The 65,976-nt window shown below is 38.7% G+C and overlaps 1 protein-coding gene across 2 annotated transcripts; it reads right to left on the minus strand.

Annotated features, from left to right (window-relative positions):
* Positions 1-16,469: 16,469 nt before the first annotated feature.
* GXYLT1 (glucoside xylosyltransferase 1) lies at positions 16,470-60,606 on the minus strand. 2 transcript variants are annotated; one of them, XM_023643379.2, is made up of 8 exons: positions 60,304-60,606; positions 51,546-51,638; positions 43,708-43,879; positions 40,772-40,897; positions 37,149-37,400; positions 31,350-31,473; positions 30,550-30,722; positions 16,470-22,352 (listed from the first exon to the last, which is right to left on the minus strand). In XM_023643379.2, the coding sequence occupies exons 1-8, from the start codon at positions 60,522-60,524 to the stop codon at positions 22,191-22,193; spliced, it is 1,323 nt and encodes a 440-aa protein (XP_023499147.1). In that variant the 5' UTR covers positions 60,525-60,606; the 3' UTR covers positions 16,470-22,190. The 2 variants fall into 2 exon arrangements, with proteins under 2 accessions (XP_023499147.1, XP_023499148.1); XM_023643380.2 differs by lacking the exon at positions 51,546-51,638 and having other exon boundaries at positions 60,304-60,604.
* Positions 60,607-65,976: the final 5,370 nt, after the last annotated feature.

Below are 65,976 nucleotides of genomic sequence, written 5' to 3' on the forward strand. Positions count from 1 at the left end.
GAATTCCCCAGGGAATTCTGGGTCCTGAGCTTTTATTCTTTGGGATGTTTTTGATTACTGTTTCAATCTCTTTACTTGTGATTTGTTTATTCAGATTATCTGTTTCTTCTTGATTCAGCTTTGGGAGGTTATAAAAGTCTAAGAATTTATCCATTCCCTCTAGATTGTCCATTTTGTTGTCATACAGGTTTTCATAGTATTCTCCTACAATCCATTGTATTTCTGTGGTATCTGTTGTTATTTCTCCTCTTTCATTTCTAATTTTATTTATCTGAGCTTTCTCTCTTTTTTTCTTTATAAGTCTGGCTAAGAGTTTGTCAATTTTATTTATCTTCTCAAAGAACCAGCTCTTTATTTCATTGATACTTTCTGCTGCCTTTTTTGTTTCGATAGCATTTATTTCTGCTCTGATTTTCATTATTTCCCTCCTTCTGCCGACTTTGGGCTTTGTTTGCTCTTTTTCTAACTCACTTAGGTGTAGTTTGAGATTACTTAGTTAGGATTTTTCTTGTTTGTTAAGGTGAGCCTGTATTATGATGAAAGTCCCTCTTAATACAGCTTTTGCTGCATCCCATATGAATTGGTATGGTAGGTTTTCGTTTTCATGTGTCTCCAGATTTTTTTTTATTTCTCATTTAATTTCTCCAATGATCCATTGCTTGTTCAATAGCAAGTTGTTTAGTCTCCACATCTTTGTCCCTTTCTCAGCTTTTTTCTTGTAATTAATTTCTAGCTTTATAGCATTGTGATCAGAAAAGATGCTTGTTATTACTTCAATCTTCTTAAACTTATTGAGGCTTGCATTGTTTCCCAACATATGGCCTATCCTTGAGAATGTTCCGTGCACACTGAGAAGAATGTGTATTCTGCTGTGTTTGGATGGAGTGTTCTCTATATGTCTATTAAGTCCAACTGGTCTAGCTTTTCATTTAATTCCATTGTTTCTTTGTTGATTTTCTGTCTGGATGGTCTATCCATTGATGTGAGTGGAGTGTTGACGTCCCCCAATGTTATTGCGTTATTATTAATATCTTCTTTTAGGTTTGTTAACAGTTACTTTAAGTACTTTGATGTTCCTATGTTGGGTGCATAGATATTTATAAGTGTTATTTCTTCTTGAATGAATGTCCCTTTGATCATTATATACTGCCTCTTGTTGTCTCTCTTTACCTGTCTTATCTTGAAGTCTACTTTGTCTGATAGAAGTATTGCAACACCTGCTTTCTTGTTTGCCATTGGCTTGGAGTATCTTCTTCCATCCTTTCACTCTGAGCCTGTGTTTTTGTCATTGGAGCTGAGATGTATTTCCTGGAGGCAGCATATTGTTGGGTCTTGTTCTTTAATCCATCTTGCCACTCTCTGTCTTTTTATTGGAGAATTCAATCCATTTATGTTTAGGTTGATTATTGGTATATGGGGGCTTAATCCTGCCATTTTATCACTCATTTTCCGGTTCTCCTGCATTTCCTTTGTTTCTCACTCTGTGTATTTTGTTCTACCAGTTGAGTTATGTAGTTTTTTATCTTGTGTTTCTTTGTTTTCTCCTTATTTATTATTTGTGTCTCTGTTCTGCTTTTTTGTTTACTGATTACCCTGAGGTTTGTATTCAAAATCTCATGGATAAGACAGTCCCTTTTCTGATGGCCTCTTATTTCCTTAGACTAAACTGATTCAGTCCCTTACCTCTTCCCTTCCTAAGTTGTTTTTCTCACATCTTATTCCGTCTTGTGTTATGAGTTTGTGGTTAAAATGACAAGATTGTCTTTGTTTTTGGCGTTTTCCTTCTCTTTGTCTTTATTGCTATACTTGAGTATTTGCTATCCTGCTCTGATTCTGTCTACCTATTTATCTCCTTACTCCATGCTTTGTAACCCCTTTCTCTCTCTCACTCTTTTTTTTCAGGTATGAGGGCCTTCTTGAGGATTTCTTCTTGGGGTGGGGGGGTCTCATGGCTACAAACTTCCTTAGCTTATGTTTGTCTGGGAAAGTTTTTATTTCTTCGTCATATCTGAAGGATAATTTTGCTTAGATAAAGTATTCCTTGGCTGGAAGTTTTTGTCCTTCAAAGATTTGAATATGTCATTCCAGTCTCTCCTGGCCTGTAAGGTTTCTGCAGATAAATATGCTGAAAGACTGATAGGGGTTTCTTTGTAGGTTATTTTCTTCTGCCTTGCTGCCCTTAGTATTCTTTCTTTGTCATTCACTTTTGCCCGTTTCACTACCATATGCCTTGCAGTAGGTCTTTTTACATTGACATATTTAGGAGATCTGGTAGCTTCTTCCATATGGATTTCCATCTTTTTCCCTAGGTTTGGGAAGTTCGCTGCTATTATTTGTTTGAACAAGCCTTCTGCTCCATTCTCCTTCTCTTCTACTTCTTGAATATCTATAATTCTTATGTTGTATTTCCTATTTAAGTTGGATATTTCTTGGAGACTTTCTTCATTTCTTTTTAGTCTTAGTTCTCACTCCTCCTCTATCTGGAGCATTTCAACACATCTACCTTAGGTTGTGCTGATATACTCCTCTATGACATCTGCTTGAGCCTTCAGGGAATCCATATTTTGTTTTATTTCTTGCATTCTCTTTCACCTCTAATATTTCTGATTGATTCTTCTTTATAGTGGCAATCTCTTTTGTGAAGTAGCTCCTGAATTTGTTGACTTGTTTCCCTACATTCTCTTTTAACTTGAGTTTTTTGATGATAGCTATTTTGAATTCTTTGTCCTTTAGATTTAATATTTCTGTGTCCTCAGGGCTTATTTCTGGGTACTTGTCATTTTCTCTCTGGTCTGGAAGGCTAATATGATGTTCGATATTGCTAGAGGGAGTGGCTCTGTTTTTTAACATCCTGGCGTGATTTGGTCACAGTTACTGCCTATTGCCACTGGGTGGTGGGTCAAGAGCCATGTATTCTGAGCCCTCTGCCTTCAGCCCATATCCTAGGTGAGGGAGCAGGGCTGGGTGGGTGGGTGGAGGGGCACTTTCTCCTGCGTGCTCTCGGGGTTTTCTTGCTCTGCTCTCGCTATCTGCTCTCCTGGGGTGTTGGCTTGATAAGGTCACCCCCCCCCCCCCCCATGAAAGCTCTCGCCCTGGTAGAGGGCTTTCCTCCAGGCTGCAGGGGCCCTCAGGGATCCTTGATGTTACAAACAAACATCCCCTCCCCCATTCCTTCCCTCTTGGAAGCCACCTGTAGTCCAGGATTGCAGTTTTTAGGGGAGGGAGCGAAGTTTTCTCTTACCCCGTTCCACCTCCTCCTCCCAGGGCTCCAGCCTCTCCACCCTCTGACGTTTTTTCTGTTGTGTTTTGATGTCCTTTGTTGGAGTATGAATGTCCTTTTCATTGTATATTGGAGGGGAGAGTTTACTGGGGAAGCTCACTCTGTCGTGATGCTGACTTCACTCCTCACAAGATTTTTTTTAACAAAATGCTGACTGCGATTTTTCTGTTATCCTGATATTCCTGTTAATTTAGTCACTCTTTGTCCTGATCTAACACACATGGGGCCATCTGCCAAAATAGACACATAGCTGCATACTTTGCAATTACAGTTATGTCTGTGAGCACATGTATAAAACTGCATTTGGGCAGTGAAAGTCAGTGGTGGAGGTAGGAGAGGAAGAGAGAAGGATAAATTATAGATGTTTTGTCATGGGAGTAAAAAGACTTTTTGTTGGGGCCAGCCCGGTAGCGCAGCGGTTAAGTTCACACATTCCGCTTCTCAGCGGTCTGGGGTTCACCGTTTTGGATTCTGGGTGTGGATATGGCAGCAGTTGGCAAAAGCTATGCTGTGGTAGGTGTCCCACATATAAAGTAGAGGAAGATGGGCACGGATGTTAGCTCAGGGCCAATCTTTCTCAGCAAAAAGAGGAGGAATTGGCAGTAGTTAGCTCAGGGCTAATCTTCCTCAAAAAAAAAAAAGGCCTTTTGGTTGGTTTTTTTTTCCTTATATAAAATAAGTTTTTACTATTCTTTGAAATTATAATAAACATGATTATGTCACAAGTAATATCTGAACAGGACTGATAATACTTCAAAGATGTTTTGTTCATCGGCTGACCTCTTAATAATTTAATTTTTTTTTTTTTTTTTTTTTTTTTAAAGATTTTATTTTTTTTTCCTTTTTCTCCCCAAAGCCCCCCGCCGTTACATAGTTGTATATTCTTCGTTGTGGGTCCTTCTAGTTGTGGCATGTGGGACGCTGCCTCAGCGTGGTCTGATGAGCAGTGCCATGTCCGCGCCCAGGATTCGAACCAACGAAACACTGGGCCGCCTGCAGCGGAGTGCGCGAACTTAACCACTCAGCCACGGGGCCAGCCCCTTAATAATTTAATTTTTAAAAACTAAATTGTAAATTAGTACAATGCAAATTAAAGTACAGATAAAACTTTCCCTTGAAAAGTAATATTTGTGAGGAAAGCTTGTCCTTGGAATTTTTGTCTTTTCCCCACTGGTGGCAATTTTCACCTAAACTAGGTTTTCTGGCATTTTATTGAGAAGCATTGTGTTATCTAATTGGGTGGTAACACAAAGGCAGGAGGGACCCTCTACTCAAACTGGATTCTGGAATGGGAAGCTGAAAGTGTGTCAATCGCTATGGCCTAACACATATACCATAAAATTTAACATCTTAACCATTTTTAAGTGTAGAGTTCCATAATATCAAGCACATTCATGTTGCTATGCAACTGAACTCCAGAACTATTTTCATCTTTCAAAACCAAAACTCTATACCCTCTGGGGGATCAGAATTGGCCACCCCAAAATGTGTCTCTTTGCCTTGATTATTTTTAAGTACAAAAGACTCTGAAAGAAATTTTGACCTCCCCCAATAACTGCCTAAAAGAATTTAAGTTTTTCTAAGTCTAAGTCATCTTTGACACTTCTATTGAGCCTTTCATTTATTTTCATATTTTTAATTTCCAAGAATAGTTTTTTTTTTTTTTTTTTTTGAGGAAGATCAGCCCTGAGCTAACATCTGCTGCCGATTAATCCTCCTCTGAAATATTACAGACTGTGGGGGTTTTTTAAGGGAGAGAAACAGAATAATTATAAATTTTCAGACTTTTGATCACCTTCACATTTCTTCGTTGATTCTTTTCTCAATCTTGGCAAAATAGATATATAAATCTTAATTTTACAAAGGGAGAGACTGACACACAGGGCAAAGGAGAGTCAATTAAATAATTTATAGTAAAAATGTTATATTTAGTGTTTTTCCAAAACCATTCCAAACAAAGATCAAAGATATTTGTGAACATATACAAGTTCTATATACATTTGGTCAGTCTTGGGTGGGAACGTGGTTATCAGGGTTTTTGTTTGCTTTTGCAGGGTATTTATAGAAATATTATAAATTAATTTTACGGATGATATTTTGGTACAAAAAGTTTGCAAATGATCAGCAGACTTGACAATGCTTTAAAAATGAACATTTTATCAAGTGAATCTGTAGTGTGCAGCATATAATTACAGAGCTGTGGTTATGATGTTAAACTATCAAAAGGAAAAGTATGAGATAAATTGGCCTCCTGGAGCATGAGGGTAGTGAAAAGCACATTATAGCACCCTAATAAATTGCCCATCTCAAAGGAACTCCAATAGTACTAACAAAAACCAAGAGCGTCCCTTTAGAAATGAAAATTAAATAATTCATTCAGTAGTTAACTACATTTTCCCCCCAAAGACAATATAGTCATAGAAAAAGGAAGAATAACAACAACAACAAAGCAAAAGGATGCATATTTGTTGCTTTGGGTTCAAGAAAAAGAGCACTAAATTCTAAGGTGCTTTGCCTTAGGCAAATATCATACCATGTCTATCTCTCAGTTTCTTATCTATAAAGTGGGGATTGTACTATCTAACTCCTAGGATTGTCATAAAGATTGCATAAGCTAATAAATATAAAGCAAAAGGCATCATACTTAGTGCTCAATATTAGGAAAGGCTTAGGTCCTTTAATAAACTCATCTGTGGGGTAGAGTAAGGAGCTTTCTGGAAGCAGATATAGCTTAAAACAGCCAGAGTTTAGCTAAATGAGTCTTTTGCATGTAATTAAGGGTGCTAAAAATGTACAGATGGTAAAATGAGAAGCACAGATAGAAAAGTGAATTAAAACTCCTTCTGTTAAAAACAACAAATTGCTGAATTAAGCGTAGTTAACTGAAGTCACATATTTACCTTTGCTTCTTCACTAAACTCCACTAAAATGATAATAAAACAGGAGAGGCACAAACCCAGACAGTCAACGAAAGCAGGAAAGGAGATGAAAGCAGCAACAAAAATCTGCAAGGTGGAATGCAAATGAAGAAGGAGTTACTGACCATTCAAAGGTAAGCAGGCAATGGGGAAAGCCCAGAAATAAGCCACTTAAATCAAAGAACCATGGAGAGATACCAGGAATTGGAGGACAGCGTGCTGCTGAAAGCAGAGACCTGGTAGACTCAACGAATGGGAGTTAACTAAAGCTACCACTCCCCCAGGCCGCCTCCCCGCCCCCACCCCGACCCCCGTGCCTCGGTACAATGCCGTTCCTCCGCTATGGCAGAAGTCTGGAATTTAACTGGCTAGAGAGTTTGAACAAAAAGACCCTGAATTTGGGTACATCAGGCTCAACTGAAAGTAAGGCATTTTACCAAAAAAAGAGAGGGGATGAATTAAGTGAAAGGCAACAGCCCCCTTGCCCTACTTAGATCCCCCAATATTGCAGTCAGGCTCAAACCCCATAAATGAGGGTTCTTTTCTAAGGAATCTGACCAGCCCAAGAAAAAAGACCTATAGCTACTGAGAGGATCAGGAGTTCCCAATAAAACAGCACCCATTACCCTCGAGTCAAGCCAGGGTGGTCAATCCCAGCCATGCGCAGGGCTTCCCCGCAGCTGTTAGGTTCCTCAGTGATAAACAGGAAGATAGTCAAACATCACCAGACATTAGAAAGATTCAACCTAACATGAAAGACAGACCAAAACAAAGAATTAAAAAGGAACTTTGAGATAATGCAAAATCTCTAGAGAAAAGAGTGCATCTTTGAAACAAGACCAAGATGCTATTATAAACGAATATTCAGAGAGCAAAAAACCATTCTTGGAGGGGCCCACCCAGTGGCGGAGCGGTTAAGTGCGCACATTCCACTTCAGCGGCCTGGGGTTCTCAGTGGCGATCTCAGGTGTGGACATGGCACTGCTTGGCACGCCATGCTGTGGCAGGCATCCCATATATAAAGTAGAAGAAGATGGGCACGGATGTTAGCTCAGGGCCAGTCTTCCTCAGCAAAAAGAGGAGGATTAATAGGCAGCAGATGTTAGGTCAGGGCTGATCTTCCTCAAAAAAAAAAAAGGTATTCTTGGAAATTAAAAATATGAAAATAAATGAAAAACTCAATAGAAGTGTCAAAGATGACTTAGACTTATAAAAATTAGGCGAGAAATGACAATATTATTAGAGAACTACTCCAGGCCATACCATAGCTGAAAAATAGGTGTTCCAAAAAGAGAGAAAAAGGCACGAAGAAAGTTTTCAAGGCAATGTCCTTCAAGAAATGAAGGACCAAATGTCCAAATGAAAATATTTATTAAGTACCCAGCATACTGAAGGGAAAAAGACTCATCATCAAATTTCAGAACTCTAAGAAGAATTCCCAGCACAATGAAGAAAAAAAGAAAGGTGAAAAAAATGAAGAAAAGATCTTACTAGTTTTAAGAAAGAAAATCAGGCCACATGCAGGAGCTCAAGAATCACAGTTCCATCAGAATATCAACAACATTAACTTTATATGTCAACTTGACTGGGCCAAGGGGTCCCCAGATTAAACATTATTTCTGGGTGTGTTTGTGAGTGTGCTTCCGGATGAGATTAGCATTTGAATTGGTGGGCTCACTAAAGGGGATTGCCACCCCTCAACGTCAGTGGGCATCGTCCAATCCACTGAGTTCCCGAATGGAACAAAAGGTGGAGAAAGGAGGAGTTTGCCCCTTTTTTCCCTGCCTTATTGCTTGAGCTGGGACATCTCATCTTCTCTTGCACGTGGACTGGTATTTTCTCCCCCAGCTTTGTTGAGGTACAAATGACAAAAATTGTATGTATTTAAGGTGTACACCATGATGTTTTGATACACATATACACTGTGAAATGATTACTACACTCAAGCTAATTAGTATATCCATCACATCACATAGTTATCATTTCATGTGTGTATGTGGTGAGAACACTTACGATGTACTCTCAGCAAATTTCAAGTATACAATACAGTATCATTACTCTAGTCAGCCTGCTGTACATTGCTGCCCCAGAATTTATTCATCTCGTGACTGAGACTCTGTACTCTCTTACCAACATCTCCCCATTTTTCCACCCTCCAGCCTCTAGTAACCACCATTCTACTCTCTGCTCTGAGTTCAACTGTTTTAGATTCCTCATATAAGTGAGATCATATAGTATTTGTCTTTCTGTGTCTGGCTCATTTCTCTTAGCATGATATCCTCCAGATTCATACATGTGGTTGTAAATGGCAGGATTTCCTTCCTTTTATAAGACCGAATAACAGTCCATTGTATATATAGGCGTACCTCAAAGATGTGGGTTCGATTCTCAACCAATGCAAAAAAGCAAATTTTGCAATAAAATGAGTCATCACATGAACTTTTTGGTTTCCCAGTGCATATAAAAGTTTTGTTTACACTGTACTGTAGTCTGTTAAGTGTGCAATAGCATGTTGTCCAAAAAACAATGTACATACCTTAATTAAAAAATACTTTATTGCTAAAGAATGCTAACCATCCTCTGAGCCTTCAGCAAGTCGTAATCTTTTTGCTGGTGGAGGGTCTTATAAAAAACATGGTATCTGTGAAATGCAATCAAATGAGGTATCCCTGTGTGTTTTTATCCATTCATCCATCCACAGATATTTAGCTTGTTTCCACGTCTTGGCTATTGTGAATAATGTTGCAATGAACATGGGAATGCAAGTATCTCTTTGAAATAATGATTCCATTTCAGACTGGGATTTACACCATCAGCTTCCCTGGTTCTCAGGCCTTTGGACTCAGCCTGAATTACACCACCAACTTTCCTGGGTCTCCAGCTTGCAGACAGCTGATCGTAGGACTTCTCAGCCTCCATAATTGTGTAAGCCAATTCCTCATTACATATATATATATGTACATGAACTTCTTGGTTTCCCAGTGCATATAAAAGTTTTGTAATATATATATATATACACATGTGTGTATATATGTATACATATTTGTTCTGTTTCTCTGGAGAACTCTAATACAAACAGTACTGGAAATTAAAAGACAATAGAACAATGTCTTGCAAATTTGAAAGGCAAATTGTCCAAATTAGAGTTCTATACCCAGCCAAATTATCCAACAGGTGAAGTGGAGAAAAAACACATTTTCAGACGTGCAAAGTATCTCAGTGATGGTTCTCCCTCAATATCTATTCTCCTCTTCTTTTTCTTCTTCAGTAGTAGACATAAATTTTATCCAGGCCCATGTGAAAATGTGTAAAAATATCCCAGCCTCCATTGCAGGTAGATATGTCTATATGACTAGGTTCTAGGCCAAAGGAATATAAGTAGAGGTAATTTGTGATACTCCCCAAAAGTTTTATTAAAAGCTGGGAGTAGGCCCTTTCTCGTCCATTTCTTCCTCTCTGCTACCTGGAAAGCGCACATGCTAGATGGAGCCAGAATGATGTTCTTGTACCACTGGTAGAAGAATGACACATTGGGAATGACAGAGAAGCAGGCTAGAAAGAGACTGTCCCAGATGATTGTGGAACCTCCTAATCAGCCTTGACAACCCACATTTTTGTGAGAGAGAAATAAGCTTCTGTCGTCTTTAACTCACCATCACTTTGGATTTCTGTCACTTGCAGCCAAATCTCATCCCAGGTAGTCCTACCTAATACACAAATTGATGAAGGTTTTCTTTGCAAGTTATTAAGTTCTAGAAATATGGATATATAACATGGTGTTTATTTATTGCATCATTTAAATCCTCTGAATACATCTGTTTACTTTTGGTCTTCTTTTTTTTCTTTTTTAAATTGGCACCTGAGCTAACAACTGTTGTCAACCTTCTTTTTTTCTTCTTCTTCTTCCCAAAGCCCCCCAGTACATAGTCGTATATTCTAGTTGTGAGTGCCTCTGGTTGTGCCATGTGGGACGCCACTTCAGTGTGGCCTCATGAGCTGTGCCATGGCTGTGCCCAGGATCTGAACTGGTGAAACCCTGGGCCACTGAAGTGGAGTGTGCAAACATAACCACTCAGCCACAGGGCCAGCCCCTATTTTTGGTATGCTTGATGTGCAAATTCTGAAAGACATGTAGTAAAGATTGACACTATGATGGTGGCTTAATCAATTCTTTATATTTCTGGGGGATTTTGCTATATGTAAACATCTTCCACAATGTTTGATACATACCAATTGTGTATTTTGGCAGACTACTATACAAAATTGTTAAAAAATATTTCTGTCCCATTTTATTTTTTTTGGTGAGGATGATTGGTCCTGAGCTAACACCTGATGCCAATCTTCCTCTTTTTGCTTGAATAAGATTGTTGCTGAACTAACATCTGTGCCAATCTTCCTCTATTTTGTATATGGGACGCCTCCACAGCATGGCTTGATTAGTGGTGTGTATGTCTGTGCCCAGGATCTGAAACTGTGAACCCCAGGCCACTGAAGTGGAACACATGAACTTAATCATTACACTACCAGGCTGGGCCTTCTGTCCCACTACAAACTTTCAATCTTTATTTTACTTTATCTGATAATATTATATTTGATTTCTCTGTTTTAATTTTTTTCTTGTCTGTCTCCATTGTCTTATTTTCCTTCTTCCTTTGTCACTTTACTTAGGTATTGCAGGATTAACCTGAGAGTTCTGAAGGCTGATTCTTTCAAGGGATGGTAGGCCTACCTGGGAAATTGCCTTTAGTGTCAACATTCAGAAATATGTGGGGATTATTTTGCTGCTGGTGAGTGGGCAGGCACATAGCTTGAGTCTCTAGAACAGTCAGGATGGGAGGAAATAGACAGAGGAGGGGAAAAGGAGGAGGTGAGAGGCTTGTGAGAATGGCAAGGTAAGACCTGGCAGGATCCTAACTCAGTGCAGCTCGTCATAGGCACAACGCTACGTCCCCATGGAAATCCCTGGGGGCTGAAAAGTCCATATTATCATCAGGAAGCTTGTGTCATCTCCTGCTTTGTGTAATTAAGTCCATAAGTTTTCATATAAACCTTTTCTATAAGGAAACATTATGTCCTCTAATGACATGGGCATTTTTTCCCATCAATTACATGATTATTTTTTGTTAAAGTCACCAGACATGTTTCTTGCAGAGAACATGAAGCTAGGTTTTTTAAACTAAACATAAGGATTTTGTTCTGTTTTTGTAATCACTTTTTTTAATAAAAATGATACATGCTTATTTGAAAGAATATCTAGCATGAAGAAGACTAGTAGGAGGAAAAGTAATAAAAAAAAAAAGGAGACAAGTTAACATTTATCGAGATCTCAGCATATGTCAAATATGATTTTAAGTACTTTCTGGGTATGAAGCCATCTAATTCTCACAATGGTTGTATGAGGTAGAACCATTAACGCACTCATTTCACAGATAAGGAAACTGAAAAACACATTAATTAAATTGCTCAAAATTACAGTTATTGAGAGGCAGAGATGCTATTCCAATCTCCCTCCCCCCCCCCCACCCCAATTCCTTAGCATCTCTTATACTTCTCTGCAAAAACAAGTTAAAATTATCATCACTTCAAATTTCACCATCTGGAAATAAGTGTTATTAACATCAGGTGAACATTGCTTCTCAGATCCTTCTTTACATATATACAGGTAGAAGGATAGGTAGAAATAGGGTTATACCAGGCATGTCATGAAGGAATGAAAGACTAAAAATGGACAAAAACTAAGAGGGTATCTTGTATCAAGGATGATGATTAATCTCATTCTGTGATAAAACTTTAAAGTAAATAAATAAATAAAAACTTTAAAACGAGGTTGGTATCACAACACATTTTTAAACTGCTGTTAACACTTCCTACAATCATGTTTCCACCTCCCAATTTTGTGGATTACATTATTATTGTCAAAGTCTATATTAGATTAGATTCTGGTATGTAATTGTAATACCCCCACTATTTCCAATTAGTCCCATAATTGAACGGATTCACTGTTCATCATAAATTCTTTTATCATGATGTCTCCACTGCTGACGTCCTTACGTTGACTCATCAGTTAACTGACTGCTTTAATTTATAAGTAGGCTTTTCAAGAACGCCTTAAGAGTTTGCAATTTTTTGAGTTCATGCATGTTTGAGAATATCTGTTTTTTTGCCTTTATATTTGAATGAGATCTTGTTTGATTAAAAATGTTAGTGTAGGGGCTGGCCTGGTGGCATAGTGGTTAACTTCACGTGCTCTGCTTTGGTGTCCCTAGGGTTCGCAGGTTTGGATCCCGGGTGTGGAACTAGCATTGCTGGTCAAGCCCCACTGTGGCTGCATCCCACATTAAAATAGAGGAAGATTAGTACAGATGTTAGTTGAGGGCCAATCTTCCTCACACACACAAAATAAATAAAAAATAAATAAAAATGCTAGCATCATTTTCTTTCATTCAAAACATCATAGACATTTTCTCAGTTTGTTGAATGTTGCTGTACAGAAGTCTAAAAATAGCTTGATTTTTTTTGTTATGAGCATGATTTGCTTTTTCTAACATTATCTGAAGAAATTTTAAATCTTTGAAATTTAACAATTTACCCAGACTGTATCTAGTTGTTAGTATTCAGAAACAGAATTTCCTGGAATAAGATGTGCTCTTTCAATCTGCTGATTAATTCCCTATTATAGTTTTCATTTCAAGGAAATTTTCTTGTATCTTTAAATACCTTTTTCTTTCCTGTTCCATGTGTTCATGCACTATTTCTAGTCTGTGGTCCTTTCGGCTGTTTTCTCATTGTTATGGTCTGTCCTTTTTTTGGCAGCATTTGACTCATTGTGCTAAATCCTTCCTCAATGTCAGTGATTTAATTTTCAACTGTCTCTTCTGTTCCTTTCTAATTTATTTATCAGATTTTTAATGGTATCGCTTTGATCCTCAGCTTGTTTCTTAGGCCAATAACCTCTTTTTTAATCTCATTCTTTTATCATTTCATTTTGGAGGTTTACGTTAATGAATTCATGACCTTAATAAGTTGTTCCATAGTATGAAGCACGTGAGGGAAATTTGTTCCTTAGGGTATAATTTCTTTTAGGTTGGATTTTTTTTCCCCATAGTATTACCGCATAGTTACCATGCAACTTTTTGAATATCTTGCTCATTCTTGGACAGCTCCGTTGAGATCTATATACTGTGATAAAGTGTGGGTTAACTCTCATTCATCCAACAAGAATTTAGTGAACACTTCTATGTGTCAGGCATGTATCAGTGAATAAAATAGAAAAAAAAATCCGTTTACATTCTGGTGAATAGGGGGAGGGGGTTGTAGCCTGAGAAGAGAAAGATAAAATAATAAACATAGTAGATAAACATACAATATTACGTTAGAAGGTGATAAGCACTATGGAGGAAAAAATAGAGCGAAGTAAGGAGAATTGAGAGCACCAAGGTAGGGACAGGTGTGAACTGCAACTTTAGGTAGTCAGTGTAGGTGTTCCGGTTGTCTATTATCAGGTAACAAACTGCCCCAAAACTTTAGTGACTTCAAGCAACAATCATTCTATGATATCACATGATTTTGTGGGTCTGGAATTTGGGCAGGGCTTCTGTTTCACCTGGTGTCAAATGGAGTCACTCAGTGGTTTTCAACTGGTGGCAGGGTTGGGCTAGAGGACCCAACATGGCTTCACTGGTCCAAGAGGGTTCGAGATGACTTCCCTCACATGCCTGGATTCGGTAGGGATGGCCAGAAGCCTGGTCTCAGCTGGGACGCTCTTCTTCCTTATATAGTCTCAAGATGTCTCCAGGTGGTTTCTATAGCAAGGGAGTCAGACTTCTTACAAGGAAACTCAGGATTCTAAGAGTCCAAGGCGGAAGTTGCTAGTCTCAAAGATAAACCTGCCATAACCTTGCCAGCATTGGGCTTCGTTCATTAAAAAACAAGACAAAAAAACCCCACTTTCACTAGATTAGAAAAAAATTCTCCTCTTCTGGTTTAATTTTAATTTCTTTCACTATTGATGAGGGTGTACATTTTTTGGAATAGAATTTTATTTAATGTCTTCATAAATAAAATGGTCAGAGTTTAAACTCTTCTCCAAATGTATTAAAAAAAAAAAAAAAACAACCCTCCAAGGTCAGCCCTGGCGGCCTAGTGGTTAAGTTCAGCGTGCTCCACTTTGACAGCCAGGGTTCAGTTCCTGGGCGTGGACCTACAACACTTGTCTATCAGTGGCCATGCTGTAAAGGTGGCTCACATACAAAAATAGGTAAGATTGGCAACAGATGTTAGCTCAGGGCAAATCTTCCTCAGCAAAAACAAAAAACCCCTCCATAACTTTATAAAATATCTTTCAATTAAAATTCATTGAACACATTTTGAGTGTCTACCATGTACAATCACAGCATTAGGTGACAGAGATACTACAGTAAAAACAGAAACGGTTTTCGCCTTCAGAGTTCACATTCTAGAGCTGCGCCATCCAACATGGTAGCCACAAGTGGCCACTGAACACTTGAAACATGGCAAGTTCAAATTGAGACATGTTATATGTGAAAAATACATGCTTAGTATGAAAAAAAGGTAATATCTCACTGACATTTTTATGTTGACTACATGTCCAGATGATAACATTTTGGATATATGGGGTTGAGTAAAATATATTGTAATTAATTTCAAGTGTGTTTTACTGCTTTTAATGCGGCTACTAGAAAATTTAAAATTATGTATGTGCTTGCATTATATTTCTGTTGGACAGAACTGTTTTAAAGGATTGACAACCTCTTATAACCAGTTAAGTGGCCCTATTAATACACTTCAAATGCTGAAGAACAGGAGGCAAAGCAAGGTAAATCTGGGGGGCAATTTTTGTTAATTTTCACAAATAAATTTTTAACTTGTTATTTATTAGTGTGTATTGCATAACTTGCACAAAAACTTTCATCCTTTTAACTAAAAAATTAAAATTATAACAATCTAACGTTTACTTTGACGCTTGAAGTACACTACAGTTTGTTTATTCGCAATTTAATGCTCCTAATTAAATCACACTTAACTAGAATAATGGGAAAAGTGGTTAATTATTACTTTTCCCTATCAAGTTAAAACTCATTACTTACACTTTCATTCTTCAGGAGTGTGTGTGTTAATCTCTACTTAAGCACACTACCATGAAATAATACGCCGCTGTAAAGAACGAGGTGGATCTAATGTATTGACAAGGAAAGATGTCATGATGTATTATGTGAAAAAAGGCAAGTTGCAGAAGACTGTGTAACGTGGGAGCCATTTTTAGAACCATACCTGTGTGTGTCTTGTATAGGTGTGCATAGCAAGACACTGGGAGGATACACAGCAAACGTTTTTAGTGGTGGATGGATAGGAAGGTCTTTTATTTTTTACTTCATATACTTTTAAGTCTTCTGTATTGCTTGAATTTTCGTTTCAACGAGGACATTCAGTAACTTAGAAAAAATATATTAAAAATGACGGATTGCTAATAAGTAATTAATACATTTTGCATCATGAATTTAAAATAACTTTTAAACTTTCCTTGGAAGCAATAATGTTTTCAGACCCTTTACGCTATGATTGTGACCAGAAAACCCACTGTATAAATAATAAAACATGTAAAACCGAAAACCATTAAATTATCACATTACAGAGACCTTTTAAAGCAAAATTACACCCTGGTACAGAAAAGGAGCTCTCCTCTAGATCTTTGATCCCCTTGGAAATTATAAGAAATACTTGGGCCAGTAAAATAATGTACGGTCCGTTGCCTATCCAACAGCTATCTCCCAAGCCCCCTGCCAGTCTACCCCACCAGCCTCGAGCAAAACATCAGTTTCCTCTGAGCAGCCATTCTTCAAGGGAGGCCATTTTTAAGTTCCTGGGCAAATCTTTTTGGTGATGAGCCAACTGTTAAGGAGTTGTATTCCCTTTGCAAAATGACTGCTTTAGACACAGACATTGCTACGGCCATGAGGGCAAGTGAAAGTTGAACATTCCTCTTATAAAAAAGGACATACATTTCTGCCTCTGGTTGTCATTTGTGACCTGGAATGTTGGCTGTCACTTTGGGGCCACATGGGGAGACGAAGCTCACATGATGAGAATGGTAACAGAAATACAGAAGGTACCTAGGTTCCTGAGGACATTATTCAGCTGCTGAATTAGCCAATCTAGAAAGTGCCCTCTGCCTAGACTCCTAGTTATCAAGCATCCCAACCCTAAAGATCCCAAAACTGTTTCTGATGGCTAGAATAATTCAGGCACATCAATTGAAGAAATCAAACATTTATTGAGTAAATGTTTATTTAGTAACAGCAACACACAGTTTCTCAAGAAAAAGATGAGGTGAACTCCCCAAAACAGAACAAAGCAACCTTCCATTATTCTCAGGTTACATCTGAATCTATAATCTTATACTCCTCTTTAATAAATGTCAAGATACATGAAACACTTGGAGGGAGATATGCAAATTATCATAAAACCATAAGATTTTAAGGGAAAAAGCAGTTTAAGGGTGGTAATCTCTACATATCACAGTACACCAAGATGTCTTCCTGCAGCTTTAGAACCATTACTACTCAAAATATTAATATACTTATGCAAAATGCTTATGTGAAAAATTGAAACACCTGCAACCTTTTCCAGTTTCTGATTTCAGGAACAGGTGCGAACCATCGCCTTCACAGATTCTCTGTTACAGAATTCATCAAAGGCCAGTGGTCCAACACCGACAACGCATGAGATGCATGTGTGTCCTGCTAAGGTTCGAAGGGACGACATATTCTACAGCTATACTACAAACCCTGAATTACTTTTGCACAACATTCCAACATTCCCTGAAGAGATTTTAAACAAAGGTTGAAAACAGCTGTTTTCCATCATAGTCAAAGTCAATTTACTTTTTAAGTGGAATATGCACTGCTGCGTTCTCTTCAATTTTTCCAAGAGTTGCTATGGTGTTATGTGAGTGAATATGCTCACAAATTCAGAATGGACGTATAAACTAAACATAAGCAAAAACTCCATATCAGTTCTTAAGTTTGATATTAAAATATCTGACGACAGATCCAAAGAGCACTTACAGTATTAGTAGTAAGAGAAATTTTCATTTTTTTTAATGTCTTTTCAAAGGCTCTCTTTTGTTTGAAAACTGAGTTTATAGAAAATTCTAAAGAAACAATCCCATTAGACATTTGGAATTATTGGTAGAGATGAGGTGACAATATATATTTTCCATTTAAAACTAAGTTTGATATTGATTTGTAATCAATTCTAAATCACCTGGTCCAACATGCTATTCCACGTTCTTCTCATGATTCTGTAATTGCTAGATATTTGAATTAACATCACATTCATTTTTAGTGTAAAAAAAAAGAACAATCTTGTACTACCTTTTAGACTTGTCTTAAGTTTATATAACTTCGTTTTAAAATCTAGTTTCATATTCAATGAATTAAGAAACAACAAACGCCAGAACAGTTTACCAGACTTTAATAGGCAAAAAAGGGTTGCTTTGGCAATGTATAAAAGGATAACTATTACAGTACAAATCATTGTTTCATCTACTTTTATTAAATATTAAAATGCAATAAGGCAACTGTTGTTTTAAGACACCTGAAATTACATTTAATAAATGGATAACTGGCCCCACACCTGACATATTGCACCCCTACTTTCCTTCTCTATTTACTCTAAGGAACCAAAACAATTATTCTAAAAAAACCAGATCGGTGTTCTTTCTTAAAACACCACAAAGAGATTCTGATTTGTACTAAGGTATTTCTTACAATATAAACTTCTGAAAAAGAAGACACCGTACTATCTTCTAAGGTTTTTTCCTCGAATGCATTTCTCCTGTGCCCTGTTCTCTTGAATCCATTCCTAACTGCTCAGCTGAAAGTATGCCACTGAGGAATCAAGAGATGTAACGTATTGTGTAAGCTGCCATTCAAGGCCAGGCAGTGATTCCCAAACCTGGCCTCCTTCCAGTTCATCTGGGACACTGCTGCGATAGATTCCCGGGCCCCCTCAGACCCACGGAAGCCGTCCCCTCCACCCTAACGTCCCGTCACTCTGTGTGGTTAGTCTCGCATAAGCCAACATTTGGGATGACTCAACAAACAACACTGAAAAGGAAGATATTCGTTGTCGCGTTTTCACAGGTCTTGGCTCACAAACTGGGAGCCAGTGAAAAAATACAATGTTGAATCATTAGCACTAAATGACCAGTGAGCAGAGTGACCCACAAACAACTCTAGTATCAACAAATCGACCAAAGGAAGCCCTGCTGCCCCCTCCATGAACGCCAGCCCGCTTCCTGCCCCCAGAGGGCCTCATGGACCAACACAGAGGAAGGCAAGCAGACAAAGGCATAGGGTGGGGTGGCTGTTTCCACATCATCTCTCTCCATCACTGCATCTCGATTTCCCCACTTTCATTCCATCTTTTCTCTTACTCTGCCTTTTGCCATTCTCACTCTTATACCCTTCTCTTTCCTCACTTTTCTCACTTTCTCTCTTTTCCTTCTTTTTTTGATCATTCGCTTACATCATTCTTTTCTTCTCTCCTTTCCTTTCCTTAAAAACTCTTCCTTACCTAATATAAGCAAATTCATACTGGAGCCACAATATATGTCAGGAAACATTCAGCCTAAGGAAACAGAATGATCTGCACAGGAGACAGCAAGATGAAACAGACCTTCGACAGCAAGGCTGCTGTGGCACCATATAAGCCACGCAGAATGTGTTCAAATCCCTCCTCTCTTCCGTGTCTTGTAACTTCGTGACTCATGACTTCTGAGTCTCATGAGGTTGAAAGGGCATATTGATTGTTTACAAACCTAAGGCACAGAGAAGGTTAAACGATATGCCTGGGGTCCCTAAGCAAGAAGAGAATCCAGATCTAGTTCACAGTCTGGTGTTCCTTCCATTACACCAATAACATCTGACCAGAGGCAAAGAGCAGTCTGTCAGCAGTGATATCGTTTCAGGCTCGAAAATCTCCAAAGACAACTGGGTTACTTTAAATATTATGAACTATTCTTTCTTCATGGGGGAAAAACATATCTTCATAAAATGTAAATCACAACATATATTTTCTAAAGGTTTCCAAGTTCTTTTAAAATGGCTACTTCACACAAAGGAAATTTGACTACATTTTAAAGTCATTCCACTTTGGTAATACTGTAACCCAGAGATAGTTCTGAGGTCAGAATTGTTCTAACACGTAGACTCAAAGAATAGATAATGTAATTTATATAAACTGCATAGATATACTGTTTCACAAAAAGAAATATGTTCTCTAAGCTGTTCTACAATTTAACCTCATTAAGGCCAAGAACTGCATTTCTTGAGTATGCTCAAGGAAAAAGTTACCATATAAATTCAGAAAACTCCTTTTAATATTGTTATGGATGTTCTGTGATATCCTAAACTTTAAGTTAAATAGTCCCTAAGAGGAGAGTTTTCACCATAACCCAATTTATGGTGAAATGCCCAATTGGGTGAGGTCTGAATAAACCAGAAGAACCTTCCAACTGATCCACAATGTAGAGTGTGTGACAGTATTAATAAGCCACAACATGTGAGACCGCAGTATACAGTCCAACTGGATTAAACTATGACCACACTCCATACAGTTCCAATCAATCATAGCAAAGTCCACACGGTTGAGAGTCTCTGTTCACTGAGGAAATTAAATCTAAAGAACTTACTAATAACATAAATTCATATCTTGTCAATAACCCCACATAATTCCTTTAATATTTCAGAATCACATTTATAATCTACCAACTGTGCCAAGAACTATGGAATCCTAACTTCAATGTTCAAGTTGGCAAAATGATTTCCAGTGGTTCCCAAACTAGCTGACATCAAAATCGTCTGAGGTGCTTATTAAAAATAGCATCATAATGTGACTTATTTTTGCACCCCGATTCTAACATTGGAGACAATAAGGGAAATCTGCTTAAGGACTGGATATTCACTTAATATGGTGGAGGTATGATGTCATTGTAGTTCTCAAAGTGTTCATAGTGGTGAAATAACACGATGTCTGGGATCTTTAAGATACTTCAGCAAAGAAAAAAGGCCTAGATGATGCAAATATGGTAAGATATTGGTAAGTGTTTGATGTGGAGAATGAGCACCACTGTACTATTCTCTCTACTTTTGTGTAATTTTAAAATCTCTACATTAAAAAAAAAGTTTGCAGCCCCTATCCTAGACACAGTGTATCTCTCAACGGGCTCCCCAAGAGGATCTAACACAGCCACAGAGGCAATGGTCTCACTTGGGGTCCGTTAGAAATGATCTTATATATACCCTCCAAACTTCAAATTCTAGGATTCTCATTTTCAACTCAGCAAACTCAATTTCAACCGAGTTCACAAGTTCTTATGTTCACCATGGCACTCTGCCAAAGATGTACAGATTGTGCTCTGTAGATGCAGCTGCTCTAGGAGTGCTGGGCTGGTTATCAACTTCTATCTAATTTGCCTCTCATACACCCTCCTCTTTCAGTTTGTCCCTGACTGAACTACAAAAGACAGGACAACTGTACAGACCAGCTCCTTCTGCATATTCCATGTATCCAGAGGGCACTATGTCTTCATAAGCCAAAAACCACTATTTTCACATAAGTGATATTTTTCCTTCATGATCTTCCCTTCTCTAAGAATTAAAACATCAAAAAGAGAAAAAGACGATAACCATGTAGCACTTGGTAAAATGAGAGATGTGCCCAGCACAGTACACGCAACGTACTTAGAATCTATAGTTATATTAGACAGTGGTCAAGAACACTAAGAGAAGCAATATTTTTCTTATCTTCAAGATTTAAAAAAAGAACTGTCAAGTGATATTCAAAAAGGGCATATGTGCACATTAACCCAATCAAAACTACTTTTTCTATAGCCAGATGTAACAATCTTCTTAATCCAAATCATCCAGGGAAGTTGTCTAACTTACTCGAAAGAAGGCTCTATACATTTGCTTCTTCAAAAATATTTTGTAAAGCCATTTTGAGGTAGAAAAAAAGAAGCTTAAATGGACTACTTTTTTCTGCTCCAATATAACTAAAATTACTGTTCACAGGAAGTATATAGCTTATGCATTTTGGTCTATCACATTTTCCACTGTCATATAAGCATACTATTTAGGATCTCACTATATTATCAGCATATTTTTTGCTTCCAGAATGCCCAGTAAAGCTGAAAATTTTCATTTAAAGTGATAAAAAACTTCCCAAAATATCTGTTGAACAATCTTAGCGGTTTTGGCAAGACAGTTTAGCATATACAGATGAAAATACTACATTTCACAAATACACACACGAGACTAAAACTGCAAAATTGTCACTATTTTCCTTCTTTCTTATACAGCTCAATTTTAAATGTGCAGCTCACTTATAACCTAGAAATAGTTTTAAACATGATTGTCACAAAAATATTTTAAAACAGAGATGAAATGTATAAAGGCACACACATAGATTGTCAATGGTTACACATCGGTTACATCACATTTCTTTAGAAACAGAACTTTTTTCTGCTCCTGTAAACAACTTTTTTCTCACACATTTAAAGTGAGGTTAGTGCTGACATAAAATTATTGCTATACTCACAGTTTGAGTGTTTCCACGGTGTATGAGGTACATTTTCTCCATCCATACACTCCTACTGTTCTTACTCACTTGAGTATAAGAGTCAACCAGTCTGTAGGCTACAACCATTCAACAATATTTTCATCAATACTGGAATGATAGCAAATAACATTACAACACATCACAGATCAAAAATGTCTTCTTGTTGGAGTCCAAGACATTAAGTTATTCTTCATTACATGAATATATTGCTCATTTAACTTCTTCAGGAAAAAACCATTATTCTGAAGATGAATAATTCCTTCCTGAACACTTCATCCAAGACTATTCCTTCACAGACATCCTCTGATCCTTCGTTGTTTTCATTCATTTGATTCTGCGGTCACCAAGAATCACCTTTCCTTTGGTGGTCTATGAAAACGATCTCGGAGGCTTTTTGCTAGCTGTTTGATAAATATCTTGTAAATTTTTCCACAGTATGTATGCACGGTCTTTTGGAGCTCCAGTTCTAAAGGTTTTAATAAGGAACGGATATTGTCATCTTCAAAAGAACACTAGGGAAAGAAAACAAAAAGACAAAGATACATATAAAAATTTATATTCCAAACAACTTCTTCAATCAACTTAATATTTACAACCTCCATTTAAAGCTTCCCAAAAAGTACATGGCTCAACAAATATTTTCAATGAATTAAACAGAACTACGATCTTATCTAAGAGGTGGGAGAAAGTCAGGTTAAATCACTGGAAGTATCGGGGAAAGCTTTTGAGAGAAGAGGTAATGGAGGCAGGTCATTCCAAGCCAAGAACACATCCGAGGGCAGAGAAGACCCAGAGACACTGACTGGTGTGAGACGGTGACCAAAAGCTCTGGAGGTAGCAGAAAGACACTAACGAAAGCCAAAAATCACTCCGAGAATGGTGTAGAGGCTGGACCGGAAAAGAATGAGAGCGGCGTGGAGTGGGAGGAACGCAGAACGACAGCATAGTTCAGCACTTCCCAGAGAACCCTAACTGCACAAATGATCCCGAGGACAAAGACATCTGAGGACGCTAAACATCACACACTCTTCATGGGGATTCACACTGGCACGTGAAAACTCTAAAAAATAAAACAGAAAATACATCTCTTGAATAGTTTTAGCCCACTAGTTCCAAAATTCTTTTTGGACCAGAATCCTTTTTTACTGTAAAAAGTAGTAATATCCCAAGGAATACATTTTGGAAAACACTGTAGTAGTGATTAAGTGGAAATAACTTGTGATCTTACTTAGCATTTTCAACCAGGTATCTTTTTTCATTTAGTGTTTGCAAGTAGGTATATTTTCAATTAGAAAGATGTATGGGGCTTGAAAATAGAACATTTTACATGAAAGTTTGAAGTCAGTGAAAAATACAAGATCCCAAAGGAAATTCAGAACCTGAACTCTGGGGGGCTGCACAAGACCTGAGGTTACCCCTGAGGTTCAGCACCGTGACATGAGGGAGAGGACATGAATGCACCACTGCAATCACAATGAGTGAGTCTGCGGGATGCTGCGGCCAATCTATGGAGACAGAACGAACTTAGATGCTAATTCATAACAGGATTTTATCAGTGTGGAGATGCAAAGAGATCCTAAACCTTGGTATCTCTTAAGCAAGAAAACGTGAGCATTAACTGCATGAAACCATCACTCTTGCAGTGATTTTTAAAACACAAATCACATATACGGAAGGTAAGTATCTAAAATTGTTTTGAAGACCAAAAAAAGAGGAGAGGAAGTTTAATCAGGAAGAATGTAATGAAAATAATAATAGCTAGCACACAGGCACCTTGGAGAAACTACTGAAAGCTGGACTGGTTAAAAAAAGGGGGCTTCCTACACGCCAGGCACCTTTCTAAGAGCTTTATATGTATCAATGCATTTAAGCCCCACATCCACTTCATGAAATAGGTAATATAATTATCCCCATTTACAAGGAAGCAACTAAGGCAGGGAAAAAGAACTTTCCCACAGTTACAAAGCTGGTACGTGGCAAAGGCAAGATGTCACCCCACTGTCTGCTCCAGAAGCTCAAGCACTTCACCCACACACACACCGCCTATCCAGACAGGCAGACGGAACCGTGCCAAGCCGGTCTCAAAAGTTCTGCTGAAAGATGAAGCTCGATTAACAGTGGGAAATTGGAAAAGTGCTGTGCTGTATACAGACATGCCTAAATTTGCTAGGGGTTAAAAGTGGCAGCCAAATTGAAGAAGGCAACCTTTATCAAGGTTTATCACCATTATCAAGTGACACTATCAAGTAACATTTCAATGTGTACAAAAAACATCTGGTTTGAGAGGTGAGTAATAAGGGGAGACCCAACTGTGATCTTTTCCTTACTGCACAATGACAATAAAATGAAATCATTACAAAGGTGTTTAAAAGTTAACTCCCAGGAATATGAGGTACTGGAGATTCAGTTTGTTCATTTTCATGTGATTTATATCCCAGTGTTTATGGTTAAGAATTTTTTTTCCTTCACTGGGAAAGTCTTTTGATGACTATTTTCCTGAAATAAAAACAGTGGCTCATGAATTAGAACTCTTTTAGTCCATCGTATAACACAAGCAATTTGACCTTTGAGGGAGAAGATGATAAATAACCAAAATATCCACCTATATAAATGCAGCCTGAAGTCCCTGCACTCTGCCATTCGCATACTCTGCAGTGTGCGCAGAGCTGTGTGGTGCATAACCAGCATCCCGGTGTTCCCTTTCCCAGAGGCCACAGGTGCCTTTCCCTGACTGCAGGCCTCTTCCCATCTTGCACGCTGTGCTGGACTCGTCTTTACCTTTCCTTCCCTGCCTGGTCCTCATCCTTATAGCTCAGTCCAAATGTCAGCTCCTCAGAGAAGCCTCTCCTGACACAGTTAATCACTCCCTCTTCACTGGCACAGTACCCCCTACACAAACTTTTAGGAAGGTCATGCTTTATACATGACTGCCAGGTGAAAGGCAGCAAGTAAATGGTGAGGCTATGATGATAATTCGAGGCATTTTCAAAGAACAGAACATGTTTTAAAAACATGGCAGTGCAACCCAACCAATGCTAAGTGACAACTATTTACAAGAAGGTAGTGTAGGAGGGGAACATTCAAGATTCTCTCGCAGAGACAGTTATGCAAACCTTAGCAGGGTGTGCAGTAAATCAAAGTTAACACAAAACACCAAGAAATATAATAATTCAGAATGAAATAGATGAAGCAGAAAACACCTCACAGAGCAATAAAGTGTTTTGTTCCCATTCTGAATTTGCAATCATAATATTTTTATTCACTCAACAACTAATATTTAACAAGTACGTATCGAGTGCAAAAACTGATTTGCTGGCAGACATGGCCTTGCATTTACATTTTAGAGATGGATCACATCCTTTCTAATTCATATTGTTCACTGTACTCGATGGCTATGACTAAGCTTCTGTCTGAAACTTGCATAAATACTCTTGTCTGAATGCAATTCTTCTAAAAATTATACTTCTTACTGAATTATAGATAAGGAAAGATAAAAATACTAATCAAGAGCACCATAAAAGACTGATTAACCTCATTAAGTTGAAAAATGGATGGATACAGCTACAGTTAACACAGACTCAAAACAAACACAAAAAATCATTAATTCAGTGTTGAAATAATTTTAAAAATAAGATTTACTTTTTAAAAATCAAGCGTAATTAATCAGCTTAAAACCATTACTCAGCTTTTTAAAGGAATATATTTATAAAAGATCAGAGAAAAGATCAACTAAAACTAGCAAGATTTAATTCCTTAATAACGGACGCTTTTTAATGCTCAAAGGAAACAAAGAAACATTTTTATAGGAATGCATTTCTTTTCTATCCTGCAATCTCAGAACCCCAAAAGTACTTTTCTTCATTTTTATCACCTTTTGACAACCCATCATAAACATTATTAAAATATGGTATTGATTTCTGAAGGCATACAAGGTCTGCTACATTAAAATGAATATCAACACTAAATTTTATAATTCTTCAGTGAGTGTAGTTGTTATCATGATAAACTAATTATTCAGAAACCTTATGTGTCAAGGTTATAGGACAAAAGAATCTAGCAAATAACACACTCAAACAGTAGCCTACAATGCTGTTAGCACTCTGTCTATTGTCTAGTTTGAGAAATGCTGGTTTCCAGGCAGAAACTCCAATTCCTCACCCCTGCAGATCACCACCTCACCACATCACCCCACCTCGGTCCCAGCCACCCTTATTGCACCCGTCACTCCGGTCACACGGTGAACATGCAGCGCCTGATCTCCTGGGGGAATATTCATAACCCCTGAGTCTTTCCCTCAGGCAGATCTCAGCCCACACAGCCTCTGCTCATCTGGCAAACTCTCACTCATTCTTCAGGGCCCACTTCTAACGCCTCCTCAGCGATGAGGCCTTCCCTGGCCTCAGATGTGAATACTGTGACACTCTTTCACAGTTCTGGTACCGTCTCTGTCACAGTGGATTACAGTTAAGTATTCTTACCCTCACTCCTACTAACGAGGCTATACTAGACCAGAGGTTTTTAGTCATTAGTAAGTAATAAGAATCTAGGAAATAGGGGCACCAACTTGCCAACTTTTCTCCTGACCCCTAGACTTAAACCAAACTAGTACTCCTATTATGGACTCATATTTTGTCTTCACGTCCATATAAAACTAGGCACAGTCTAGCAGAACAGAGAGCACATCCATGTGAGAGATGTGTGGGCACGTTCACTTCTTCCCAGGTATCAGTGAATCAGCTGCCTGGACAGTGAGTGATAGAGCTCACTTAGAAAAATCCTAAGTCCAATCGTCATGTGGATTTGCCCCAACTCTTGGTCCCCAACATATTCAGAGACCTGGTTCATGCATCATTCTAGAGGTATGTGAAGCATAATTGTGTCTTCCTATCAACCCACTTTACTACACAAAAAGGGGCTGTAACAACAAGAAAAAAAGAACAGATAAATGGGGCAGGGTGGGGGAGAGACAGTATAATTTTTTCCCAAACTCAATATAAAGCAAATGCTTAAAAGAGAAAAAACCTCATTTACAAAGGCAACAAAGAAGTTAAAATACTTAAGCCCAAACTTAAGATATGTTCAAAATCAACACGAAGAAAACTATTAGACATTCCTGAAAGACACAAGTGGAAAGATAGTCCTTATTCTTGATTAAGATGTCTCAACACCATCAAAATGTCGGCAGCCCCAAGTTAATATGTGAAGCTGATAGACTCCCAATGAAAATATCAATAGGTTTTTTTTATGTAGTTAAAAGAGCTGATATTTGTGGAAAAATAAATATACAATAGCTAAGAAAACACTGAGAAGGACAGGCTACAAAGAAAGAGTAGCCCTATCAGATACTAAAGCATACCACAAAGCCTTTCTAATTAAAACAGTGTGGTGGTAATGCACAAACGGACAGACAAATGGAACAAAACAGAAAATCCAGAAATTACAAGTGGAGCTTTAGTATACGATGAAGTGAGTATCTCAAATCTTTGGGTTAAAAATCGACTTTTAAATGAATGGTGCTGGGACAAGATAGCCATTAGGAGAAAGATAAAATTACATCCCTTCCTCACCCGATACAAAATAGTAAATTCAAATTGACAAACTGAGTAGAGGACAAAATAATAAAGAAAGAGTACATAAGAGAAGTTTTCAATAACCTGAGTCTAGGTAGAAAAAGGCTTTCTAATTATGACTTATTTAAAAAAAAAAAAGGTTGCTAAACTTGATTACACAAAAATTTTAAAAAACAAGCAACTTTGCATGGCAAGATATGCCATAAACAAAGTCAAATTGGGAGAAAGTATTTACAAGAGATGTCACAGATAAAGGACTAATATGGCTAATATATACAAAGAACTTGCAACAACTGGCGGGGAGGGGGTGTAAAGAGCAAAACTCCCTCCTGAGGACTGGCGGCACTGCTGTAAAGATGCTACAAACCCCTGAACTATACACTTGAAATGGGTGCACTTTGTGGTATACTAAGTATGTATCAATAAGGCTATTTTTAAAAACCTATAGGAATAAGTAAAAGATATGAAAGAAAATTCACCCAAAAAAAGATATAAAAATGGCTCGTATAAAAAGATGTTCACCTCACTCATAAGAGAAACACAAATTAAAACTGAACTAAGATTCCATTTCTCACTCATCAAAATGGCAAAATTTTAAAAGCGTGATAATACACTCCGTTGATAAGGCTGTGGGGAATGGGCCTCCTCATAAATTGTTGGCAGGAATGCAAATCATCTCTATGTAGGGGAAATAGACAGCATCTTCAACCTGCTAATCCCTGCAACACAAACATACAGCTGGCAAGGCCATGCATTGCTGTATTATGTATAATTCAAAATGCTGGAAACTACCAAAATGTTCAAACAGAAGAGATTGGTTGAATAAACCAGTACATGTATAAGATGGAGTACATACAGCTGTAAGAAAAAAAAAAAAAAAAAAGAAGGTATTTATAAATGCATGAATCTCCAGAATATTTTAAGTGAAAAAAGCAAAGAGTACATAAACATAAACAGTATACCACCTTTTGAGTAAGAAAAGGGGAATTACAAAATGTACATGTGTCTGCTCATCTATACAGGAAGGACAGACCAGAAAACAATGAAACTGCTAACCTGTGGGACGGGGGTTTGGGGTGGAAGGATGGGGAAGGAGTGATACTCCCGAGGAAACTCTCCCATTGTTTTGACTTTTTGAAGTATATTAATACTCCACATACCGAATTCAACTTAAATCAACAAGGATGGGAGGAGAAAAACCTTAAAACTGAAAGCATACTGAAACAAATGAACCCAATTGTATTTCAAATGAATGAAATAACCACACTGAAAGGGAAGACAGCAGAACCAACACAAGTAACTGAACACAGTACTGAGCACACACCCCGTCTGGGAGCAGGGGAGGGGAGGAGGCAAGACTGGAAACGAATCCTGAACTTTTTAGTGGTTGGTTTTTGCGAACAGGGGCACAGAGATAATAGTATGAATGGAGCATTTTTGAAATTATTTTAAATGTACTACTGTAGGCTTAAGCTCATTAAATGAAGAAACGTTTTATGTTCTAACTGTGTAAGAAAGGAGATAAAACATAGAAACCAGAGTAAGAGAAGACAAGAAAGAGCTTGGGGGGATGGAAATGGAGGTGTCAGTGTGAGCACATGACTGCAGGTGTGTGTTTACATTTCTAGCTCTGTCATGTCACTGAAAGGGCTTGGAGGCAAAGACACTCTTGTAGCACTGAACACGCCTGGCTCCAAGAGCCCACTGTCAGGAACCGGAGCTCCTTTGACAGATGGCTAATTTCAGGACTAGGGCAGGGAAGGCATAGCAAGATGAGCCTGGAATATTTTGTAGTGACAGATAATGAGGAGGTACTCAAAATAATGATGGCAATATGTCTTTGGGCACAAGAGGTAGCCAAAAGGGGCCCCCAATGGCCAAAGCTGGAACAACTTCAGCATCAACATAAATAAAATGGAATAATGCATTATAAATCATTGAAAAAAATATGTATGATGAGTTTATACCGATAATGTATAGATCAAAAAATGGGCAAAAAGGGAGGGCTCTTCCTTCCAGCAGAAGGCCAAGTGCCAAAGCTGCATGTGGACGGAGTGCTACAGTTGGACAAGCAGCAATTTGCAGCTACCATAGTAAACACTAGTCTGAGCAAGAACCAACAATGGATGCTAAAGCTAGTATGGAAATTTTGATGAGCAGCAGGTTATTTACATGATTTTAAAGTGTTTCCCCAGAGACTGCTTATAAAAGGGAAAAATAACTAAACAGTGGAGAAACTGAACACTTAGACTGATGAGCAAAATCAACATCACCAATGAGGGGCACGGAGACAAAGGTGACTGTGATATCCTGAGGACACAACATCACTTCTTAGTATTCGACCAGGAGGGCACACCTGGACCTAATCATATGGAAAATCAGACAAGCCAAGAGGAAGAACATTCTAATAATAAAAGGGGTGAAGGGGCCAGCCCATGGCCAATTGGTTAAGTTTGTGCCCTCTGCTTCAGCGGCCCAGGGTTTCACTGGTTTGCATCCTGGGCGCAGACCTAGCTCTGCTCATCAAGCCATGCTGAGGTGGTGTCCCACACAGCACAATCAGAAGGACCTGCAACTAGAATATACAACTATGTACTGGGGGGCTTTGGGGAGAAGAAGAAGGAAGGAAAAAAAAAGAAGACTGGCAACAGATGCTAGCTCAGGTGCCAATATTTAAAAAAAAAAAAAGAAAGAAAAAGGAGGTGAAGGGGCTCTATTCTCCAAAAATGTCAATGTCATGAAAGACAAAGACTGATGGAGAAACTGTTCTAGATCAAAGGAGAATAAAAATATATGGATGGGAGATAAAAGTAGTGCATCAATACTGAATTTCCTGAAATTCAGTTTGATATCTGAACTGTGGTATTAAGAGAATGTCCTTGTTCTTAGTGAAAACACATCAATGTTTTCAGGGATATAAGAGCATGATGTATGCAACTTACAATCAAATGGCTCAGAAAAAAACAACGTAGAGAGAGAGAGAACCAACGATAAAACAAATGTGGTAAAATGTCAATAATTAATGAACCTGAGTAAAAGATATGGAAATTCTTTGTACTATTCTTGCAAATTCTCTGTAAACTTAGAAGTATTTCCACATAAAAAGTTAAAAAAATAAAACAAAAAAACAAACGCTTACATTTCTCAGTGCTTCGTAAATAGCTCTAAATGCTGGTTGCTTATCATCATGGTAAACACCTCTGTTCCCATGAAGAATAAAGATTCCTTCTTCTTCTGCTTCTTGGCAATTGCTTCCATATATACAATGATCTGGTCGATAATTCCATTGACACGGAAAGACAAAAAGGCTTTCTAGGTGAAGAAAGACAAAACAACGAAGTAAAGAACCCTAATTTCACAGAGTTAACATTTGCAAAAACTTTAAAAACACAGCTCTTACACGATCAGATTTAAAATAGTGAAAAAGATGTCTGGCCTTTAGATCTCTTCCTACTGAGTCAATATTCAAGAAAAGTTTTACAGGCATGTCTTGGAGATGCTGCGGGTTCGGTTCCAGACCAACACAATAAAACGAATGAGTAAAGCGTGTCACAAATTTTTTGGTTTCCCAGTGCATATAAAAGTTGTTTTTACACTACACTGTAGCCTACTAAGTGTGCAAGAGCATTATGTCTACAAAACAACATATATACGTTAGTGAAAAAATACTTTATTGCTAAAAAATGCTAACCACCATTTGGGCCCTTCAGCAAGTTGTAATCTTTTTGCTGCTGGAAGGTCTTGTAAAAACGTAATATTTGTGTAGTGCAATAAAGCAAAGCACAATAAAACAAGGTATGCTTGTACTCTGTCTTAAACATAGTGATAACCATCAATATAAACCAAAATCAAATAAATACATTTCTTCATTTTTAACAAAATATTACTATGATTTTTTTTTTTACAAATGCAAAGAATAAAAGAAATTTAAATGATTACCTGGATTGTGAAAAAATATGATATTCAACAGATCTTGATCACCCCATGTGATGTTTAGTTTGTATTTTTTAAGCAATGGCATAAGTATGTCTCCCCATCGTAGTCGCACAGTGGTCATGTCATTCTGTTGGTAAATACATTAAAAAGATCCTCAGCCTTCCAGGTTTGATATGGCAGCAAAATGACAGTTCCCATTCTTCCCTTAGCAATCACTACAGAGTGACAAGGAGAAAGGTACATTTTTGCTACAAAACCAAGTGACCCTAACGTAAACCTAGATGTAAGTAAGTCTGTCCGGTTGGAGTGGAGAAGGTAACAAAAGAACTGTGAAGGAGCACGTCAAAGTGATAAGACTAACAAACACTGGGAAAGAAAGGGAAACAGTAAGTAGTGATAGTCTCAGCACCGTGACTGTGACCTCACCTTAAATAGTTTTAGTTTTAGCACATATGTCATACGTCTAGACGTAGTGTCTGTGTCTCTGTCAGAGAGTTGTTGAGGATTAATATATAATAATAATAGATATATACTTGGCACATGGTACATACTCAAGTGTTAGCTATTAATTTTGTTACCATGATCACTATCATTCTTACAGTGATTTGCTAATCTTTTGTAATTGGCATCTTAAAGAGATCATCTGAAATTGATACATCAAAAATAGATACTTGGGGTCAGGCCAGCCCACTGTCACAGCAGTTAAGTTCGCACGTTCCGCTTCTCAGTGGCCCGGGGTTCACTAGTTTGGATCCTGGGTGCGGACATGGCACCGCTTGGCAAAAGCCATGCTGTGGTAGGTGTCCCACATATAAACTAGAGGAAGATGGGCACGGATGTTAGCTCAGGGCCAGTCTTCCTCAGCAAAAAGAGGAGGATTGGCAGTAGTTAGCTCAGGGCTAACCTTCTTCAAAAAAAAAAAAGACACTGAATTTCATCAGGTGCCTTTTCAGCCTCTATAGAATTGCTCCCACCTCATTATTTTAAAACTCAGCGTCAAATACCTAAGGAAACCACAGAGTTGAAAGAGAGCTCTGGATGTGTGCATCTGGGGTAAGAAGGCGTGGAGCTGAATACTAAGCCTTTTGGACATATTCGACTCAAACTCTCCGGACTTAAGCCAGTATTCCTCAAAGTGTAGCCTGCAGTGTGCTGATCAATGAATTTTTATATCCTCTACCAGATTAAGCGCAGAAATTAAGAGGAAGATTTAGAAACTTTTACAGCAATTTAACAGAATAATTTTATGTCTATTGAATCTAATATTTTTTCTAGTAACTTATTTATATCATTTTTACAGAAGTATCTGCTCATGACAGATTATATATTTTTAAAACATTGATCCTTCTCCATAGACAGTTTGAAAAACATTGTTACAAGCTGTTCTAGGATATATAATAAACTCGATGGGAGTATAAACAATCTATTCTTTAAGAAAGAAAAGCCAGAATTCCTGAAAAACTCTACGTATTTAAACTAAACATGATCTGTATAATTCTATTACCCTTGTGTGAAGTTTCTCAGAATGCAGTACACACAGTAATTATAAAATAATCAGAAATTTGCCCCCCCCAAAAAAATCTGGAAAATGACCGAAATAAGTTTTACTTAAGGAAATAAGAAAATACTTTATCGAATGATGAGTCACTGAGCATGTTAACTGAGTGTTCTCAGGATCTGAAAAGGAAAATTTGAATTGCACGAGGACAAAAACCAGCAATACAGTCAACAGATGGGGATATACATCTATTCCAAGAAACATATCTAGTCAAAGAAAAATCAATGAAAGACAAAAGGAAAGGTCTAGTGCAGACTTAGGAAAAAGTTAAAGGAGGTGAAAACCTTTTACAACTTAAAGGAAAAGTCCTGCTAGAAAAGTACTTGACAAGAAGCACTAACACTAGTAGTATTTGCTCATGACAGAACCTAGAATGTCCATGACAACCAATGAAAAACCGTGAAAAATGCGTTTAATAAAGAGGCTTTATATATAAAAGGAGTTCAAGTCAATAAGAAATAGAAAAGAACCAAGGAGACAAACGGTCAAAAGATGTGAACGAACAGCCATTCACCAAGGAAGAAACAGAAATGGTGAAAAATCACATGAAAAGATTTTCATCCACGCTGGTAGCACAGTCAGGGAAGTACAAGTTAAAATACATGAGATATTTTTCGGCCATATAACGACATCTTCATACTAGTACACACAAACAATAAAACCAAATCATCCATTCTGCGTAATATTACACACATTAAAAGTGTGATAGACTATGTGTACTGACATAAAAATCAGTCAATTATATATCTACCAAGTAAAAAAAGCAAGCTGAAGATATATACAAAGATCCTATACATAAGTAATAATGTACATGTATGTCTGTTTCAAAACACATTTTTTAAAGGGTCTGAAGAACATACAGCAAAGTTTATAACGTCATTTGGGCAAAGGAATGAAATTGGGGATAGTGGTGTGTGAAGGGGGGGAACCTGTCTTTTTACTCTACATACAATGACCTGTTTAAATTTTTATAAGCATGATTTAGTTAAAAAAAAATGTAGTTCTAATTTACTATTTTTAGCAAACCTACTACCAAAAAGCACATGTATTACATTAACATCAATTAGTTTCACTTTCAGAATTACATATGCTTTTGAAAATAGATGGACTCATTATCAGCCTATCTTACACATAAATATAAAACTGACAGCTGGCTGTTCATATTACGCTCCAACAATGCTAGAAAGTGGGAACTCACCAATTCCCAAAGATTAGTTACTCCACTCATCTCTGAAAAGTTCTATCCCTTTGGTAAGATGTCCATTACTATTCTGCTCTCATAAGCTGTATATACAACACAGTAAAAGTCCTCTAACACATACACCTTTCAAATACGTAAAAACAACCATCATGTCCACCTCATGGTAAGGTGTTCTCTTTCCCAATATTTTTCAATGATTTATTAATGGCCTGGTTTCTAAAACTTCTGTCTGTCTTCTGCTGTTAATTGAGTCTCTACTTTGTGCTGGACTCTGTGCTAAATATTTTGAATATGAAGTTGTACACTCTGCCCTCAATAGGTGGGGAAAATAGACAAAAATTACTTTACAAAGTAATATATAGCAGGATATGAACAGGGTACAGTAAATATACAAGGAAAGGATTCTCAAGATGCCTTATTTATATTCTTTGGGTTTTCTCCAATAAATAGAAAAGGTTAAGAAATATCCTCATTGGGATGCAACACTGCGAATACAATCACAACGAAAAATACAAAGCAACAGCTTAACAGGTATTGTATCATTGTCTATCAAGCATTATGAGAAACAAAGAACAAAAGAGCAGAATTTTTACTTTTTTAAGATATATAACTATAATACATCAGGTTGGAACTGAACAGTCATGAATGGTACGGACTGGGTGACAGCAAAGCAAACTAAGAATTTAAAATATGGCCATTATCCTAAATGGGGAGTCTTAGAGTTTTTCATGTGATAAGAACCATGGGGCAACATTCATGGATCTCTAGGAAACAGTTTGGGAAATTATTAGTAATTCAGTTATATCACTGGAGCTCTAAAATTTAAGATTGGTGCCAGAAATTGTAGAATTAGTAGGAAAAAACAAGGCAATGTTTGCTACAGATACAGCCTGGAAAACAATCAGGAAAAACAAAGAAAGATATATGAACAAAGGAATAAAAATCAAAAAAATGTGTGGAAACCTCTCAGCAATCATAATTATAATAGTTGGAAATAAAGCAAGTCTGCGTTGTTCCTACTAGACAAGAACAGGGTTGTCTGGAACACAGGGATGGTAGGTACGAAGGAAACTGTGCCTACTGAATTAATTCACTGTCATGCCTCTCGTAGTTTTCTCTACACAGAAGAACACAAAAGTTTGAAAGTTGAGAAATTATTTAATGTCCCTATCTGCATGTCTAGCACGTCTAGCTGGTTTAGAACACGCCACAGACAAAAGAAGAAGGGGAGGGGAGAAACTGTTAACGCATTTAAGAATGACATTTAAATAAGTAAAAAGTAAGTAAAAAATAATCATAGATTTGAACCATACAGCTGTATTCTGAAATTTAAAAAAAAAATCAAATAATGGTCTTACACTAAATTATCTCTGCAGTTCTTTGCAACACTAAACTTCTCATAATTCTATGAACTCCCAGTGAAGAGTTACTGAGAAGTCACATTATTCCTCAGCAGATAATCTTACAGCACCATCTTCTGGTATAATATTACTGTACATAGAGCCTAACAATAAGAAAAGGAAGAAAACTGATGGCATTACAACATCTGTTTTATTTAGTAAAACTTTATGGTACATGAAATTTCGAAATTCAAGATATATTAACAAGTGGGTAATTTAAGAAAGATGTTCACTGTTGAGCAAGAACACAGGTTACAATGCCCTCATTAATGCCTTCCACTGTGGGACACAAAACTGAAATGAAATCAAGGTTTCAGGAAGGTTCAGAAAATGGGAAAGCTAAAAAAAAAAAAGCTAGGTTTACTAGATGTACAGAAGGTAAGAGTGATGGCAATGATCTGCCCGAAGACTGAAATGTCCGGGTGTGGCTGGTCATGGCTACAAACAGCACCGCTGCCTGTACCAAAGGTAAGCGGAGCAACTCTAAAGGAGGCGAAGATTTAAATCAGACACGCAGAAAAGGAGTAATAAACACTGGTGTAAATTCTGGCCCATCCGAAGCCGTAAGAAAACTATCTGACAAATATATATGCACACAAATATACATCAATAGTCAACTGTAAAAGACATAATATCCCCTGGTGTTTAATTTAGTCCTAACTAGATGTAGGGTTAAACAGTAAGTCTATGTTGGTGTTTCACAAGTCACTATTCTTAGCTAACATTTAAGGACTCATGTTGCACCACGCTCTATGCTAAGCATTTTAAATGGATCTCTTTTAAATTGACATTTTGGTAAGTCCATTTATTATCCCTGTTTTTCAGTTGAGAGAACTGACGTTTGAAAGTTACCTGGCTAGTGGTTAAATAGTGCACAGGTGTCAAAGCTAAACAAAAAGCCAAACAGTTTGACTCCAGAGCCCACAAACGGCAATGACTTAAAACTCAGCACATAAAACTCATTGATTGACATGGACTGGTAAACAGAACAACAGCTCATGTGTTCAGAATGCACAATCAGAGCATTTAAATGGACCAACTCTTCACCACAATTTGAGTGACGAGGAACATGCATGGTAGTTTTTTAAATTCACTTCCACTAGCACCAATGTTTACTTATGTGTTAGCCTCTGTTCTAACTCATTCAAGCCTCACAAAAGCCCCACGACATAGGTACTGTTATCCATCATCCTCATTTCTCACATGAGGAAACTGAAGCCCAGAGACGGGCAGAACCTACCCAAAGCCCCAGAGTTACTGAGCAAGGTCCATGGTTTGAACCAGGCCAACAGGCTCCAAAGTCTTAAACTCTTAACCACAACTCTCTGTTTCCCCCCAAGATACTCCATACTTTAGGTTCAAGTATTCTGGGGCTGCACAACTGCTCTGCAACAACAATCCAGGAAGACCATGCTCACTTAGTGCGTTGTTGTTTTACTTCATTGTCACGCCATCTAGTGTGACCCGCTCTAACGCTCTAATAAACAGAACACTAGGAACAAACTTTTCTTCAACTATTCTACATAACTGGAAAAATTCTGAATCATTCCCCCTTGTTTTCAATAAAACGAAACTAAATTGGAAACCAAACAATTTGGAGGGAAAAAAGGAGCACATTAACCAACCCCGAGTCAGTGACTTACCTTGAAATACTTCCTTCTCATTCTAGTCATGTTCATCAACATAACCCCAGAGTTCACTCCAGTCTTTCCGTAGTACGGGTGTCTGGCAAAGCGATTATACCATCCTATTCGAGGCTCTTCATGTTCTGGTGCCATGGCAGCAATTTGCGTGGAATTGAATTTCTTTAGTAAAGACCAAATATCATCAACGGGCCGTAAAAAAAGGATATCCGTGTCGACATACAATAGTGAGTCAACTTCTTTCAGGATTAACTATGAGGAGAGATATTCGAATTATTAACCATAATTTTATTTCTTTAATGTACAACATAAAAGAGGCTTTAATTACAAAAGATATACCTAAGAGCCAAGCTAATTTACAGTAATATTTAAAAGTAATTTTTCCTAAATCTGTCACTTCTTACAACAGCATATAGAGAGATACTATGCTAATCCTTATATTAATTTCTAGAAAAGAAAAGCTATGAAGACAAATCAGAACAAAAACTCAACACTAACAATTGGAAGAATAAATAAAATAGAAGCTATATTCAGGGAGGAAATGTTTTTCATCACAGAAAATAACATTTACTTAGGTGAATTTGTATTTCAAATCCTAATTTCCTGAGATCAATACAGAAATAAACCAAGGCAAATGAAGATCTTCTGAGCTTGTCCCCTCGGCCTGTAACACTAATGGTTGGCACCTTTATATCATTTCGGTCTCAACTCGTAAATGGTAGAACCAAAACTGGAACTCAGACCACCTAGCTCCAGAGTCCGTGCTCTTATTTCTGTGCTATTTCCCAAGTCAAAGAAAGCGTGCACTTAGCAAGGGTGAAGAGACAAGACTTGTCTTGGAAGAAAGACTGGCTATGTTGTTACTTTCTGGAAGACGTTAAATCTCCAACATGTGCCTTTCACAGGGATTTCTGAGGGTAATTTTTTACTTCTGCCTTACCCACCGACTTTAGAACTCAACTTCTGCAAATTTAAATTTACTGCCTATTCCCAGGGTGTTAGCAAGATTCAGTGATTAAGCTAACCTAAACCTTTTTAGTTAAGAATATGAGAATAAGAGCTTGATCCTCATTCTGATCCTTTTTCAAAACTGCTCCCTCCTGCAGCTAAAGTTAAGCCATCGCCTTAATGCACAGCTAGGAGGCCGAAATCACCCCATTCCCCCACCAGCTGATGCAACACGAGGCTGTGAAAAAAATCTGATGGTGGACCACAGAGCCTGAGTAAGGAAGGGTCACTTGTTCAAAGACTCCAATTAAAAGGATATGTGGCTATGTGTCTGGACGTTTCTCTCCGTTTTTTACAGGGGAGAAGAAACTGGGGAGAATTGTGTTTATAGCAACATTCTGCTTCTGTATCATGGTACATCATGTGTTGACAGATCACTGTATTCTTGGCAGACTAGGAAGATGTGCATAAAGCTCTAAGTTCACATTGGGAGCCACTGCCAACTGGAGATCAGACATAAGGTTAAACAATAACCACGTCAGTGTTCTTCTGTGGTTCCTTTTAGGGGAAGAAGGAGATGGCACAGCTTACATTAGTTATTTTAATTCATCTATTTCAAAGGAAGAGAAACTCAGTAAAAAAATTTATCCCTTAGAAAAATAGAGCATCAATTTACTTAAATCTGGCTAAAAAGATGCAGAAGTAACAGTGAATTATGAGGACAATTCGACAGGCTTCAAGTATTTTACTTTAGTATTTAGAATTCCATTTAGGAATTTAACCAGATTACATCATTAAATGATCTGGCAAATTCTATATCACATCATCAACAATTAAACTTGTTAATAATGTAGAACAAAAAGGAAGAGAAATGGCTGTGACCTCATGTTTCTTTCATCACTTATTTTCAGTAACATATTTGTGTTTACTTAATGTCATATTGTGTTTGTTTAATGTCTGTCTCCCACCTCAGACAATAAGCTCTACAAAAACAAGAAATCTGGGGCCAGCCAGGTGGCACAGTGGTTAAGTGTGCATGTTCTGCTTTGGCGGCCCGGGGTTCGCCGGTTCGGATCCCAGGTGTGGACAAGGCACCACTTGGCAAGTCACACTGTGGAAGGCATCCTACATATAAAATAGAGGAAGATGGGCATGGATGTTAGCTCAGGGCTAGTCTTCCTCAGCAAAAAGAGGAGGATTGGCAGCAGATGTTAGCTCAGGGCTAATCTTCCTCAAAAAAAACCCAAAAAACAAAAAACAGGAAACCTGTCCATTTCTATACTCCCAACACTTAGTACAGATACTTGGGAGAAAATAGGCACTCAAAGACTAATTAAATGAATCTGACACTGCAACAATTCAACATAAAATTTTTTTTATAAAAGCCTCCATGAAGTACGTAAAACTTCTCAGGTTTTTTCCCAATCTTAATCCTTTATTTGTGTGCTCCTTACAATGGAAGAGAAGAGTGAGAAAGATCCTAGGATCCAAATTTTTTACACACAGCAACAAAGATACTGGTTAGGCAGACTCAGCTATCAAAATTATACCAACTTCAAATCTTACTGACATCATGGATTCAGTAAACTATATTCTTAATAAGCTAAGAATCGCCATAATCCACTTAATAATAACAAGTAACTGAAGTTTCTTTCCCATAATTTATATACTTTCTAGAAACTTGTGAGCTTCTTAAAATGAGTCTACTACCATTACTATTTTAATAGTAATTTGCATTACATTTACATTAACACTATAGTAGTCCTAACAACCACTGCGATTTTTAAAACTATGGGTGAAATCAATTTAAAATAGAAGAGGGAACCTTGCTTCTGAATATTTTTAGATTATAAAGAGATAATCAGGGCTTATCACTACCAGAGAACACCATCAAACAACAGCTCCACTGAATAAATGGTTCCCATCTCCCTTTGAGGTCATACGCCTTAAATTTTGTGTCTGTTAAAATACCAGTTAGAAAGAGCTAGCTTGGTTGGTACAGGACAGCAATGGTTATGTAAAGATGCAATCTACCACATTTCCCAATTTATGAATGTAGTCTGCAACCTGAAGGTGATACTGTCACTGCATTTCTTTTTTTAATTTTTTTTTTTTTTGAGGAAGATTAGCCCTGAGCTAACATCTGCTGCCAATCCTCCTCTTTTTGCTGAGGAAGACTGGTCCTGAGCTAACACCCATGCCCATCTTCCTCTACTTTCTATGTGGGACGCCTGCCACAGCATGGCTTGACAAGCAGTGCCATGTCCGCACCCAGGATCTGAACTGGTGAACCCCGGGCCACTGAAGCAGAACATGTGAACTTAACTGCTGCACCACCAGGCCGGCCCGACGGTCACTGCATTTCTGCTGGCAACAGACTTGGCTCCATTAAGATCTGACAACCTCTACTTCTTCTTAGAGATAAAACAGTTTATAGCAACTGGATAAATTATAATGTAAGATATAGTGTTTCAACAGAAATTATTTACATTTTTCATTTTTAACAGAGGTTTTTATTAGAGCTTTGATTTGTTCTACAGGAAGTTTTTTTCCCTTAACATTCAAAGGGAAAATCACACATGTGTGTTTATTTAACTGGATTTATATGTAACTCTTCATTAACTTGTGTGTAAAAGCAAGATTAAAAAAAAAGAACATTGGGGGAAAAAACTTACTGGCAAGAACAATCTCTGGGAAGCACATGGTTTAAAGAGTTTTTTCCACTCCACTGCATTCTCACTTGGAAAAGTTATTGGGTATAATGAATAATTAAATGTTTGCAGAAATGACCAGCTGTCGAGCTAAAAAAAAAAAATAAGAACTCAGTTCAGATTTGTTTCAATTTTTTCTGTAAAATCATAAACCAACAGGTTATGAAACAAAAAAGGCTAAAAAATATTATACATTTTATGCTGTACACAGTTAAGAGAAAGTCAGATTCTTCTTTCCAACATTTTGTTTTCATTCAAAACTTTAAAATGATAGTAATATGCCAGAAAGACTCCACCCTTTAGATCTGAGGCACAATAAAGTTATAAAGATATCCATCACAAAATCAGGGCGTTGACAGAGCCTTGCGAGTTGTCCATCCCCCTCAACTTTATCTGATGTACAAATCCTCCAATCCCCAGACAAATGAAACTCAGAAAAATTAAGCACTAATTTCATCCCCATAGGATGTATGACGGAGAAAATGTTGACATTCCAAGTCAGACCAATATGAAACTGATTAGAAAATATTTATCCATCTATGTGGTTTTAATATGCATGGCTATTCCTGATAATAAAATATTCTAATAAATATACATCCAATGCCAATTTTTTTTTCTACTTTTTTTTTTTTAAGATTTTATTTTTTTCCTTTTTATTCCTATACATAGTTGTATACTCTTCATTGTGGGTCCTCCTAGTTGTGGCATGTGGGACGCTGCCTCAGTGTGGTTTGATGAGCAGTGCCATGTCTGCGCCCAGGATTCAAACCAACGAAACGCTGGGCCACCTGCAGCAGAGCACGCGAACTTAACCACTCGGCCACGGGGCCAGCCCCCAATGCCAATTTTTAAAAAATCATTACAAAAAGGAAAATAGATCTGAAAATCTATAATGAACACATTTCCTCTTTGGTGTCCTGAATGCATTTCAAGATACTGAAATGTTTCAAATTGAGTTAAGTATTACCTATCAAGGTTGCTCCAACAGAATTGTTGATTCAAGTTTCTTACAGAGCATTTGCAAATTATTTATAGGGGGAGAAAAGACGAAGTAGTTTATGTAACAGACTGAAGATGTCCTTCTTTTTGCATTATTACTGTGTTCAAGCAATTTTTAAAACCATTAGTGCCTTCTGCCATAGTTTAAGGCACTATCTTTACTTCCAACACTCTGCTTTGAAGTCTCTGGTAATTAGTTTAATACACTAGCATGTTAGTTTCCCTGTGCAATTTATAAATCACGTAAAGATCCTTTCAATATCAATTTCAAAATGAAATCTTAGTCACTTTTTATTTAACACTAGTAGTTAATCATCTTGTTTGCAGTAAAAGCATATTCCACAAATATTTGACACTCTTTCATCACAAGCAAAACCAAAGATTCTTAGAGTTGACTACGAGAGCTAAACTGAGTTTACCATATAGTATATAGTACACAAGCAGGAACTCGGCCAGATTTGAATACAACACAGAGGATGCATATAAGATGAAGCTATAAATTTATTTTACTTTTTTATTACATTTTCAAAGGTTTCCACAGTTAGTAGCAATCTGTTGCTATTCTCTGAACTGTTAAGACAGATTAATTCATCAGTTAATATTTTAGAAAACAATCCAGATTAAGAGATCAAGACCACAAAAGTACATTTAAAAAATACAGATACTAGAAATATTTTTAAATAGTTAAAACTTTATACCTCTAGGAATCAAGGATTTTGGCAGAAAACTAAAAGACTTGAGGCCCCAAGTTGTATTTTTCACTCAATATGCAAAATGAACTAATGATGAAAAATCATGAAATACACTTTTTTTCCTGCTGTTAGACCAAGCATAAAAATTCAATTCAGTTTCAAAGGTTAATTTAGTGTAGACAGAGACAGAGATGGGCGGAGATAGTCATTATCACCATTTTTACCACCAATCTCAGAACAAAAGGTAGTGAGATTTGAGATTTCAGGTGAATTTTCTTTTTCTTATGCGTTCTCTCCCTTGTATCTGTTCTCCTCTTCTTGCATGGTATTTTTTTTTTTTTTTTTGATCTTAAGGAGGTTACGTGGCTGCCCTGATTAAAGGGTATATTTTCAACTCTCACAGCTAGGTATGGTCACATGACTAAGTTCAGACCAATGAAATACTGGCAGGAATGTCACGTGCAACCTCTGGAAAGTGCCCTTAGAAGGAAGGAGGGGATTGCCCTTCTTCAGTCCTTCCTCCTTCACATGGGCTAGAATATGGGTGTGATGGCTGGAGCATGATTAGCCATCTTGGATCATGAGGTAGAAGCCTTATGTTAAAGATGGCTCAGCCACAAGAAAGAAGTCAGACTCTCTGAAGACGTGGAGTTGTCACATACCTCAGACTGCCTACTTTTATGTGAAAGAGAAATAAACTTCTATCTTATTTAAGCCACTGTTATTTTGCATTTTCTGCCATTACAGCCAAATTAATTGTAACTAATACCAACCAAATAAAGAACTTTGTTTTATTAGAGCAAGAAGCCACTTCCCTCCATATTGTCAATCAAGAATTCCCTCCCCTCAAAAGAGAATTAAAACCTTTGTGCACACTCTGGTTGAGATACTCGCAAGCCAAGGAGAGGAAAAAAATTAAATCATAGGACTTCTCAGTCAAAACATCCTGGAACTACAGTCAGTAAAACAAAACCTCCAAGCTTGGCAAAGGACTTTAAGTAGCCCACTCCTTTTCAAAAACAAACCTTCCTCTTAGATCCTAGATCTGGACTCTTCAGATTGAAGTGGTAGCAGAGAGCACTTCCCACTCTAGGAGGGCAGAGTTACAGAATAAATATTTTTGCTCAACGCAGGAATGAAATAACATTCTGTTATAGCATACCATTAAACTGTCAGCTCTACGGTCTTGACTAAGTCTCAGATACTTACTGTGCCTTTAAAACTATCATGTAGTTGATCTTCTGCAAAAATATGGAACTGAAGAGGCTTGATGCTGAAAATTAGAGCTGACTTCAACATGGTTATAGTTTCTTCCAGTCTTTCACCACAGGCAACTACAGCTAGGTGCATTCTCTCAACGGGCTGTATTTTCAGATTGTACCTAATAGAAAAGAAAACCACATTTTCCAACAGTTTTAGTATAGGGTAACATGTTTACAACGTGGTATTTGGATCATGTTCAAAAACTGAAGTTTGAAACTTCTACTTAAAGAGCAAAGACACATCAGATTACCACGTTACAATGTTGAATCAATTGTACATTCCTATACTCTCAACCAGCCTTTCTCAGCATATGTTCCTCCCTAGCAACCACAGAACACAGAAAATGACTATTTTCTCAGCTCTCCCAAGACCGGGACATAACCAGTGCCAACCTAGACGTACAGGTGAGAAGTTAATTCATTACTCACTGAATGTCCTTGGGCATCAGGGCTTACTCCTCACTGCAACTCCGCAACTGAGAAAGGGAGCATCACTGATTTGAAGGTCCCCCTTCAAATTTTTAAAAAACTTCTTATTCAAAAAAAATATATATATCCTAAACACAAAAGTGGAGCAAATACAATAAATCCTCATGTACCCATGTCCCAGCTGCAACAAATATACATTCCAAGGCATTCTTATTTCATCTAAAACACCTCCCCGCACTCCCCTCCACGAACCAACGGGTCATTCTGAATCAAACCCAGACATAAATTCACCCATAAATAGTTCAATATTACGTCCAGTCTTCAACCATGTTGATTACGAGAAAAAGTTTCCTTTACATTACTTTTGTCACTGACACACATTTGGTCCCATTTACCAAGCAATCAGTGAGAGGTAAAAATTCCTGGGATGGGCTAGCACATACTAATCAAACACTGGTATGTCTTTTGGGAAGGAAAGATTCCTCAACCCAAGTCATTGTCCAGGCTACGCCAGACTCTCTTAACACGGAGACTAATTATGTGTGACTGCACTGCTATGAACTAATAGATTTATAATATAAAATAAAGATCTCATCTGTAATTATGGCATAAAATCATCTTTTTGGAACTGACAGCTAAAGGAATGTAAGAAACAAAGACAACATGAAACTAGTACCACATTAAAGTATTATAGAGTACAAAAGTCTGACCCAGAAACACGCAAATTTGACTTTAACTCAACTTTTGCTTACAGAGATGCTTTCTGTAAAATGTGTAAGAATTAGAAATTATATTAACGTTAACAGTGGTAATGTAGACATTACTGAGATTTACAGTAGCAGGGATGGGTGACTAATCGTTTTTCTTAAATTTACAAGCTAAAATTACTGTAGTTATGTCGTTAGCACAGGACTTTGGAATCTTGAGTATTCACAGGTCCCTGTGTGAGAGTGGACCTAGAAGTGTTTCCTGAGGAAAATCTTGCTCTTGCTCCTGGGTGCTCCTCAATTGACCAGGATATCAGGAAACAGAAAATCATACTAAGTAATATTAAATACAAACAAGGGACTATATAAAACATGCTTGAATATCAAATTCACATATCTTAATGTTTTAACATTAAAACATTTGGAATTATTTTATATTAATAGAAAAAAAATAAAGTCTGAATATATATATATAATGTGCTCCTGCTTTGACTGTGGATCTATCCATTCCTATTAACCAGCCTGTTTAGTGAAGGGCCTGGAGATGTTTACGACAGCAGTTGACTGATGCTACTCCAGTCTGCCTGGGCTCCTGAGGCCCGAAAATGGGTTCGTTTCTCTCACGTGGGACATCTCTCACATACACAATTACTAGTAATGGTCAGCCTTCAGCAGGGGAGCAGAAAAGCTCTTCAGCTGAAATATTATACCCTAGAAAAGAGTGAGGTCATTGCATTCCCTGATCCCTCTCCTGGGAGGGAAACTTAGACTCCTCAATACCTTGAGAACTTGCCATTTGTTCAGGCTAAAGGGCCAATTATTCTATAGGTGAGGTTCTTTAAAAACAATTTTAAAAACCCTGCTTTTAAGAAAAAGAATCCTCCCCCAGATAATTCACAAAATTAAATATTATTATACACTTTGTTAATGGTATTAGGTGGAGAAGTCACAAATAAAGTGTTGTTGTTGCAAGAAGTCTATGACTATTCCAGAAGCAGTGGTGATATTTCATTCTTCATCCAGATATTAAGATTATCATTAAGTTAAGATATAATATTAGGTATGTACTTTGCCCTTAAAATTCAGATTAATCTACTAGGAATTGAGTTTTACGAATAGTTTGAGGTAGGGGACAATCGTGTAAATTTGCACACGGCTCTCTGACTGTGCAGACGTCATCTGTGACAGAGTTACCATGGAATTCATCCTTTTCCCACCCTGTGCCTCTCCTTCCATATATCTAGTCTCAGCACAAGCCTGGGTCTTGTTAAAGCTCTCCACTCTTTTCCCCTGACGGCAATTAGAAAGAAGTAGCACCTCCTCCCCTGTCTGCACCCTATATCTGTTCCCCTCTTTTCTGTCAAGCCCCTCAGTTTATGACACTGAAACTGTATCAGAGCGGAGACTAGACATCTACACTTTCTATACCGATAACAACGGGATGTGAAGCCAGTTCATCTTAAATCAGTGGAAGCCACAATGACACAAGTAAAAGACAAGGCAATCGAGACATAATTGCACAGAGCTCTCAATTATCTCATCATCCTTCAGGTGAATGCCTCCAGATCCTACTTCTCATGATGGCATAAAGGTCCTCATTAAAGCACCAAGACTTGAGAAGCTATAACGGGCTGATCGCTTAATCGGCCGTAACTAGATCCTGCCCCAGAGGTAAAAGTCAAGAGATTTAAAAATGAAGCCGTAACAGTCATGTGTTGTTTTGCACAGAATTCTCTACACAGAGACAAGAAGTATAATAAACCTTCTTAAGAAAAATAAGTCAGAGACGGGCCCCGTGGCCCAGTGGTTAAGTTCGCGCGCTCCGCTGCAGGCGGCCCAGTGTTTCGTTGGTTCGAATCCTGGGCGCGGACATGGCACTGCTCATCAAACCACGCTGAGGCAGCATCCCACATGCCACAACTAGAAGGACCCACAATGAAGAATATACAACTATGTACCGGGGGGCTCAGTGGAGAAAAAGGAAAAAAAAAAAAATTAAAAAAAAAAAAATCTTTCTCTGGGCCAGCCAGGTGGCATAGCAGTTAAGTTTGCATGTTTCGCTTCAGTTGGGTTTGCCAGTTCAGATCCTGGGTACGGACCTACGCACCACTTATAGAGCCATGCTGTGGTAGGCATCCCACATATAAAGTAGAGGAAGATGGGCACGGATGTTAGCTCAGGGCCAGTCTTCCTCAGCAAAAGAGGATTGGCAACAGAGGTCAGCTTAGGGCTAATCTTCCTCAAAAAAAAAAAAAAGTTTCTCCTCTTACTATAAAAGATGAGTTGTGCTGAATAGTATGAATTTACCTAGTTATACTAGGTAAAACTACTTTAAAGAGTGGTATATAAATCACTTTTGAAACAAATATAATACTTAAAAAAAACCACTCTTCAGGGTTTCACACAAAACATAAAAAAGAGAATTTAAAAGTTCAACATGAAATATAAGTATTAATCGCTAAAACACAATTTAAAATAATCTGTAAAAATCTCTCTCTTAAAACTAGCATAGGACCACTCGACATAATACAGGTAACACTAAATCACTTATAACCTCAGACTCCGTGAGTTGAAAATCAATTCCCACTTAAAAAGAAAGATCAAATATTTTAAAAGCTTAAGTCATAGAAAAATTAGTACATTAAAACAGAATTTGAAAATAATACTAAAATTAAGATATTGCAGAATGAAAAGATAACATAAAAAAATGAAACAAATGAGGAAAATATCTGTAACCAATGGCAAAAGGAGAATATATCATTCTAAGGGTTCATAAAATAAGCATTAAAAACAGGTAAATATCAATACAGAAAATACAAATAAAAGGTCAAAAAGTTAAGTAAATATGGATATATGTTCACCAAATAATGAAATATAAACCAATAATAAGCTATCATTTTACCCTAATCAGTGGTAAAATTCTATCTCCCACTAATGCTAAGGTTATGGTGACACCAGCACACTCATACAATGCTGGCGCAGGCTTAAAATCCATATAATTTGTAGAACACAATTTAGTGAGATAATTTATTCTTTTCAATGAATATTTTAACTCCTTTCATATGCTAGACACTGGGGACAAGCAAGAAAGCCACAATCCTAACCTCACACAATTTACAGCCTGTTGTGAAAACACAGAATTTTTAAAGATTTAATTACAGGGCATGTTAATTTCTAAAATAGAAAAAAAAGTCAAGATTGCTAAGGAAGCTCACTACACACACATCCAAGCTAGTCTGGAAATTCTGGGGAAAATCATTGCTTATTTACTGGTTACCAAGCACCTTGCTAGGCATGGAGCTTAAATGATGAACACCAGGTGGTACTTACATGCAAAATCAACAGTCTAGAAGTGGATAAAGATTCACAACTACAACAGATGTGGTGAGTACAGTGATGCAGAGGATACAGAGAAGGGAGAAGAGGAGGGCAGGGAAGGGAGATCATACGAGCTGGATAAGAAGTGATGAACTCGTAGTTAAGGCATCAGGAAGGAAGAGGCCGTCAGGAGCAACAGCGTGGAAGGAGACAGGTAAGAAGAGTCATTGTGGACTGACATGCGGAAAGTCAGTCGTCAGCCAGGATACAAAATACAGACGAGGGAAGCTGTGAGATGCTAGACCATGAATACAGGCTTGAACAAGAGTGTTTGAGGCATCTGAATCAGCCAGGTAAAAATGACTGAGATGCAGCTGGAAATACAGTTCTCCGGATTGAAGACATCAGTGAACCAGACTACCCTGTGACTATCCATGGAGTGGAGAGAGAAAGAGCAGAGTGCTGCAGAACATCAGTGTTTAGGAGTCCGGAATAGGGAGAGGTGTCCAGGGGCAGAGAGAGCAAAGGGCTGAGACACCTCAAGAGCCAGAGAAGGAGAGAGTCGAAAGAAAGAAAGAGCAAGTGGTAACCAGTGTCAGACGGACAAGAAAAGGACGATCAGGCCCCAGAAGAACAATTCCGAGGTCAGAGGCGACTGCAGTGACAGCAGGGTTTCCGTCAGGTGTCAAGGTGGGAAGTTTTTTTGTTGTTAAGGAAATAAAGCCAGTAGATACTCTTATAAGAAGTTTGCTGGTGAAGAGAAAGAGAGTGAAAGAAGAATGCCTGAAGGAAAAAGGGCTGAAAGAAATTTGTTGCAGGGATTTTGCATTTGGCTCGGTTTCAAGGACCGGAGGCAATTTTGCTTTTCTAGGTTATGTCCACTGTATAATAAATTGGGAGGAAATAATCCCCTAGATAAGCTTTGATTAAAATAAAATTATGTGAAGAATTCAAATTGGGAAGGCTGGAACTGGCCTGGGGAGAAGAAAACAGTGATAGCCGAGGGCGCACTGGTGTCAGGCAAAATGTGAGACCTAAGGTGGGAGGAAAGGGGAATTTCACTGAAGCTTTACCAGGTGGGCAGGGAAGCTCTTAGAGTCAGACCAAGATGAGACATTACTTAAACACTGAAATGGTGGGTGAGAATGATATGGCAACTGGAAGGCATTCTGGCTTACCTGTATGTTTGAAGAGAGCCATTAAATGTGAGGGATCCTAAATTCTAAGTAAGAAATTAAGTTCAAGAGATTTTATACAATATGATATATCTAACAAGAAGGTTACAGATATATACCATGGATGCAAATATTACAAGTAGAGTTAAGAGAGAGGCGTAACTTTTAAAATCTCAAAGTATGGGCTGGCTGGTGGTGCAGTGGTTAGGGTTGCACATTCTGCTTTGGTGGCCCGGGGTTCGCTGGTTTGGATCCCGGGTGTGGACCTACACATTGCTTCAAGCCCTGCTGTAGCAGGCGTCCCATATATAAAGTAGAGGAAGATGGGCACGGATGTTAGCTCAGGGCCAGTCTTCCTCAGCAAAAAGAGGAGGATTGGCAGCAGAGGTCAGCTTAGGGCTAATCTTTCTCAAATAAGTTAATTAATTAATTAATTAAAAAAATAAAATCTCAAATTAAGGAGAGTGACAAGCATGAGGGTTTACAACATTATGTAGCCATCCACAAGTAATTCCTACCAAGAAGTACTTGGGAGCATTAGGAAAATAATGAGTTGGAGAAGCCAAAATGAAAGGAATAATAAGCAGAGGCCGCAGGATTCGGATGAGGTCCACTTCCCTGGGGTCCTCTTGCAGTCGAGGAGGAGGGAAGAATTATTACTCACGCTGTAACTTACAAAACAGCTGGGGTGTATAAATCAGAGTACACAAAAGTTTTCAAGCTTACCCAGCTCCCAGAGGGAGTAGATTTATGTCGCATGGCTCAAGATAGCACAATGGTGTTTGTCAATCTCCACTCATTAGCAAACTTTTCTAAGAATGAAAATATGGAGCTCCAATTCTCCAAAATTATGAACAAGCTGAAGGGTAAGACTATCTTTAAAAAGCTAGTTTTTAAAAATTTGAATAATCTGACTTGACTGACCCACATTAGAATTTCAATCACCCAATCTTTTCCATAGCAACGAGATATAATTAAAATATCTGATTTCAACGATTCCCTCCCAAGTTGTTCACTGGATGCATAATGTACTAGGAACACAAGAATCTGAAAATACATACTACCAATATACATTAAGAATGCAGTTCTTTCCAACTGGAATACTTCACCTCCTGTCCTTGAGCCTGGCTAATTTCTTGTTCATCAGGTAGTCACTCCCTCCAGGAAGCCTTCTCTGATGCCTTAAAATGACCCTCACCTGAAAACTCACCTGTTTCTCCCATCATCATAGCTACAACTTGCCACTCTATTGTAATCTCAGGTTTACTAGTGTGGCGCTCCCATCAGCATGTAAGCTCCAGAAGGATGGAGCCACATTAACCAAGCTCCGAGTCTGGTTCTTAGCACCTAGCACTGTGTCTGGGAAATGCAATGAGTAGAATTCAAATTTAAGTGAATCATAAAAATACAGTAAAAAAAGGTGACTCTCAAAGAAATCTTACTCTGGGGAAGAGCATTTCAAGCTACTGCCTCACTCTCCCCTGCCACTGTCTCAGGGAGATGGTCTGCTATCCCATTCCTATTGACACTTGTTTCCTTCAATAAAGGTTAGAACAGGGAGGGACCTGAGAGGTCAGCCAATCCAGTGTCTTCACTATCCAGATCAATGAAGAAAGCCAAGCTATTCAGTAACTTAAAAGGTCAATAAACAATGTCATATAGTTTGCTCCATCATTAAACACTTATCTTTATCTTCACATTCCCCAATATTCAATCTCTGCTAATAACCAACATAACCCTTCCCCACCGGTCCACATCCACCTACAAAATGTTCAGCATACCAGCTTTAAATTAGATAAATGCCATATATGTGTCTGTACATGTCAGTGGAAGTCTATCTTGATCACCTGTTTATCACTTTATCACCTGTTACCTAACATTAGATCATAAATTATCCTAAAACAATGGCTTATCTTAATAACATCTAAAAAAATGTAAAGCATTTTATACACAGTATGCACTAAAAATTAGTGATAACAACTACAAAGTGGGAAAAAGGAATAGAAAAACCCAATCAGAAAATGAATTATTTACTTGTATGATAGTATTAAATTACAGGGAAAGAAACATTTTTACGTCCTATTACAGTCAAAAATTTATTATCTACTATCTAATCTTACCTACACTGATCTACCAATTAAATATTAAGTGCCTACCTAAGAGCCGCTTCCCACAAGCAGTTCATTCCACAAACATCAGAGGGCAGCATCCAATAGGGATTCCAGTAACACAGAGAGAAATCTTTACACCTGACAGAGTAAGACACAAAGGAGAGGCCTATGTGAGTATTCGGTTTAAAACTAACAAAGAATTACTCAATAACATAATAACTTATTGTTCTATTTCACAGCAACAAAACTGCAAATCCAACTTTGCAAATCCAAGATTGCTATGGTAACCTGAGGATTTCTGGAAATTGATTTCTCCCTGACTTAGGGTACCATTATTTTAAATAGAACTTTAAAACCTTTAGATAGAAGACACCACACAGACTGGAAAATAGTTTTCTAGTCAGGAACTCTCCCAATATATTAAAACCCCCTCCTCAGGTAACACGGAAAATATGGAAATACTTCTAAAATTTTCCTTCATGCACTACACATATTCCCCCTAGAATAAAATCCATTTCAGCCTAAAAAAAAAATCTGCTTATCCTGAAGCAAACTTAAAATGCTACAGGGGCTGGCCCCATGGCCGAGTGGTTAAGTGTGTACGTTCCACCTCGTCGGCCCAGGGTTTCGCGGGTTCGGATCCTGGGCACGGACATGGCACCGCTTGTCAGGCCGTACTGTGGCGGCGTCCCACATGCCACAACTAGAGCGACCCAAAACTAGGATATATACGACTATGTACTGGGGGGCTTTGGGGAGAGAAAGCAGGAAAAAGAAGAGATTGGCAACCGTTGTTAGCTCAGGTGCCAATCCTTAAAAAAAAAAAAATGCTACAAATACTGGGGAAGAAAGGATCTCTAAACGCTTTTAAATTAATCCTCAATCCAAGCTACCTGTATGGTGTTTCAAACTGAAAACCAAGAAATCATGCTGATATTCATGCTTCAGTTTCATTACCTACACTATCTCAGTTTCACTATATTACACAAGCTAAAATGAAGGATAAAGTGTGATCTTTCTTCTTAGATTGCAGGTTGGAGCTAAAAAAAAAAAAACCTAAACAAACAGCAATGCCTCACATTATGAAAGTTATGTTTTTCATTGTCATTCCTTTCGAAACAACAGTCTAGTTTGAAATTCACTACAGTGGCAGTCTGGGTGCTACAGGAGGCAGAATGAAGTGGGGGGAGTCACTAACCCATGTGCCATCCCCAGGAAGCTTTTCCCCCCACTATAAATTCCATTATAAGTTACTGTTCTTACAGCGAAAGGTTTAAGAAATTTCAGATTTGCAAAGATCTCTAATCATATCTCTCATAAACGTCAACAGTCTAAGAGAGGGGGGTCTCAACCCAGGCTGCGGAAGGAAATCACCCGGAGAGCCCCTAAGTCAGAATCTCTGGGAACTGGGGCAGGCCCTGAGGGTTGTTTAAATGCTGCCTGAGTAATTCTGTTGTACTACTGCATAAAAAACTGCAAAGCCGGAATTTTTAAATCTATGGAAAAAAGATACATTGTAATTTGGGTTTCCTTTAAAGGGACACCATTTTCAAACACAGCATAAAATGTTACAGATTGTAAACAGCTGATAAATCAGAAAAAGGAAAGAAAATATGTGCAGACCAGTAAAACAAACAACTTGATCAGGAAAGTTATGTTTGTCCCCTCCCAGCCATGGTTATGTATTTTTTAAGCCTTGCATTTCGTGCTGGAGACAGGCTCAGTGGCAGGGGTAACAGCTAACAGAGAGATCTTTTCAGATTTAAGTACTTTCACAGCCATTTTAAGTTTCACAACAAACCTGTCAGAATAGCTATCTCCATCTTTCAGATACAGCTATCATCACAACTCTCAACAAATCCACGATTTATTTGTAAGCAACACCTAAAGTGCACCTTTGTTCCAGGAAGGAAAACTAATCGGGTTAGTCCACCTCCCGCTGTTGAACCTTACCACAATAGAAAATGAAAATGGAAAATGAAATCTCAAATTTTTCTGTAAAAATTATTGCTTGAAATTATGTAACAATACCATTTTCTGCCACAACCTGTACTCGGCAATCCCTCAGCCCCAGGCAACCCCTATTTTGTGTCGCTAGAGATCTGCCTGTTACGGACATTCCCCATAAATGGAATCATACAGTATGTGGCCTTTTGAGCCTGACTTCTTTCACTTAGCACAATACTTTCAAGGTTCAGCCACTGGAGCACTTACCAGCACCCTTCACTCCTTTCTGTGGCCAAATAATATTCCATTTGATGGATAGACATACCACATATTGTTTACCCATTCACCATGTGATAGGCATTTGGGTTGTTTTCCACTTTTTGGCTATTATAAATAATGCTGCTATGAACATTCATGTACAACTTTTCTGTGAACACATATTTTCAATTCTCTTGATGATACACCTACAAGTGGAATTGCTAGATCATGTAATCACTGTAAAGTAATTACTGCAGATGAAATTGCAGGGAAAAAGTCAAGTTTTAGGTAAGTTTCTTGACCATAACTCAATGTTAGAAAACACAGTTTACAGACAGGATGGTCTTCTTTCTGTCTTTCATTAATGGAAGTATAAAACACACACACTAGTGAGTACACACGCTGCTTACTATTTAAAAAAATCAAAGGGGCCGGCCTGGTGGTATAGTGTTAAGTTTGTGTGCTCCACTTCGGCCACCCAGGATTCACGGGTTCAGATTCTGGGCATGGACCCACACACCACTCATCAAGCCATGCTGTGGTGGGATCCCATATACAAAACAGAGGAAGACTGGCACAGATGTTAGCTCAGGGCCAATCTTCCTCACCTCAAAAAAAAAAATCATAAAATACTGAGGTGCTGCTGGCAAGAGGGTAACATAAAGTTTCTTATCTCCCAAATTTACATTCTCTCACTTATGCAAAATTAGTTTTAAAGATCAAGACAGAGATTAGAAACTCAAGATGTACCAGTAACTGTTATTGCAAACAATAAATTAGGAAAAGCAACTAATCTGGATAGCACTTATATTTTCAGGCCAGAAAAAAACCCAAAGTTTAAAAATATTCAAAAAGTAAAGGCAGTTATCCAAGCTCTGGTTATTAGTTGCTTTTGCTTTTATTTATTTATTTATTTTTAAAGATTGGCACCTGGGCTAACAACTGTTGCCATTCTTTTTTTTTTTTTTCCCTGCTATATCTCCCCAAACCACCCCTGTACACAGTTGTATATTTTAGTTGCAGGTCCTTCTAGTTGTGGGATTTTTGCTTTTATTTCTTAAAACTATTGGAAATGGAACATTAGATATACAGCATTCAAAGAGGTAACTCTATTCAATAATTTTAATAGGAGAAAAACTGTAAGCTGAGCCAAGTGGGTATGCCTTCAGTCTACAGAGACATCCAAATTCAGTGAAGTCTAAAAACGCAAAGTTTTTTCCTTGTGGATCAAATTGAAATAAACCTTGACTATGGCTCATCCTCAAACTTCATATGGCTTAATGTTTCTAGCTCTAGGTGGCCTGTCTACAAGCAAACCACTCAAAGGAGGCAGCACATGGGATCTCTGTGGTGAGAAAGCAGATCTGTATTCTGATTGTAGGGGTGGTAACACAAATTTACATATGTGATAAAACTACACACACACACACACACACACACACACGACAGCATGTAAAACTGGTGACATCTGAATAAGGTCTAGAGGTTGTCCAATGTCAATTTCTGGGGTTGGAACATTGCCCTAGATTAACACATATACATTCTGGATACAGTGGTATTGCACTATGCTCATGTGAGATGTTACTATTGGGGGAAACTGAGTGAAGGGTACATGGGGTGGGGTGTCTCTGCAACTTCCTGTGAACTTATATTTACTTCAAAAGTTAAAAAAAAAAAAAAAAAAAACCTGATCAAAAACAAAATTCCCCAAAATTTCAGTACTTGAAAACTGTTTCAAAAATTGAGACAGTTCATGCTCTGGATTAAACAGAGCATTTAACAACAACGCTCTCCACAGTAACAGTTCTCATGATTGAAGTTTACTTAAATCCAATAACAGAAGGTCTTATATACTTTTAAATTAAACTGGAACAGGTATTTTTCATTTCAGACTGTCCATGGTAGTCATGAGGCTTTGGTGAAAACCATGCACAACTCAGAGTCGGGGATAAGTTTAGGCATATCCAGCATAAGAATGTGGGAGTGAGTCTGAACGAAGGGCAGCAAGCCACGAAGGCAAGTTCCAGGCGCAGACACTGCACTGTGCTGCGAGAGCAGCAGAGGCAGCTCCAGCCACAGTAATGGACACCGCTCCCAAGATACTGACAAAGCACCATTATATGAAGGTCAGGGCCCAGGTCACTCATTTTCAACTAAAAATCATCTCCAGACTGCTTAAATTAATTTCTAACTCTAAGTCAGGTCTTCACTTCTTTTTCTTAAATCTCTACTTTCATGAATACTAAGGAAGTGGGAAAAGGACTCTTTATAAACAAATGGCAAGGAACAATGACTTCACCACTTCAAAATTAAGTCAGCATCACCCTTTTGCTGCCCCCTCCCCCCAAAAATTGGATTGAAGATTTAAATGTTAAAGAAGTGGGGGAAAAAACCCTTCCGGTAGAAAGTCTTTCTATGCATGACAAAAATAAAAACAATAAAGGAAAAAAACTGCCAATCTGAATACATAAAAATTTTAAACTTCACCATGTATACACACTGAAAAAAAATTTAAGTCAACATGTCGGGGAAGTATTTCCACCAGGTACGACAAATAGATGATAATCTTAACGTTTTAAAATAGGACTTGTGGGACCAGCCCCCTGGCCGAGTGGTTAAGTCCGCGGGCTCCACTTCAGTGGCCCAGGGTTTCACTGGTTCGGATCCACTCATCAGGCCATGCTGAGGTGGAGTCCCACATGCCACAACTAGAAGGACGCATAACTAAAATATATACAATGACGTACTGGGGGGATTTGGGAGAAAAAGCAGAAAAAATAAGTAAGAAATAAAATAAATACAATAGGACTTGTAAATCAAAAGTACACATTTTTTCATTAGCCTAAGCAGTTTCCCCCCCAAAAGCATAGAACGATACTATTTTAATGAATTAATTACTAGTCAGGTTTGTGCTAAGCACTTACAACCATGTGAAGTATGATCCTCAATGAACTAAAATACAAGGTGCAGAGTATCGGTTTTATGTGAGATGTCTTGGTATTAACCAAGCAGAGATTCAGGTGGTTTTAGTTAAGCAATTCAGCTTTCTTCACTGTTCACTGCCCCAATTCCTCTATTCTTCAAAAATAATTGCGGGGGGTGGGGGGGATCTCCACTAACAAAGTAGTGTGAAAATAGTGGTCTAACAATTCTCGGCTAAATCGGTGGTTCTCAATCTTTGGTTTTATCCCAATAACCTGGAGTGGGGATCTAAAAGATTCCCAGACCCCACTGCCAGGCATCCTGGACCATCCATCCAGAGGTCAGGAATTGGAAAGAATCAATTAAAATTTAAATGATCAAAATGATCACCATATCAGCTACAATTTTATTGTGCCAGGCACCAGGCTCAGTAATCTATACAAGCTATTTCCTTTCAATTCTCACAAGCTACCCAATACCATAGACACTCTCGTCTCTATCTAACTGATGAGGAAATGTGTTCAAGGTGAACACAGCCATAAGCGGCAAAGCTGAAGCCTGTGTCTCCAAAGCCCTTACTCTTTCCACTCTTTAAATTCACAGTATTTCCGCCTTGTGTTCACAGGACCCAGGAGAAACAACTCGATGGCCAAACGAGATTGAAAAAGAGAGAGATGACTCCACACAAAGGGCATGACAGGTCCCAGATATGGTATCATTCTAATGCTTAGTCGTTTCTGGGTTCCCCACTACCACACGGCTGTTGAGCCACAAGAGGCTGAAATTTTGATAATCACCGTCAAGATTCCTCAATGAAATGTGGGAACTGAATCACCCGGAGTAGCTAAAGTCACAAAATGGTGTAACTCCTCCTGCAGAAGTACAGATGCCTGGTAATAACAACCGCTTTAGACTGCACACCTTCACAGTCTGTCCGTACTGACCAGCTTAAGAGTCTGTCTCTGTGGAAGAGCTACTGCCTAGCCAGCACCGCCCTCCTTTAAGGCACCACTCCTCTCCCACACCAACCATGTCACTCTGTCCACCACAGGGATGTGCAAGCAACACAGAGCCAGAGCAGCAGAGATCCTTCATCCCAGGCAAAGCTGATTGGTCCATGGGTGGGCACGTGATACAAGCAAGGCCAATGAGAGCCTTTCCCTAGAATTTTCTATTTGAGGTGAGAGAAGCAGCATTGCGAGGAGCAGAAAGACCCAAGGAACAAAGCCTGTCTACAGCGGAAGAGAATAAGAGCTCCCAGTCCTTAAGGTCCCTGGAACTGCCCAGGCATTTTTCCTTAAATTCTGTTCCTTCCAGAAACCCATCTAAGCCCATTAATATCCATTTTGTTTTGGATTTTAATCACTGACAACTAAGAATTCTGACTATTACAAATTAAGTAAGGTAAGTATTATCTATATTTTACCAGTGATAAACTGAAGCAGAGAGGTGGTCAAGGTGTCACAGCAAACACATAGCCAGAATGAGAAACAGGTTTGTCTGACTCTAAGACCCGCAAACTATCTAAACACCAAAAAATGGATTCAAACAGAATGCACTAATTAATAATAGATTTCACTAAAAAATTGTTCCTGGGGCTGGCCCGGTTGCACAGTGGTTAAATTCTTGAGCTCTGCTTCAGCAGCCTGGGGTTCGCAGGTTTGGATCCTGGGTGCAAAGATAGCACGGCTCGTCAAGTCATGCTGTGGCAGCATCCCACATAAAACAGAGGAAAACCGGCACAGATGTTAGCTCAGTGACAATCTTCCTCAAGCAAAAAGAGGAAGACTGGCAACAGATGTTAGCTCAGGGCCAATCTTCCTCACACACTCACACACACACACACCTGTTCCTATCATTTTAGAGTTTTTACTTTGAGAACCTGGAAGGACCTTTCCAAGTATTCCGTCATCAGAGAATTCCATCCAATGAATATTTCTATAAGATTTGACCAATGGAAGCTACTGGGTATGATCCTAGATCCTATGTTTTACGTGAAAGTGAGAAACAATAGTTTTAATCTTTCAGGTAGGACTGCTCAAAAAAAAGAATGCAATGATAACCAAGTCCTACGGATAAAGGAAGACGTTCCTTGCCTCATAGCCCAGTGTTCCACTGATGAAACACTACTTAGAGGAGGTTCTTAGCACAGCAGCTTTACAGAAAGAGCAGCTGGATACACAGTTTCTAATCGTGGTCAAATTACCGTTGCCCTCTAGAGCTTGGTCAAAGGATTCAGACATAGGAAGAGAGGTTAAGGATACCTACTCCATATCCCATGGCAACCAGAAAAGATGACTGAACTCTATGAGAAATCTAAAAAGATGTTATAAATAATAATACCTAAAATTAAAGAGTCCTGATGTCTTAGGAATTCTCCTGACCTTAACCAAATCGTAGGGTAAAAACATGGCACTTCAGCTTTCCCATGTTGTTCCTCTGCCCGAACTTCTCCTTACACACGCACACGTGGTGAGATGTACTTCACCACATTTTCACAAAGACTGATACACTTTCAGTTTTAACTGAAATGTATGCCTCATTTAAAATGAGGAGTTCTCCTGCTCAGAGGACCTGTAACATACAGCTTTTCAGGTGACTCGATTCTGACACATCAAACTTAAGATTTCAGTAATGGCTCTATAAAACATTTTTCATAGGACAAAAACATGACAATCCAGATTTCCACGCAGCTCCTCTGCCCAAACGTCCCTTTTTCATTTAGGGAAAGACCATCAACTCTCAGAAGAATGTTAAACAGCCTACAGGGGACCTGCACTCCCTCCTCCCACCAACCCGATACGTTCTTCCCATATCAAAGCAGCCTTTGCCTCTTTCTAAGAGAGCAGAGATGCCCACAAATAGAGGAGCCTATTTTTCGAGGAAGTGGAAACGCTCAGATTTTGTTAAGCATTCATAATGCGTTGCATTCCTTTTTCCATTTGAATCTCATGGTGATTCCAACTCTGGCAGTGATTTCTGTAAAACCACAAGTCATTATGCTGCTTTTTAAATCCCGATTTTTAAAGAAAGATACTTCTATTCCCTCTCACAAAAGACGCATGTTAAGTACCGCTCATGTTTCTTAACTTGCTATAAGTTTCAGAACAGACCGATTGTTTTCCAAAGAAAAATTCACAATCCGCATGAATGCTGTCCAGATTTAACTAAGAGACTAATAATGAAAAATTTAAGCGCTAACACACGAAAATGGGACGCTCCACGCAGGAGAAGGAAAAAACTGAACTAGGGCGCCAGCCTGAGGTTTAAATATCTCAACTTGAACTCCATGGAAACAAGAGGGAATTCGCACCAGCCAGAGAGCAAGAAGGCTATTGTGGGGCACCTTTTATTTTCAACGAATCCTAAAGAAAAAAAAAAAAAGCAACTGTCAATTAAAAGTTGAAAATTAATTTCGAACTGCCTTAAGGAGCGCAGAAGGAATGGGTGAGAAGACAAACACAAAACGCGTGGGGTGCCCCGGGCCGGAGGCGCGCCGGGCTGGCCCCGGGACCCAGGGAAGGAGGGAAATGAGTGGAGGGGCTCGGAGACGGCGGCAAGGACGCGGGAGGCGCGGGCCCGGCGCGGGGCGCGCGGGCGCACCGGCGAGCAGCCCGGGCCAGGCCATCCCCGCGCCCGCGCCCCGGCCCCGGCCCCGAGCAGGGAACGACCGTACCTGTCCGAGCGGCCGGGATGCGCCGCGGGGCCCGCGCTGTCCGCCCCTCCCGCGGCGCCGCGTCCGCCGCCCGCGAGCCAGGAAGCCGCTCCGGCCTGCGGCTTCCCGCCGCCGCCGCCCGCTCCTTCCTCCAGCGACACGGCGAGCTGGCTGAAAGCGTAGAGGAGCGAGCAGAAGCCGCAGGCCAGGCACAGCCCCACGATGCGCAGGTAGCGCCGCATCGCCCCGGCCCGCGCCGCCGCCGCCGCCGCCGCGCCCGCCCGGGCGAACTGGAGCGGAGGGAGCGGCAGCGCGCAGCCGCGGGCGCAACAAGTTCCTCCTCCGCCGCGGCCTCGCGCCCAGCCCCCTTCCTCCCTCGCCTCCCCGCCCACCGCCTTCGCGAGCCCAGCCGACTCCCCGGCCCGCCGCCCGGACGCCGCCGCCGCCGCCGCCGCCGCCGCGGGCCCCTCCCCGCAGGGCGGGCGGCCGGGCGCGCCGGCGCACTGAGCGCGGGAGGGCCGGGCGCGCCGGGTCGGCGCCGGGCGTGCGGACGCGGCTCCGCGGGGTCTGGGCGCGTCGACCCCGGAGCGGGTCGCTGCTGAGCCCGTGGCCCTGACCGGCGGAGCGGAGGTGTGGCGAAGCGAACGGGGCGGTGGAGGCCGCCCAGCCAGATTCAAAGGATGGGCTTTCCGCGTGGTAGTTTGTGCTGCTGAGCAACCTAAATTCTCTGAGCATCTTTCTTCGTCTCTAAAATGGAGATAACATCCTCATCGGAGACTGGTCAGAAAGATTAAATTGCTTAGCGCACGAAAAACACCTTGCACTTAGAAGGCACTTGCTTAAGCCGTTTTACAGCTCCATCCTCCTCAGCAGGGACTTCCCCAGCCTCTAAGTTTCTGTAAGTGTCTGAACGAGCCATTTGCACCCAGATATCTAATTATCTCCTAATGCTGTTAAGCGTGCATATCCTGCCTCTTAACAAGGCTGGAAGTGCCTGTGAAGCTGAAGTCCTTCCTTTTACGTCTTTTTTGACCTTCCTCACAACTCATTTGCATGTCCAAAACTGTTTAATATTCTTCCTAAAGAGTTTTCTCGTTAGCTTTCCATGTCTTCTCCCTCTTCCTCAGACACGTATCCACTGCCTTCACTTATTGAAGGTTTATAGAGCATCATTAGGTGCCGAGCACTGTGAGTACCTTGGGGTATGAAGACACCTAGTTCAGGCGTGGGCTGGGACAGTGGATACGTGGAAATAAGTGCAATACAACCATCCAGACATTAGGATATAAGCCTGTAAAGGTGTGGGCACACACACAAAAAGGATTCAAGAGACTTCATAGCAAAGTGGCCCTAGGGTCTTGGTGGGTAAGGGAGGTAGTTCTAGGCTGAGGGATCCATGAAACAGGCTCTTATCTTGGAGGAACTGCGAGAAGTTTGATGCCACCAGCTAAGTGAACGCAAGAGAGGATATGATGAGAGGATAAGAGTAGAAGTTGACGGACCAGATATTTGAGCGCCTTGTTTAGTATACCAAGGAGTTTGAACTTAATCTGGCAGACGATGGTGAACCACGGAAGGGTTTTTAAGGAAGTAACATGATCTCATCGGCATTTTAGAGAGCAGATTCTGGCTGCAGTGTGGAGGCTGGGACAGAGGTTGAGGCTGGAGCCAGAAAGGAGCTACAGTGTCAAAGAGGGAAGTCAACACACACACGTACACACATGCATGCACACACACATTTCATGGAGAAAAATCATGCTGTTAAACTGTTCAAATTACATTTGGAGCTTTGAAGAGTTTGGCCCTCAGATCAAGTGGGGAAACGCTGTGTAATTTAGCAGTTCTCCATTTGGAATCCCCACAACAAAAAAGTGCTGGCTCTGTGGCCAGAGGAAAGTCACTGGACAAATCTAAGCCTCAGCTTCTTCCCCTATAACGATTAAATTTCTTGCCTTACCTGACAAAAAAAATGAAAGCTAGCATGCTCTCGAGATGTGTGAATAGAATGAAAACATATACTTATTCATTCAACAAACATTTATTGAATATATTCTACATGCCAGACAAGGGGCAAGAGTGTACTGCCCTTTTAAAGGGGAGACAGGCAAGTAAAAACAATGGCAATATGAAGTTAATCCTTCCACTACACCTTACAACTCTTAGAGAAAGATAAAACTTATCGAGGTACAAAGATGGATCATAAAAACATTTGTAAGAATGTAAAATAGATTTTGAGAGGGAAAACTAAAGGATACGGTACCAAGAAACTAGAATAAGGGCTAGTACTCAGATAAAGGATGTTTAATTTAAAAAGACACTGACTACAACTGTTCTCTATTTCAACAAAGAAACTAAATGTAGTAAAAATAAGTAATGACCCACAGATTGTTACAATACTGGAATGGCAGTTTTCATTTCTGCAACAATTTATGGGAAGAGCATACCCAGAAGAATCATCCATTTACTTGACATCAGGGTTCTGGACCATATCATTCCTAGGTTCCTTTTAATACTGGAATTAAAAAGGAAATTCTGTTAAAAAAATATATAAGGCATTCCAAAAATAGAAATGATTTTTGTATGACACCCACACTGTCTTAACTGGTTATCGTAGAGTATAAGGAGCTGTGACCCTGGCCTTCTAATCATTTCCAGGATTCACACATTACATTTTGATACTCCTAAAATTAATTTTAAAGTATTGAAAATTTAAAATATTTTCGATGTCATAATCGTTAGGTATTTCTTTCATTTACTGTGTGTATGTATGGATTCCTAAATCTATTTTTTCATCCCTAGAGCACCCTCTTAATTCTCTAATGACAGGCTGGCTATATCCAAATTTTTAATCAATATTGATCTTCCTTTCCTCCTCGCAAAAAGGCAAATTTAGGTGGATGAAAAGAAATTTAAAAGTAGCAGTATTTGTGGTTTAAATTATGGAGATAGCAACCTCCTCCATGATCTGGAGAACTCTTGGATTCAGGATAACCCAAATCACAAGGATCTTATATTTAAAAGATTAATCTTGATTTTTCTTATAGTTCCTAATACATGTTGGATATATAATAGACATTCAGTTAATGAGTGTTTTTATTTTTTTATAAGTCTTCTCTAAGTCACTCTAGAGTAAATTTGGGGTCCTGCTCAACATTTCTTCCTACTTTGGTCTACCTTTCAGTACTACTTTTTTAAAAAAAGATTTTAGTTTTCCTTTTTCTCCCCAAAGCCCCTCCCGGAACATAGTTGTCTATTTTTAGTTGTGGGTCCTTCTAGTTATGGCATGTGGGATGCTGCCTCAGCATGGCCTGACGAGTGGTGCCATGTCCACGCCCAGGATCCAAACTGGTGAAACCTGGGTCATCGAAGTGGATTGCGGACTTAACACTTGGCCACGGGCCCGGCCCCCTCAGTACTTCTTTAAAAACAAGACATCCTATGGGTAAAAAGGTAAATTCTATACCTTTTAAGAATAAAGTTCAAAAACTTTTAACTTCCACTTTATAAAGGTCTATGCATAATCTAATGTAATCTTTAAAAGTAAAGAAGTAGGAGATATTTTATTCCTTTAAAAAGCAAGGAACCTGAAATTCATACAAGTCGGTTCACCACATTGCTAATAATGAAAATCCAACATTTGAACAGAAATCTTTGAGGATCCAAAGCACACTTTTTTCCCCCCAAATACCATGCTCTTTCTCTATGAACAAATAAATGCTAAGTTGAGTGATACAAATTAGACGTAAAAGTAAAAAGGGAAAAAAATTAATATTATATGAAAACCTCTTAGACCGGTCTTGGGAATTAAAACAAATAAAACTTACAGAGAAATACAAGTCAGATTAGTTGCAGAGCACAAAGAATGAGAAACTCAGACTAAAAGTGAAAATCATTCTTTCCTCCAGTTCATCTCTAGTGAAATTTCTCCATTTTCCACAGTCCATTTTCTAGAGACCATGTTGAACTAGAGGAAAAAGTTGAAAAATAATGCTGTCAGTTTGAACAAAAAGTCTTTCATTTTAAGAGTTCGTTCAGACCAGTAAATGTGGGAAAAGAGTAGGACCAGGGGTACGATAAAAGAGGAAAGTGCTTCTCTTCATTCTCAAAAAACTGAGCTTTTGAGTCCACAAGATTAGAAGTGGCAATGGAGAACCAGTGAATGTGGACACCTTAGGTCCCATATGACCCCAGAATTTAGCTGGCATTTCCATCCACAAGGGAGAGAGAGTACGAAGAAGCAGGGTGGGGCAGGGACTAAGGATATCCCTGTACTTCTCCCAAGTTCAGCTTTCAGGAACCCTCTCCTCTATTCCTATTAATACAGATTATAATCTATTACTAAAAAAATTACTGTCAGTAAAGCTAAAAGCTAGATTTCCAGGGAAATTTAGTCATGGGGAAAATGAGAATTAAAACACATAAGCACAAGTTCTCCAAAACGTGCCATCTATCAAGGTCATGATGACAACAATTTTAACAGATAAGTCTCTCCTCACCCAGGTTCCCAAAATTGAAGGCTGAAAATAATTAATAATTCTGATATTGTCACACTTCAGAAGTCCAGTGCTTAGCTGAAAAATAAAATCAGAATTCTTGTTACCCATATTCCTTTCTATACAGAAATTATATCATTAGACAGTTATGTGTTTTCTTTTTACATTTCTATTTTATTTTTAATAAAGTAAAAAAAAGGGGTTTTTTTGCTCTAATTAAGTTACAGTGTCCCTTCAATTATTTATCTTATCCTGTACTGGAAACATAGGCGTTTTTATTTTCTCTTATTAAGGACCAAAAGCTACCTTTTGGGCCTGAGGCCAAATCACTGCCCTTTTCTTCTGAGAACTCAGCCTTTTTTTTTTTTTTTTTTTTGGTGAGGAAGATTGTCCCTGAGCTAACATCTGTGTCAGTCTTCCTCTGTTTTGTATGTGGGATGCTGCCACAGCATGGCTTGATGAGTGGTGTGCAGGTTTGCCCCAGGATCCAAACCTATGAACCCCGGGGTGCCAAAAGGGAGCATGTGCCAAAAGGGAGCATGTGAACTTAACCACTATGCCACCAGGCCTGCTCTTTTTTAAAAAATGCTTTCACTGCCACTTGGTCCTGCAGGAGTCTTCTCTCAAACTGGTTTCACCGAGTATCCCAACTCTTCTCAATCCTGCTGACTCCAAAAGTAAACATAGACTCCTTTCGTTGTTGCTATTATTATGAATGAGGATAGTGAAAATAATACACATGAAAAAGTCTAAATCAATAAATCTTGGTACCCAGGTTAGTTTCTGAATTCTCTTGCTAAAAGAGTTAATGGAAATAGGAAGATGAGACGGTAGCTTTCATCCAAACTCCCTACTTCCAGGTAGGTCAGCAGATCTAAACCTGGATATAATCCCAAGACCTGCCAAACTCGTCTATTTCCACTCCTCAGGAATTCCAGTTGGACAGGAAGCACTCATTTTACTGGATCCTTGCCCCGAAAAGTTCCCATTGGGGCTTACCCTCACACTTTGAAATAAAGCAGTTTTTTGAAATTTTAAAAAAAACATTTACTATTTAGCCTTATTTACAGAAAAGATCTAAGGAACTTTGTAAGAACACAAGGAAAAACATAAGTAGGTAAAAATCAGAATCTAGAAAAATATATAGACCAAGAATAACGAGTTATAATTAGACATGCAGGTGATTAAGTCCTACATAATT

This window comes from Equus caballus, chromosome 6 (assembly GCF_041296265.1).
Source record: "Equus caballus isolate H_3958 breed thoroughbred chromosome 6, TB-T2T, whole genome shotgun sequence".
Taxonomy (NCBI): domain Eukaryota; kingdom Metazoa; phylum Chordata; class Mammalia; order Perissodactyla; family Equidae; genus Equus; species Equus caballus.

Bases quoted from the DNA above. Each gene is read 5' to 3' on its own strand.
- GXYLT1 (XM_023643379.2), bottom strand. From the start codon at position 60,524: ATGCGGCGCTACCTGCGCATCGTGGGGCTGTGCCTGGCCTGCGGCTTC. The intron at 51,639-60,303 runs GTACGGTCGTTC...TTACTCTGTCAG, and splicing joins CATCCCGGCCGCTCGGACAG to GTGTAAAGATTTCTCTCTGT. The intron at 43,880-51,545 runs GTAGGCACTTAA...CTTTTCTATTAG, and splicing joins TTGTGGGAAGCGGCTCTTAG to GTACAATCTGAAAATACAGC.